The sequence below is a fragment of the Myxine glutinosa genome, chromosome 5 (genome assembly GCF_964187855.1).
Source record: "Myxine glutinosa chromosome 5, kmMyxGlut1.1, whole genome shotgun sequence".
NCBI lineage: Eukaryota > Metazoa > Chordata > Myxini > Myxiniformes > Myxinidae > Myxine > Myxine glutinosa.
The window spans coordinates 41,863,982-41,936,070 of record NC_136265.1 but is presented as its reverse complement, the minus strand read 5'-3'; the positions used below and the strand labels follow the sequence as shown (position 1 = coordinate 41,936,070).

Sequence of the window (72,089 nt, the reverse complement as noted above, 5' to 3'; positions counted from 1 at the left end):
AGGCAGTTTTTCCATTGCCTACTGGGCACAATCCTGGATGGGTCACCACTGACGCAGGATATTGCAATGGCTCATTCATCCAAGTAAGCTGATACTCATTTTGCCAACCACGGAAGGATGGTGGGCAGAGTCATCAAACCAGATGTTGGTTAACAGAACGACAGGGGCTCAAACTCAGGATCCTAAGAATTTAAGGCAGCCACCTTAACCGATTTTTTTAAATTTATTTATTTATTAATATACAAGATCGAGGCTCGTGTAAGAGCTAACATTAATGACAAAAAATACAAACTGACACATAAAACATAAGATAAAGGGAGCGGGAGACAATATGGGGAGAGAGAGGGAAGCACACAAGTACAACAGTAGAGAACAGGGACATCGGGAGATCTGTGGGAGGGAGAGGGCTTGGGGGGAGGAGGCAAAGGGAGGGGGGGGGGGTGGGAGAGGTATAAAACACATGAACACTGCTAGGACTTCCAGGAAAGAAGTTGGAATTTCAGAAAAGTGGATCTGGGGTGAATTAGCGGGGGTAGAAAAGATCAAGGTTTTGGACGGGGGAAGATAAGAGATGGTGGTGAACAGCTGTTTTAAAGACCTGGAGGGAGGAGTGGGATTGAAGAGAGTGAGGGAGTTTGTTCCAGAGGCGGGAGAAAAGAGGAATGAAGGAGTGAAGGTGAGCAGAGAGTCTTGATTTTGGCAGTTTAACCATAAGAGGGTTGCTGGCAGATCTTGTGCGACCTGTAGGAACATTTGGGGGACAGAGCACAGACAGAGCTGAGGGAGCAAGGCCAGAGAGGAGTCGGTAGAAGACGGAAAGACCACCAACCTGCCTGCGGTGAGCGAGTGAAGGGCCCTCAGAGTTGGCTTCATCGTGGGAGATTCCAATGATTCTGAAAGCTTTGGTTTCAACAGCGTGAAGACGAGCTAGGTGAGAGGCAGGAGCACCAGCCCAGAGGGGGGAGCAGCTCAAGAGTATCACGTATCGCAAAAACAATAAGAGTTCCCTTGAAAGGAACTTCAACACAGGAGGAAGCCAATCAAGCTTGCACTTCATTTAACTGAGTCTGACGAAATGGAGGATGATCTGAGATGGTGGTCTAGCTACTGCCAACTTGGAGTCCCAGAGAGAACCAGACTTGCGCGTAAGGTGGTGTAACGTTCTGATGTCTGGGAGGTCGGCGGTTCAAAGGCGACTCTGGTGAAGTCATACCAAAACCTTTAAAACTAGAAAGCATCTGAAAATGCAAAGCCCGTCTGCGTCCGTTTGTATTGAGACGTCTTCTTCTTCTTGCGTATGCTCAAAATAACAAACAGTTAAAAAAGATGCAAAATGAAAATTGATGATTTTATGCAGCCTTGACCTTTGAGCTTTAAATCTAATTTTTTAAAAATCAGCTTCTACTTTTGGATTGTGGTGAACCAATTATGTGACCCGATATGCTAATTTTTTTAAGTTCAGGTCAATCAGGTGAAAATTGGTGATTTTACTCAACCTTGACCTTTGACCTTTTGACCTAAAAAAAACCCCTAAACAATTGGCTTCTAGCTTTTGATTGGTGAACCAATTCAGTGACCTGATATGCAAATTCTTAAAATTTCATGCCAGTTGGGTGAAAGTTGCCGATTTTACACAACCTTGACCTTTTGATCTACAAAAAACAATCAGCTTCTAGTTTTTGATTGGTGATCTAATTCAGTGACCCAATATGCAAATTCTTAAAATTGCAGGTCAATCGGATGAAAATTGACAATTTTATGTGAGCTTCTTTAACCTTTGACCTTTAACCTTTTGACCAAATTATTCATTTTCCTTCTCCACATTCTCATTATAAAGCTTTGTTGAAATTTTGATGACAAAACTCAAATGGTAAATTAAAATTTCAAGTCAATTGGATGAAAATTGATGATTTTTTGGTGATGCTGACCTTTGACCTTTTGACAAGATTATTAATTTGCCTTCTACGTATTATCATAGTAACTGGGCCTGGATGGACACAGACAGACACAGAGAAGTGATTGCAAAACCCCGTCTCCTGCTGCACAGGGGACGTGCTAACAATGATGGTACGTGCTGCCTCCTCGTTTGACGCTCTGCTTTAAAACAGGTGAGTTGAAAAAGGATAGTGCACGGCCAAACAACCAGATGTTGGCAACCTTTGTGCCAGCTTGATAGGCCTGATAGCCTCCTCAAAATGGACAAAGCAGTGAAGCTGAGCAACAAGGCTGGATTTTGAAAGTATTACAAGAGGAGTGTTGCTGGAAGAACACCTTACAGCTGCAAGAGCTTGGGAGGGTTAGATAGGTGAGAGAGAGGAAGGATTGGAGGTGGATGCCATCAACCTGTCTGCAACGAGAGTACCAGTCTCTGTGCTTCTTCCTTTTGGGAGAAGCTATATTGACGTTGACAACTTTGGATTCCCCAGCATCCAGGAAAGAAGCAGATGTGAATTGGGGCAACCAGCCTATCAGGGAGAAGAGTACTCTAGTGAGATCTGGACAAAAGATGCACTTGTCCAGTCTACACCTGGCCATGAATACGGCCCAATATTGATGCCATTGCTGATGGTTAGGCGCGGAAGACCGAAACTCTTGCACCGGTTGACCGTGGTCTTTTCCAGGTCCACAAGGAGGAAGTCGCAACAATTTGTAACCTAGGAGTGTTAAATGAGCATCAAGAGTTCCATGTAACAGCGCAAAGAGCAATTGTTACAGTAGAATAACTTACCGTATGTACTGAAAATTAGTTACTTGTGGAACTAATTAAGAAAAACTTGTAGAATGGGCTGTGAAGTCCGGATGTCTGTCCGTTAACTTCTTGCTATTTGTGCTACTTCTCCCTTATCACCCGGCTGATTGCTTCTGAAACTTGACAAGTGAATACAAGACAGTAGCCCGCGCAATTGCTGGGGTTTTGATTATTTTTATTTATTTATTTTGGATTATGGGGCTCCTGGGGGGGAAGAGGGAAGGAGGGTTAGCCCCAAATTTCGGATCCCGACTTGTCCCTTATTTACCAAACAATTGCTCTGAAATTGGATATAGCTCTTGTACTCGATGGTCCTCACAATCGCTCAGGCTTCCATTTTTAGATTTTGGATCAGGGGAACTCCTAGAGGTGGTCCCCCAAAAACAGAGGTCTGAACTACAACCTCAAGAGATGACCGTCAGCCAAATCAGGGCTATTTATTACAGACTTGGCATTTAATATGGAATATTTTTTTTTTTCTTGACTTGGGTTTACTTTCTTAACTCAGTATATCAATCTGGTGAGTTTCTTTTACACTTTGGTGATTTATTTGTTAAAAGAACCATGTCACTGATTGTCTGTCGCAGCAAGAAGTCAACAACAGGATTATATCACAGGTGGCGTGGCAAAATGTACGGAGAGGTGCATTTGATGATTGGCTTCACAGTCGGGTATACAAGGGTTGTTGCGTTCTGTATTAGTGGAAAACAACTGCTGCACGTCTCCAAAAGTTATTGCCGCTTCCTCTGGAGATGGTCCGTCAACTCGACAATGCTGTTTGTCATGGAGTGGTGGCTTTACGAAATTACGGCATGAAACAGCTTGCTATTGCTCGGCAGTATGGCATCACTCAAGGTCAGGTGTCAAAGATCCTGAAACGAAATGCTCAGAGGGGTGTCCCTACTCCAATACCGAGGCCAGGACGTCCCCGCAGAACCACAAGGAGGGATGATCGCCAGCTGCACCGGTTAGCCCGCAATGGCCGTACCAAGTCAGCAAATCGGCTGAGGGCTGAGTGGCAGCAACTGACAAATGTGCCTGTATCCAGAAGGCTAGTCAACCAACGACTAGTTCAAGCAGGCTACCGTGCCAGACGTCCCCTGAGAAAGCCACACCTGACCAGACAACACCGCCAGCGCTGATTGCAGTGGGCCAGAGAGCACCGTCATTGGCAGCCAGGACACTGGAATCACGTGATCTTCAGTGACGAGTCTAGATTTCTGGTATATCGTCAAGATGGCCGCGTCCAAGTGCACAGACAAGTGCATGAAGCCTACAACAAAGATTGTATAGTGCCAATAGTCCAAGCTGGAGGTGGTGGGGTGACCGTTTGGGCTGCTTTTCATGCAGGGGGCAAAACTGACCTGGTTGTTCTGAATGGAAACCTGAACCAGTTCAAGTACAGGGTCATTCTGGAAGAAACATTGCTTCCATTTGCTCGTGCAGCCTTTCGAGGAAACTTTGTCTTCCAAGATGACAATGCACGGCTTCATTGTGCTCGCATGATCCAACACTTTCTTGCTGACCGTGGTGTAGAGCATATGGAGTGGCCTGCCATGTCCCCGGATATGAATCCGATAGAGAACTTGTGGGCAGAATTAACGCGTCAAATCGACCACTTGTACCAGCAGCCGACCTCTGTGCGTGAATTGCAGCAGGCTATTGTCACTGCATGGTGGAAGAGGTGGAAAGAACTGGGAAGTGGCCCTGTGCTGTGTGTCGGAAGGGTGTCGGAGTGAACTCCATTCAGTGTACAATGTGCACTGAGTGGGTTCTTCAAAAATGTAGTGGTCTGAGAGGGTCATTAACCAGTGTGGCAGCTACATTCAAATGTAAGGTGTGCACAGAGGGAGCTGCAGATGGAGGAAATGTTGAGTTGGATCTTGGAGACGGCGTGAAGCTGGAAGGTGTGAAAACATTTTGCTACCTCGGAGACATGCTGAATGGAGAAGGTGGATCAGACTCGGCAACGGTTGCTCGAGTAAGATGTGCATGGAAGAAGTTTCGGGAATTGAGTGGCGTGCTGATGATGAGGGGAGTGTCGTTGAAGCTGAAGGGAAAGGTGTATGCTGCATGTGTGAGAAGTGTTATGATTTATGGGAGCGAGACATGGGTAATGAACGTAGAGCAGCAACGAAGGTTGGAAAGGGTGGAAATGCGAATGGTTCGACGGATGTGCGGAGTATCGTTGAGAGAGAGGAAGACAAATGATGAATTGCGAAAGATGATGGGAATAGAGCCTGTGATTGATGCTGTGAAGAGGAACAGGTTGAGATGGTTTGGTCATGTGTTGAGGAAGGATGAAAGTGACTGGTTGAGAAGAGTGATGGAAATGTATGTAGAAGGAAGTAGAGGATGGGGAAGACCGAGAAAGACTTGGCTAAAGATGGTGGAAGAAGAAATGCGGGCAAGGGGGTTAACAAGGAGAGATGCAGAAAATAGGGCAAAATGGAGAAGATTGTCATGGGGACGCAAGGCTAACCCCCGCTCTAGTAGGGAAAATGGCCTTTAAAATGCATGTTGTTGTTGTTGTTGTATTGTCACTGCATGGCAAGTGATTCCTGTCCAAACCTTGGCAAATCTCGTGAATATCATGCCTCAACGTGTACGTGCTCTCCTGAATGCTCGTGGGGGTTACACGAAGTACTGAACTGTAATTTTACTGTCCGTAATCCCAGTCGTAATTTAACTTTTGTTTTTGTTCAAAAAAAATTTGGCTAATGTGCAAAATAAAGAGATACTTCTGGAAAACGCACAGAAGTTTAACACAGTACTGTCCATGAATTGAGTTCGATATCAGTTTACATCACTTTCAAGGATCAATTTATTTGTTTCGAAATGTCAAATGTGGTTTTTGTTTCTTTTAAAGGTCACATTAACAAAATCTAGAATAATTTCAACATAATTCCAATGAACTTTTGGTTCTACGACATCTTGAAAAGTAAGTTCACCCCCACAAAAAAAATAATCCATATTAAATGCCAAGTCTGTATTATGCAGCCCATGCATAATAATATGTAAATCGGTTTTTATGTCAATCAGTAATGTTGGCTGATTTCCAAGCTGATGACAGATGACCTTGAGCAAAAGAGAGGGTGAAGAGAACAGAGAGAGGGTGAGATAGAGCGGCAGAGCAGGATTTTAGGACCCGTGGGCTGATGCCATCTGGTCCAGTTGCAGAATCAGAGTCGAGGATTGACAGAAACTTCTCCACCTTGTCAGGAGAAAAGGACACAGAGTCCAGGAGCAGCTGGGTACGACTGGGTACGGTGGGTACAGAGATAGATGGGTTTGGGACACAAGATTTTGAGGCAAACACAGAGTTGAGGCATTCAGCTTTTTCACGTGCGGGTCAGCTGTGTAGCCGTTTGAGGTAAGGGAGGGGATGGAGGTGCAACAAACGCCAGAAAAAGATTTGACCAGATGCCACAAGGATTTGGAGGAGGGAGACAGGTTTGAGAGTTCAGTCTTGAGAGTGGAGAGATATTGTTTCCTGGCTCTCCTGAGGGTGGACACACACTTGTTTTGGGCTTTGTGAAAGGAAATGAGATTGCCTTCCCTTCAATTTGCTTTCCAGGAGGTGAAGGTAAGTTGTTTCAGGGTAACTGCCTCACCACAAGATTCTGTGTACCATGGACGGGAGGAAGGGTATGACAACTGAAGACCAGATGGGATAAATATGTACATGAGAGAGAGCAATTTACTTTGGAAGAATTCCCAGGATGAGTTGATTTCTGAGGCAGTAGAGATGGGAGACCAGTCCAGATGATTGATGGCTGCTTGAAGACCGTGCTAGTTGGCCTGAGTGAAATGCCAGACTCGTCGACGCTCAGGAGGCTCTCTGAGAATGGCCAGAGAGATGTCCACTTTAACAAGCATATGGTCAGAAGAGCCGATTGGAGCAGAAGAAGAGCAGCAGACATTTGCAGGGAAGTTTGTCATAACCAAGTCCAGAAGAGAAGATACTCCATTGAATGAGATCCAGGTCGGGAAATTGACAGATTGTGTCAGTCCCAGTGAGTCGCAGAAGTCCTTTGCTGAGGTGCCATGCCTGGTCTGAGAGGTACCCACACCCAGCCAGCTGGCATGATGACAGTTGAAGTCGCCACATATGAGGAAGAAAGAGAGTTGGGATGAGTCGATATATGTTGGTCCATGTTGTCAGACAGCGAAATGTAAATGGAGTCATCACTGTTTTGTGGATGGTACAGAACACATATGAACAAAAGGTGGGAGCGGAGGGGAAGCTGTAGCCAGAGGTACTCCTGGGGGTGAGGTGGAGAGGGCAGTGCAAGGAGAGTGAGGAAGAGAGTTTTTAATAAAAAATAGCAACCCCACCACCCGGATGAGGCTCAGGTCTATCATTCCTGAGGGGGGAGTAACCAGGAAGAGATATTAAGGAATCAGAGACATCTTGAAGGAGGAAAGTTTCTGTTAAGCAGATTAAGTTTGGTTCATCTGAAGCAACCTGTATGGAGGGATCAATCAGGTTTGAGGGAAGGCCCCGGATGTTTGAGGTCTATACCGTCAAGGAAGAGGGATGGGGAGCATCAGATACAGGACAAGGGAGGGGAGGGGTATGGAAAGATGAGGGAGGAGAGGGGGAGGTAGGGAGAGCTGTTGACAGTGTGTCGGAGATTGCAGGGGAGCTAGGAGAAGGGGAAGGATGAGGAGGACAAAAGGTTTGTTGGTGATGGGATGAGGCACAGTGAGTGTTGTTTGAGGGGCGGCAGAGTGAAGTAGAATGTTGGAGGATGTGGAGGTAATAGTTAGAAGGGAGAGGAAGCGGGGAGGAGGCAGCTTTGTGGAGGAGTTAAGAGGAAACTTTGTGGAGGAGGGGTGAGGGGAGAATTGAAGAAAAATGGTGAAGGGGGTGATTTGAAGGGGAGGGGTGACGGGGGCGATTTGAGGGGAAGTGTGATTGGGGCGATTTGAGGGAGAGGGGTGAGGAGGGAAAATTTGAGGGGGGTGGTGAGGGGAGATTTGAGGGTGAGGGGTGAAATTTGAAGAGTGATGGGAGTTTTGAAGGGGAGGGGTGATTTGGGAGTTTTGAAGGGGAGGGGTGGGTTGGGAGTTTTGAAGGGGAGGGGTGGGTTGGGAGTTTTGAAGGGGAGGGGTGGGTTGGGAGTTTTTAAGGAGAGGGGTGGGTTGGGAGTTTTTAAGGAGAGGGGTGGGTTGGAAGTTTTGAAGGAGAGGGGTGAGGGGGAGATTTTAGGGGGAGGGGTGAGATTGGAGGGGTAGGGGTGAGGGGGGAGATTTGAGGAGGAGGGGTGAGGGGGGGAGATTTGAAAGTTTTGAATGATGAAAGAAAATCGAACATTTATTACAGACTTGGTTTCTTGAGATATTCAAATCAGAGATCCGTTTGAGGAGGGGTGGAATGAAAGTGAGTTTGGAGAATGAAGAAAGGAAGAATTGTACGAGATTGAATTTTTTTTGTGATGGAAAGATTTAATGAGCGAATTGATTGCAGCCTTTTGAACAGGAAGGAAAAAAGCAAATTGTAGTACACAAATGAATACAACATGGCAGGGGGGAGTTTAAACACTTTAAAGCAAAACCGTCGGTTCAACACGTGAACGCGGGCGGGGTCGGGGAGAAGGTAATTATTATTATTATTATTTTATTATTATTATGTTTATTATAATATTATTATTATAATTATATGAGAGTCAGTGATCCTGGATTTAGGTGGTATCACCAGAAGGGGGTTGATCGTGGACCGTTTGAGCCATGCAGAAACTTGGGGTTAGGGAAGGGGAGAGTAGGGACAAAGCACGGAAAGAGAAGAGGTTGCAAGACCAGAAAAGAGGTCGTCGAAGACAGAGAGACCACCGACCTGTCTGCAATGGCGAAGTGATAAGCCCACCCTGTCTGCATAAGCTCAGCTTCAGTGCGGAAGATTCCAATGATCTTTAAGGCCTTGGTTTCCATGGCAACAAGCTGAGCAAGATGTGAGGCAAGGGATCGAGCCCAGATAGTGAGGTACCTTAGTAACAAAAATGGCAAGGATTGTTACACAGTGGACAAAAGCATCATTTTTTCACCAAAGCTTTGCCCAGGTGTTACAATCAAAAAGAGGGTAAGCTACAAAAAATCGGATGACAGGAAATGTACTTTATGACGTCATAATGACATCACAATCTACTACCGAGCTCGTAGAGCAAGTAAATGTAGAAAATAAGGTTGTGAAGCATTGTGATGAGATTCCAAGTCATTAATTTGACATTTTGAGGGTCTGGGAATTAAAGAGTGATGTAATCAATGACATTTAAGCAACCAAAAGCTGATTTGCTGTTGCAGTGACGTCACTATATTCTCATTTTATTGAAAAAAAACAAAGAATCTTCAATGTTGATGACACTCAGGCCAGTCAAACAATGGCTCAGTTATACCTCCACAATTCGAAGAAAAGATGCAAGAAAGGGGCCACTCCCAAAAAACAGTCTCCAGAGCGAGAGCCTCCTCTTCCTGTCTACATTGGATTGAATATTCACACACTGACGAGGAACAGAACACTTGTTGACCAACTGGCTAACTGGGGTTGAGCATCTCCTACAGCAATGTGTGACCAGTTCACCGCTGATCAAATTGTGTGCCCATCTATTCTCAGGAATGGACTCTTCACTGCCGGTGCACTGGATAACATTGACCATAATCCCTCGTCCACTACAGCCAAAGGATCTTTTCATGGAAGAGGTCTACCCTGCACAGAACTTTGCAGTTGCAACTGTGAGAAATAATTTGCTTGCAGCTACAACTCATCACTGACACCAAGCTATCAATCTTATTCCACATCTGTGCATGTCAACTTTTAACAATGAATTACTTGCCTTGAGTATAATTAGGGTGTTGAATATCAATCCTAATTGCAGAATCAATGAGGCTGGTAATATTTCGTAATATTCTCTCACAAAGGCATGAGTAACAATTACAACAATGATATGGCATGATATAGCAATTGAAAAGGTCTCGCGAGATCTTGCCGGCGACGGCACTGTTTTTCGGAGCTGTGCACGTTCTCCACGTTTTCGAAGTTAAGTAATGGTTCACAATTGTATTTTTGTCGAAACTGTATTTATCGTTCGGTGTGTGTACCTGTAGTGTCCCTGCTCTCAAATGTTGTGTTTGTGTCCTTCCCCCTCTCTCCCCATCTTGTCTACCGCTCCCCTTATTTTGTGTTTTATGTGTCGGTTTGACTTTTTGTGTGATTAATGTTAGCTCTTTCACGAGCCTCGATCTTGTATACAAAAAAAATAAATAGCATAAAGTGTGTGTGTGTGTGTGTGTGTGTGTGTGTGTGTGTGTGTGTGTGTGTGTGTGTGTGTGTGTGTGTGTGTGTGTATTTTTACATCTCAATGGAATCATTGATCACAACAGGGGAGAGGAGCGCGGCTATGATGTATATACATATTTATTACCTTCGCAAAAGCGGAAGGTTATGTTTTGATCGCTGTGTATTTATTTGTATGTCTGTGTGTGTGTGTGTGTATGTTATTCGCATAACTCAAAAAGTATTCAACCGAATTGCATGAAATTTGGTGGGATGATTGGTTATTATACGGGACACATTTGATTAGATTTTGGGAGCAATCGGGTCAAAGGTCAAGGTCAAGGTCACGAAAAGGTCAAAATCGTATTTTTGTTGTTCTGTTCCCTACACTCCCATGCCAAGTACAGAACAGTAGCTGCGGCGAAGGTATGCGCTCTACCGAGTGCCCGTTCTAGTTTCAATATGTTTAATTTTGAACCATCTATCCTTTTATTCAACTAGTATATGACATAATGATGACGTCATAAAACGTAATAGCTCAGTCTAAATAAAAAAGTGCGGCTGCGTTAAATTCTGTGACCCAACAAGCATAGCCTTATGAACTAAAGACTCCATATGTCAGTGTTGACTAACCAATCCAATTTGTGTGTAATATGAGCTTATTTTTAGTTGATGTCATAATGACATCATAAATCTTTTAAAGATAGTCTAAGAACAATATTAGCCACTGCATTGAATTCCTTCACCTCAGAAACATATATTTTAAGGTCAAAATATGCTCTACGGCTTACTCCTAACTAATTAAACGATTTTTAAAATATATAATTGTGTAATAATTAGCTGATGACATCATAATGACGTCATATATTGCCCTTCCCATTATCCAAGTTTTTGCAGCTTACTTTTTTTTTTCTCAAAGGTATACCATGGAGATGCTTTGGTGAGAAAAAAAAAATTGTACTTTTGTTCACCGTGTAACGATATTTTCACTAAGGTACCTCACTAAGAGGAGAGAGAGAGCAGTACTCCAAGCTGCGGATGAAAGCCTTGTATGTGGGATAGGAGTTCAGTTGTGCTAAAGGGTACCTCACACCAAAAAATGTTTTTTACGGACGTCCACGGACGTCCACGGATGTTCTTTCTACGGCAGCGTTGCGATTTTTTGAGCAAAATCGTGAACACCCGGGAGAGGATTTTGCTTGACCGTGACCGATTCACAGCGGTTTATTACGGTTTAGTTCGGACTGCTACGGCTTCGTTGCGGATATACACGGCGGAGATACGGTGCCTCTACGTTTGCTTGCGGCTCCTTACGGTTCCCGGCCCAGAATATAAAAACGGGGGCCCCCCCGCTCTCCCCTCATTCTGCTGCTGACTTCCAAGGGGGCAAGACCTATCCAGGAGAGCCATGGACGGAGCACCCGCTGCCCAGAGAGTCCAAGGAGAGGGAGAATCCTTGCGGATGGTTAAGATGGCCTTACGGAGTCTTACGGTGGTGTTACGGCAGTTGCGGAAGCGTTGAGGAAGCGTTGCAGTCTAGATTTCCGTAGCACTGCCGTAATTTTCTTACGAGAGTTTTGGTCTGGACCAAAACTCTCGTAAGAAATTACGACACCTCCCGGACGCTTAAGGATCCATACGAATGCTCCAGGAAGCGTTGAGGATGTCCCAGGTGCCACAAGGAATGCTCCCGGTTGTGCACGATTTTATTCGCTGCAACGCCGCCGTAAACGTCGTAACGACCCCGTAAGGCCGGTGTGAGGGGGGTTTTAGGAAGGACTTTGTACAATGGAGGATTGTACAAAGCAATCTAGAGGAACCCATATTGAATCCTGTATGGTTGCACAGCTGTACATTTGGCGACACAAAAAGTCGGCGACTGCCTTTGGGGGCCAACTTTGAAATGTGGTTTGCCCAAGAAAGAGCATTGCTGATAGTGAGGACCATGAGTTTGAATCACTGAACGTCCACAATAGGATTGTAGATAGGAGGGTTTGTCAGATGGTCCTTTTGAAGAGAGATAGTGAGTGTGAGATTTGTCAGGATTAAAAGCCATATTTCAAGTGTTTAACCACCTTGTGATTTTTTTTTCAAGGTCTGAAGACAGGGAAGAAATTTCAGCCTGCCTGAAGGATGAAGGATGTCATGGCAGAGGGTTTGTCATCAGCAAATAGATAAAGAGGATTTTCCAGAAAGTCAGAGAGATCATTGAGGAAGATCAGTAATAGGACTGGGCCCAGAATGTTGCCTTGGGGCACTCCAGCCTTGACAGGGAGAGGAGATGAAAGGATTTGAGTGCCAGACATGGCCTACGGTAGTAAAGGGTGTTTCTCTAAAGAATGCTTTTTTTTCCCGAAACGAATTGCGTGCTCGCACATACCGCAATGTGAACATACAAGTGATTATAATTAATTGTAGCAAGTCTCAGCAACGCGTGCGCTGCGAGGTGAAAAGTCTCCAAAAAATCTCAATTTTTTCTCATTGTTTTTCTCATTTTTTTTAGATATGACCAAAAAACTCGTCGCTCAAAGGATCGCCTGTGTCGCGTTTGGAATTGCACGCAAGGTTTTTGCAGACACCCTCAGGCCCATTAAGGCTGCACAGCGTTGGCTTTGTTTTGAATTATTTTCACAGCGTTGGCTTTGGGTGATGGCCTGGAAATTCGCCAAACCTCAATCCAGCAGAGAACCTTGGAGCCATTATGAAAGAGCGAGTTGAAGACCGCTTGTTGGATTTTTCGGAGAGCGAACAGTGTTCCCGTGACCGTTTAATGGATATAATCAACGAGGTCTTGGAAGGAATGAAAGGTGATACTGACCTCTTTTGCAATTTGTTGAGGTCATTTCGAACGCATTTGAATCTTGTGAAAGCCGCTGGTGGAAAATCGATTAAAATTATTAAAGTCTGAGGTGTGCATCCGGTCGGGAAAAAAAAGGCATTCTTTAGGGAAACACCCTTTAGAATATATCAGCAAGTACTTTCATGGCTTTTACAATCAAACCATGAGGTTGCGATCTCTCCCAGCCATCAACTACACACAATATGAGCAAGGTTCCTGATGCAGCTGGAGTATCCTTCTGTAGACTATCAAGGAAGGATATATACTTGGCAAGTTGTCCATTCACTCAATCTTGTTGCACTTGCAGATCAGCTGGGCACTCCCTGGTGTGAGGTTTTTCCTCCTCCATTGCCTGCCATCTACAATTGGATTATTTTTTTGTAATCTCTACCCAACATCAAGATTGGTGGGTGACTGAAGTTGGAAGTTGCTTCATGGGTCACAGAGTTCTGGGGCTCTGTTGCAACATTTTTTGGTTTTTTTTGGATACAGAATCGAGGCTCGTGTAAGAGCCAACACATTGAACATGAAAACTTGCACAGACACATAAAACATGAAATGAAGAGAGCGGGAAATAGGGGGAGAGAGGGAAGCACACAAACACAACAACAGTAGAGAACAAGGATGTCGATAGATCTGTGGAAGGGAGAGGGCTGGGGGAGGAGGGAGGCTACACGGTATAAAGGAAATTAACCCTTCTAGGAATTTCAGGAATGAAGTCGGAGATTGAAAAATGCGGATTTGGGGTGTATTAACGGGGTAGAAAAGATCAAGGTTTTGGATGGGGGAAGACAAGAGATGGTGGTGAACAGCTGTTTCAAAGACTTGGAGGGAGGAGAGGGATTGAAGAGGGTGAGGGAGTTTGTTCCAGAGGCGGGAGAAAAGAGGAATGAAAGAGTGAAGGTGAGCAGAGAGTCTTGATTTTCGCAGTTAAAATTTCATGAACTTTCCCAGTGGATATTGTTTCTGCAGTGGTGAATTGGAAACCAACTTTCACATTGCAAAGATGGGAAGTAATATGATGAAAGGCCATTTCACATTCCTGAAAGCTTTATTAGGCTGACCTGTTCGTTTTAGAATTCAAGGTGGCACAATGTACCTTTTTACCTCCGCAATCAAAGGTGGATCTAGGTTATGTTTTCACTCATGTCTGTTTGTTTGTCGGTGAGCAGGATATCTCAAAACGTTGTGGATGAGTTATGGCAAAACTTAGTGAATGAGTTTGTGACATGAAGTGACAAGAACAAGCCGATTCGATTTTGGTCTGGGTCCGGCCTATCAGTGGGATACAAAACGTAAACTGTTCAGACTGGCGGAGGCATGTGCTCTACCTAGTGCTGTTCTAGCTACTTGTATGATCTTACTATAATTCACCAAATGTCCGTCTGTCCGTTCGAAGGTACCGCAAAAACGGCACAACCGATCGCAACGATATTTTGGGTGGGTATTCCTGGGACCACTGGGAGTAAAATAGGCTATATTGTTTTTCGAAGTTTTCCAGTTTTTCCAAACACGATGGAATAATATTTACCGGTATGAACAGTGATGTGGCTTTTATTGAAATTCTACAAATACTGTTTGGATTTTGATGACAATTATGAACCTGCCGCAAATGTGGAAGTGGACAGATGACGGCAATGCGCAGGTTTGATAATAACCAAATACACCGACATTCAATCGTAATGTTAAATCGTTAAACGTTAATCGTGTTAATCGTTTTGTTAAAGTATCAATTGATGATTGGAATTGAGTGAATACAATTACGATTTTGAATTCGTAATTGTATTCACCCAACCGTACGGTACTTCACATCAGGATTTAAATATTTGTTTATGTCATGAATGTTGTTAAAAGTTTATTTTTTATATTAATGTTATTTCATTTGTGATTGTAGTTATGCTGTTTCGAATGATCAAAGAGATATTGAGTTCAAGTGAATGACGAAATGCCATGACGGTTTCTACTTTCTAAATGTGAATTCACGGATCGCCATATGCAGATTCGCCACGGACTCACGATCGATGTTTCTATACGTGAACGTACCCGTTTGTTTGCGAACGGGTATGTTTTTCATGGAAGTCCTTCCCGAACTTGCTGTCCATGTCTGACGTGCGACTGACGGTGCTACAAGAATGTGGAATTTATTGGTTTCATGCTTTAGCATTCGCCGTTTCTGCATTGTCTGTTTGCTTTTGGCCTCCCACCCGTGTGTAGCATGGGTACCTCACTAGTTATTATAATATAATTTTGTACATACTGTTGCGGTTATGGAAAAGACCCTTGGGTGACACACAACACATAAGGGTTCCTCACTTTGATATCACATTAGTAATTGTGTTTAGCCAGGTTACCTTTCCCCTCCTTCTTGAAATCCCCCTCTTCGTCAATAAATCCTGATTCCTCACCCTTTCCTCTCAAAGCCTCTCAATCCCCGTACCTCCTTAAAATCCCTCACCCTTTCTCCCTCAAACATCTAATTCTACATACTTAAAAACACCCCTCTTAATTTAATCTATTTCAATCCCTCACATCCTCAATCCATTTGAATCTTTCTTCCATTCTTCTTAAACCTCTCTTTCCCTGCAACTTCCCAAAGCGCAAACCACGCACATAATGCAACATGTTTTGCAGTAAACACATTACGGTATGAAACATAAAGCCATTTGCAAGCCGATCCCAGTGCAGTTTGCACCGCGTAAAAACTCCTAGGGATCGAGACTTGACTGGGCCCCGTGGCGAGTGGGTGAGGCTGCCCGGTCAACGATGTCACAAGAGCACCAATGGGAATGTGACACGCATTGGTCAAAGAGTGTTGTGGCAGCCCTTGCTCCAAGAAGCCCCACCTCACACAAGGCCAATAAATAGTGGAGGTCACCAAAGTTTGTGGCTGATTTGCACCCACGGGACTGGAGAAAGAACATGGCTGCTCGCCTGTTTGGTTCAAGGGATGGAATGAACGAGTTACATTTGAGTGAGGCTTCGAGAGTGAGCAGCGGCGTGAGTTCCCTGGTATGCATCAGCCTCCATATTGACTTGCAGGATCTTTCCTTTCTGTTTCTACTTCCAAATTCATCTACTTGAGACGTACAAAAGAGAGCGATACGAAAGAGCTATCGAAGATTAAACTTCTTGACCAGTCTGGGCGAGGTACTGACACACACATCACACCTTAATGCTCTAGAGCGAACACCGCATATGCCATACTTTTCCCGACATACTGCACACACACTCCAACCAATCCAATTCCTTTCCTTCCTCTCCCTCCCTTCCCTCCACTTTGTGACCAATGTGAGTCTGCTGACTAACGTTGGGTGAGAAAGGGGCTGACATTATACCCCAAACTCTGTCTCTCTTCCTGTTTAATTTTCCCAGAGTGATTGAGGTGCACCTGTCTTATGTGTAGATAAGATAAGAATGTGTAAGGGGTTCTTTCCTTGCACGGAGCTAAGTTGTTTCCTCTGTGACACTGCATTGCTTGTAAATATGTACGTTTATATAAACTGTTTCCAACCTGCTTGTTTTTCTGTTTGTCCATTGGTTAGACATAGCGTACATAATAAAGAGAAGGGAAGTTATACCCCAGTGATTCATTGCGCGAGATTGCAGTCATCCCACCTACGGTTTCACTCAGCTGTACATTACATAATAAATAGATACAGGGTGGGAAGTTGAGAGCACGGTTCCCCATCTGGGAGGGGCTAAATCTTCGGGAAGATAACGCGAGTCTTGGAGCGGGGACCCTGCCAGATTTAGCTGCCTCAGTCTACTCTACGTCCATGGTCGCTCAGCAAACCGTGAGTCGCGGAGTTATCAGTGGCTTGTCGGCTTCAGGGTCGGAGGTTGAGTAGAAGGTCGGAGCCATCTCCTCACGAGTCCTGCGCGCTCCCCCTGAACCGATGGTGCAGAAATATTATTATTTTTTGCCTCAAGTGTTTCATGAACTGACTGGCCAGGCCTGATGTTCAACTAAAGCTGGAATTTGGGCTGAAATTTGTCACTTGATGCGGGATTCATTGCTAGCGAATGACGTCAGCTTGTGTTAATGATAGACCGGGATTCAATTTTGGCCTCCCTGTTGGTTAAATCATTTCTGGAGGACAGGGCTGTGTCACTGATGCAGTGCCCTCTCATATTAGGGCAGCAATTTGGAGGTAGGCCAAGGTGATGGTGGCAGTCACCTTCTCTTTGTGAAAGTCACTGTGGGATCTTCAATGTCCAGGAGCTAATGCTGGGTTGATGAATCACCAGCTTGGTGTCCATGATCCATGTGATGGACGTCACACTCATTGATGCCCTGCTATGAAGAAACAGTCTGACGGGCTGATAGTCGGGTCAAGAATCAAACCTTGTCTGTAGACAGGTCAAAGGCAAGTGTGCTACCTCTGCACCATCCTGTTGGACAGGTAAGGCTAAAACGATTGAACCTGGAACCTTATTGATGGCTATTGAACAAACTAATAACAATAGTCAGATTAATAAGGCCTTTCAGCTGTAATCACGAATTTAACATTAATGTAATTGGTGATAATAAAAAAATGGCTATAATATCAGCATTTTGGTCAAATGTACAATCTTTCTCCCTCACTGGTGTATGTATGTGTGTGTTTTTTGTGTATCGTTTCATGTCTGCGAATATAAAAATGTAATAGTTATGCAAATTATTACCTCAGGAAATGCTCAAATTAGCATAACGTTCATGCCCCCTTTGTTCTGCAGCTTTTCAAACGATCATGATTATGCATGACCCAAGGCGAGTTAAGGGAGTGGTGAGCATTGGCAGGAAAAGATTAAGAAGAGAAACAATGAATGGTTCAAAGCACTAGCTCGTTGTGTGGTTGGTTTATGAATGCAAGAGAGAGAGAGAGACAAAGAAAGAGGGAGACATAGAGAGACAAAGAGGGAGACAGACAAAGAGAGCGAGAGACAAACGGAGAGACAGAGAGACAAAGCGAGAGAAAGAGAGACAAAGCGAGAGAGAGAGAGAGACAAGGAGAGAGTCAAAGAGAGGCAAAGAGAGGCAAAGAGAGGCAAAGAAAGATAAAGAGAGAGACAAAGAGAGGCAAAGAAAGATAAAGAGAGAGGCAAAGAGAGGCAAAGAAAGATAAAGAGAGAGACAAAGAGAAACAAAGAAAGATAAAGAGAGAGGCAAAGAGAGGCAAACAAAGATAAAGAGAGAGGCAAAGAGAAACAAAGAAAGATAAAGAGAGAGGCAAAGAGAAACAAAGAAAGATAAAGAGAGAGGCAAAGAGAGGCAAACAAAGATAAAGAGAGAGACAAAGAGAGGCAAAGAAAGATAAAGAGAGAGACAAAGAGAGGCAAAGAAAGATAAAGAGAGAGGCAAAGAAAGATAAAGAGAGAGGCAAAGAGAATCAAAGAAAGATAAAGAGAGACAAAGAGAAACAAAGAAAGATAAAGAGAGAGGCAAAGAGAAACAAAGAAAGATAAAGAGAGAGACAAAGAGAGGCAAAGAAAGATAAAGAGAGAGACAAAGAGAGGCAAAGAAAGATAAAGAGAGAGACAAAGAGAAACAAAGAAAGATAAAGAGAGAGACAAAGAGAAACAAAGAAAGATAAAGAGAGAGGCAAAGAGAAACAAAGAAAGATAAAGAGAGAGACAAAGAGAGGCAAAGAAAGATAAAGAGAGAGACAAAGAGAGGCAAAGAAAGATAAAGAGAGAGGCAAAGTGAATCAAAGAAAGATAAAGAGAGAGGCAAAGAGAAACAAAGAAAGATAAAGAGAGAGGCAAAGAGAAACAAAGAAAGATAAAGAGAGAGGCAAAGAGAAACAAAGAAAGATAAAGAGAGAGGCAAAGAGAAACAAAGAAAGATAAAGAGAGAGGCAAAGAGAGGCAAACAAAGATAAAGAGAGAGGCAAAGAGAAACAAAGAAAGATAAAGAGAGAGACAAAGAGAGGCAAAGAAAGATAAAGAGAGAGACAAAGAGAGGCAAAGAAAGATAAAGAGAGAGGCAAAGAGAATCAAAGAAAGATAAAGAGAGAGGCAAAGAGAAACAAAGAAAGATAAAGAGAGAGGCAAAGAGAAACAAAGAAAGATAAAGAGAGAGGCAAAGAGAAACAAAGAGAGATAAAGAGAGAGACAAAGAGAAACAAAGAAAGATAAAGAGAGAGCCAAAGAGAAACAAAGAAAGATAAAGAGAGAGACAAAGAGAAACAAAGAAAGATAAAGAGAGAGACAAAGAGAAACAAAGAAAGATAAAGAGAGAGACAAAGAGAAACAAAGAAAGATAAAGAGAGAGGCAAAGAGAAACAAAGAAAGATAAAGAGAGAGGCAAAGAGAAACAAAGAAAGATAAAGAGAGAGACAAAGAGAAACAAAGAAAGATAAAGAGAGAGACAAAGAGAAACAAAGAAAGATAAAGAGAGAGGCAAAGAGAAACAAAGAAAGGTAAAGAGAGAGGCAAAGAGAAACAAAGAAAGATAAAGAGAGAGGCAAAGAGAAACAAAGAAAGATAAAGAGAGAGACAAAGAGAAACAAAGAAAGATAAAGAGAGAGGCAAAGAGAAACAAAGAAAGATAAAGAGAGAGACAAAGAGAAACAAAGAAAGATAAAGAGAGAGACAAAGAGAAACAAAGAAAGATAAAGAGAGAGACAAAGAGAAACAAAGAAAGATAAAGAGAGAGACAAAGAGAAACAAAGAAAGATCAAGAGAGAGGCAAAGAGAAACAAAGAAAGATAAAGAGAGAGGCAAAGAGAAACAAAGAAAGATAAAGAGAGAGACAAAGAGAAACAAAGAAAGATAAAGAGAGAGACAAAGAGAGGCAAAGAAAGATAAAGAGAGAGACAAAGAGAGGCAAAGAAAGATAAAGAGAGAGGCAAAGTGAATCAAAGAAAGATAAAGAGAGAGGCAAAGAGAAACAAAGAAAGATAAAGAGAGAGGCAAAGAGAAACAAAGAAAGATAAAGAGAGAGGCAAAGAGAAACAAAGAAAGATAAAGAGAGAGGCAAAGAGAAACAAAGAAAGATAAAGAGAGAGGCAAAGAGAGGCAAACAAAGATAAAGAGAGAGGCAAAGAGAAACAAAGAAAGATAAAGAGAGAGACAAAGAGAGGCAAAGAAAGATAAAGAGAGAGACAAAGAGAGGCAAAGAAAGATAAAGAGAGAGGCAAAGAGAATCAAAGAAAGATAAAGAGAGAGGCAAAGAGAAACAAAGAAAGATAAAGAGAGAGGCAAAGAGAAACAAAGAAAGATAAAGAGAGAGGCAAAGAGAAACAAAGAGAGATAAAGAGAGAGACAAAGAGAAACAAAGAAAGATAAAGAGAGAGCCAAAGAGAAACAAAGAAAGATAAAGAGAGAGACAAAGAGAAACAAAGAAAGATAAAGAGAGAGACAAAGAGAAACAAAGAAAGATAAAGAGAGAGACAAAGAGAAACAAAGAAAGATAAAGAGAGAGGCAAAGAGAAACAAAGAAAGATAAAGAGAGAGGCAAAGAGAAACAAAGAAAGATAAAGAGAGAGACAAAGAGAAACAAAGAAAGATAAAGAGAGAGACAAAGAGAAACAAAGAAAGATAAAGAGAGAGGCAAAGAGAAACAAAGAAAGGTAAAGAGAGAGGCAAAGAGAAACAAAGAAAGATAAAGAGAGAGGCAAAGAGAAACAAAGAAAGATAAAGAGAGAGACAAAGAGAAACAAAGAAAGATAAAGAGAGAGGCAAAGAGAAACAAAGAAAGATAAAGAGAGAGGCAAAGAGAAACAAAGAAAGATAAAGAGAGAGACAAAGAGAGGCAAAGAAAGATAAAGAGAGAGGCAAAGAGAAACAAAGAAAGATAAAGAGAGAGACAAAGAGAGGCAAAGAAAGATAAAGAGAGAGGCAAAGAGAAACAAAGAAAGATAAAGAGAGAGGCAAAGAGAAACAAAGAAAGATAAAGAGAGAGGCAAAGAGAAACAAAGAAAGATAAAGAGAGAGACAAAGAGAGGCAAAGAAAGATAAAGAGAGAGGCAAAGAGAAACAAAGAAAGATAAAGAGAGAGACAAAGAGAGGCAAAGAAAGATAAAGAGAGAGGCAAAGAGAAACAAAGAAAGATAAAGAGAGAGGCAAAGAGAAACAAAGAAAGATAAAGAGAGAGGCAAAGAGAAACAGAGAAAGATAAAGAGAGAGGCAAAGAGAAACAAAGAAAGATAAAGAGAGAGGCAAAGAGAAACAGAGAAAGATAAAGAGAGAGTCAAAGAGAAACAAAGAAAGATAAAGAGAGAGACAAAGAGAAACAAAGAAAGATAAAGAGAGAGGCAAAGAGAAACAAAGAAAGATAAAGACAGAGGCAAAGAGAAACAAAGAAAGATAAAGAGAGAGGCAAAGAGAAACAAAGAAAGATAAAGAGAGAGGCAAAGAGAAACAAAGAAAGATAAAGAGAGAGGCAAAGAGAAACAAAGAAAGATAAAGAGAGAGACAAAGAGAAACAAAGAAAGATAAAGAGAGAGGCAAAGAGAAACAAAGAAAGATAAAGAGAGAGACAAAGAGAAACAAAGAAAGATAAAGAGAGAGACAAAGAGAAACAAAGAAAGATAAAGAGAGAGGCAAAGAGAAACAAAGAAAGATAAAGAGAGAGGCAAAGAGAAACAAAGAAAGATAAAGAGAGAGGCAAAGAGAAACAAAGAAAGATAAAGAGAGAGACAAAGAGAAACAAAGAAAGATAAAGAGAGAGGCAAAGAGAAACAAAGAAAGATAAAGAGAGAGGCAAAGAGAAACAAAGAAAGATAAAGAGAGAGGCAAAGAGAAACAAAGAAAGATAAAGAGAGAGGCAAAGAGAAACAAAGAAAGATCAAGAGAGAGGCAAAGAGAAACAAAGAAAGATAAAGAGAGAGACAAAGAGAAACAAAGAAAGATAAAGAGAGAGGCAAAGAGAAACAAAGAAAGATAAAGAGAGAGGCAAAGAGAAACAAAGAAAGATAAAGAGAGAGGCAAAGAGAAACAAAGAAAGATAAAGAGAGAGGCAAAGAGAAACAAAGAAAGATAAAGAGAGAGGCAAAGAGAAACAAAGAAAGATCAAGAGAGAGGCAAAGAAAAACAAAGAAAGATAAAGAGAGAGGCAAAGAGAAACAAAGAAAGATAAAGAGAAACAAAGAAAGATAAAGAGAGAGGCAAAGAGAAACAAAGAAAGATAAAGAGAGAGGCAAAGAGAAACAAAGAAAGATAAAGAGAGAGGCAAAGAGAAACAAAGAAAGATAAAGAGAGAGGCAAAGAGAGGCAAAGAAAGATAAAGAGAGAGGCAAAGAAAAACAAAGAAAGATAAAGAGAGAGACAAAGAGAGGCAAAGAAAGATAAAGAGAGAGACAAAGAGAGGCAAAGAAAGATAAAGAGAGAGGCAAAGAGAAACAAAGAAAGATAAAGAGAGAGGCAAAGAGAAACAAAGAAAGATAAAGAGAGAGGCAAAGAGAAACAGAGAAAGATAAAGAGAGAGGCAAAGAGAAACAGAGAAAGATAAAGAGAGAGACAAAGAGAAACAAAGAAAGATAAAGAGAGAGGCAAAGAGAAACAAAGAAAGATAAAGAGAGAGGCAAAGAGAAACAAAGAAAGATAAAGAGAGAGACAAAGAGAAACAAAGAAAGATAAAGAGAGAGGCAAAGAGAAACAAAGAAAGATAAAGAGAGAGGCAAAGAGAAACAAAGAAAGATAAAGAGAGAGGCAAAGAGAAACAAAGAAAGATAAAGAGAGAGGCAAAGAGAAACAAAGAAAGATAAAGAGAGAGGCAAAGAGAAACAAAGAAAGATAAAGAGAGAGGCAAAGAGAAACAAAGAAAGATAAAGAGAGAGGCAAAGAGAAACAAAGAAAGATAAAGAGAGAGGCAAAGAGAAACAAAGAAAGATAAAGAGAGGCAAAGAGATGCAAAGAAAGATAAAGAGAGAGGCAAAGAGAAACAAAGAAAGATAAAGAGAGAGGCAAAGAGAAACAAAGAAAGATAAAGAGAGAGGCAAAGAGAAACAAAGAAAGATAAAGAGAGAGACAAAGAGAGGCAAAGAAAGATAAAGAGAGAGACAAAGAGAAACAAAGAAAGATAAAGAGAGAGACAAAGAGAAACAAAGAAAGATAAAGAGAGAGACAAAGAGAAACAAAGAAAGATAAAGAGAGAGACGAAGAGAAACAAAGAAAGATAAAGAGAGAGACAAAGAGAAACAAAGAAAGATAAAGAGAGAGATGAAGAGAAACAAAGAAAGATAAAGAGAGAGGCAAAGAGAAACAAAGAAAGATAAAGAGAGAGGCAAAGAGAAACAAAGAAAGATAAAGAGAGAGGCAAAGAGAAACAAAGAAAGATAAAGAGAGAGGCAAAGAGAAACAAAGAAAGATAAAGAGAGGCAAAGAGATGCAAAGAAAGATAAAGAGAGAGGCAAAGAGAAACAAAGAAAGATAAAGAGAGAGGCAAAGAGAAACAAAGAAAGATAAAGAGAGAGGCAAAGAGATGCAAAGAAAGATAAAGAGAGAGGCAAAGAGAAACAAAGAAAGATAAAGAGAGAGGCAAAGAGAAACAAAGAAAGATAAAGAGAGAGGCAAAGAGAAACAAAGAAAGATAAAGAGAGAGGCAAAGAGAAACAAAGAAAGATAAAGAGAGAGGCAAAGAGAAACAAAGAAAGATAAAGAGAGAGGCAAAGAGAAACAAAGAAAGATAAAGAGAGGCAAAGAGATGCAAAGAAAGATAAAGAGAGAGGCAAAGAGAAACAAAGAAAGATAAAGAGAGAGGCAAAGAGAAACAAAGAAAGATAAAGAGAGAGGCAAAGAGAAACAAAGAAAGATAAAGAGAGAGACAAAGAGAGGCAAAGAAAGATAAAGAGAGAGACAAAGAGAAACAAAGAAAGATAAAGAGAGAGACAAAGAGAAACAAAGAAAGATAAAGAGAGAGACAAAGAGAAACAAAGAAAGATAAAGAGAGAGACAAAGAGAAACAAAGAAAGATAAAGAGAGAGACAAAGAGAAACAAAGAAAGATAAAGAGAGAGACGAAGAGAAACAAAGAAAGATAAAGAGAGAGACAAAGAGAAACAAAGAAAGATAAAGAGAGAGACAAAGAGAAACAAAGAAAGATAAAGAGAGAGGCATAGAGAAACAAAGAAAGATAAAGAGAGAGGCAAAGAAAAACAAAGAAAGATAAAGAGAGGCAAAGAGAAACAAAGAAAGATAAAGAGAGAGACAAAGAGAAACAAAGAAAGATAAAGAGAGAGACAAAGAGAAACAAAGAAAGATAAAGAGAAGGACAAAGAGAAACAAAGAAAGATAAAGAGAGAGGCAAAGAGAAACAAAGAAAGATAAAGAGAGAGACAAAGAGAAACAAAGAAAGATAAAGAGAGAGACAAAGAGAAACAAAGAAAGATGAAGAGAGAGGCAAAGAGAAACAAAGAAAGATAAAGAGAGAGGCAAAGAGAAACAAAGAAAGATAAAGAGAGAGACAAAGAGAAACAAAGAAAGATAAAGAGAGAGACAAAGAGAAACAAAGAAAGATAAAGAGAGAGACAAAGACAAACAAAGAAAGATAAAGAGAGAGGCAAAGAGAAACAAAGAAAGATAAAGAGAGAGGCAAAGAGAAACAAAGAAAGATAAAGAGAGAGGCAAAGAGAAACAAAGAAAGATAAAGAGAGAGGCAAAGAGAAACAAAGAAAGATAAAGAGAGAGGCAAAGAGAAACAAAGAAAGATAAAGAGAGAGACAAAGAGAAACAAAGAAAGATAAAGAGAGAGGCAAAGAGAAACAAAGAAAGATAAAGAGAGAGGCAAAGAGAAACAAAGAAAGATAAAGAGAGAGACAAAGAGAAACAAAGAAAGATAAAGAGAGAGGCAAAGAGAAACAAAGAAAGATAAAGAGAGAGACAAAGAGAAACAAAGAAAGATAAAGAGAGAGACAAAGAGAAACAAAGAAAGATAAAGAGAGAGACAAAGAGAAACAAAGAAAGATAAAGAGAGAGGCAAAGCGAAACAAAGAAAGATAAAGAGAGAGGCAAAGAGAAACAAAGAAAGATAAAGAGAGAGGCAAAGAGAAACAAAGAAAGATAAAGAGAGAGACAAAGAGAAACAAAGAAAGATAAAGAGAGAGACAAAGAGAAACAAAGAAAGATAAAGAGAGAGACAAAGAGAAACAAAGAAAGATAAAGAGAGAGGCAAAGAGAAACAAAGAAAGATAAAGAGAGAGGCAAAGAGAAACAAAGAAAGATAAAGAGAGAGGCAAAGAGAAACAAAGAAAGATAAAGAGAGAGACAAAGAGAAACAAAGAAAGATAAAGAGAGAGACAAAGAGAAACAAAGAAAGATAAAGAGAGAGACAAAGAGAAACAAAGAAAGATAAAGAGAGAGACAAAGAGAAACAAAGAAAGATAAAGAGAGAGGCAAAGAGAAACAAAGAAAGATAAAGAGAGAGGCAAAGAGAAACAAAGAAAGATCAAGAGAGAGGCAAAGAGAAACAAAGAAAGATAAAGAGAGAGGCAAAGAGAAACAAAGAAAGATAAAGAGAGAGACAAAGAGAAACAAAGAAAGATAAAGAGAGAGGCAAAGAGAAACAAAGAAAGATAAAGAGAGAGGCGAAGAGAAACAAAGAAAGATAAAGAGAGAGGCAAAGAGAAACAAAGAAAGATAAAGAGAGGGACAAAGAGAGGCAAAGAAAGATAAAGAGAGAGGCAAAGAGAGGCAAAGAAAGATAAAGAGAGAGACAAAGAGAAACAAAGAAAGATAAAGAGAGAGACAAAGAGAAACAAAGAAAGATAAAGAGAGAGACAAAGAGAAACAAAGAAAGATAAAGAGAGAGAGACAAAGAGAAACAAAGAAAGATAAAGAGAGAGACAAAGAGAAACAAAGAAAGATAAAGAGAGAGACAAAGAGAAACAAAGAAAGATAAAGAGAGAGGCATAGAGAAACAAAGAAAGATAAAGAGAGAGGCAAAGAGAAACAAAGAAAGATAAAGAGAGGCAAAGAGAAACAAAGAAAGATAAAGAGAGAGACAAAGAGAAACAAAGAAAGATAAAGAGAAACAAAGAAAGATAAAGAGAAGGACAAAGAGAAACAAAGAAAGATAAAGAGAGAGGCAAAGAGAAACAAAGAAAGATAAAGAGAGAGACAAAGAGAAACAAAGAAAGATAAAGAGAGAGACAAAGAGAAACAAAGAAAGATAAAGAGAGAGACAAAGAGAAACAAAGAAAGATAAAGAGAGAGGCAAAGAGAAACAAAGAAAGATAAAGAGAGAGACAAAGAGAAACAAAGAAAGATAAAGAGAGAGACAAAGAGAAACAAAGAAAGATAAAGAGAGAGACAAAGACAAACAAAGAAAGATAAAGAGAGAGACAAAGACAAACAAAGAAAGATAAAGAGAGAGACAAAGAGAAACAAAGAAAGATAAAGAGAGAGACAAAGAGAAACAAAGAAAGATAAAGAGAGAGACAAAGAGAAACAAAGAAAGATAAAGAGAGAGGCAAAGAGAAACAAAGAAAGATAAAGAGAGAGGCAAAGAGAAACAAAGAAAGATAAAGAGAGAGGCAAAGAGAAACAAAGAAAGATAAAGAGAGAGGCAAAGAGAAACAAAGAAAGATAAAGAGAGAGACAAAGAGAAACAAAGAAAGATAAAGAGAGAGGCAAAGAGAAACAAAGAAAGATAAAGAGAGAGGCAAAGAGAAACAAAGAAAGATAAAGAGAGAGGCAAAGAGAAACAAAGAAAGATAAAGAGAGAGGCAAAGAGAAACAAAGAAAGATAAAGAGAGAGGCAAAGAGAAACAAAGAAAGATAAAGAGAGAGGCAAAGGGAAACAAAGAAAGATAAAGAGAGAGGCAAAGAGAAACAAAGAAAGATAAAGAGAGAGGCAAAGAGAAACAAAGAAAGATAAAGAGAGAGACAAAGAGAGGCAAAGAACGATAAAGAGAGAGACAAAGAGAGGCAAAGAAAGATAAAGAGAGAGGCAAAGAGAAACAAAGAAAGATAAAGAGAGAGACAAAGAGAAACAAAGAAAGATAAAGAGAGAGGCAAAGAGAAACAAAGAAAGATAAAGAGAGAGACAAAGAGAAACAAAGAAAGATAAAGAGAAACAAAGAAAGATAAAGAGAGACAAAGAGAAACAAAGAAAGATAAAGAGAAGGACAAAGAGAGATGGAGAGGGGCAAAGAGAAACAAAGAAAGATAAAGAGAGAGGCAAAGAGAAACAAAGAAAGATAAAGAGAGAGACAAAGAGAAGCAAAGAAAGATAAAGAGAGAGACAAAGAGAAACAAAGAAAGATAAAGAGAGAGTCAAAGAGAAACAAAGAAAGATAAAGAGAGAGACAAAGAGAAACAAAGAAAGATAAAGAGAGAGGCAAAGAGAAACAAAGAAAGATAAAGAGAGGCAAAGAAAGATAAAGAGAGAGGCAAAGAGAAACAAAGAAAGATAAAGAGAGAGACAAAGAGAAACAAAGAAAGATAAAGAGAGAGACAAAGAGAAACAAAGAAAGATAAAGAGAGAGACAAAGAGAAACAAAGAAAGATAAAGAGAAACAAAGAAAGATAAAGAGAGACAAAGAGAAACAAAGAAAGATAAAGAGTAGGACAAAGAGAGATGGAGAGAGGCAAAGAGAAACAAAGAAAGATGAAGAGAGACAAAGAGAAACAAAGAAAGATAAAGAGAGAGACAAAGAGAGAAAGTTGTTGAGTGTTTCTGGATTACATCCATGTTGAGTGTGTAGGTTACATCCATTTTGAGTGTAGGTTACATCCATGTTGAGTGTATACGGGTTACATCCATGTTGAGTGTAGGTTACATCCATGTTGAGTGTATATGGGTTACATCCATGTTGAGTGTAGTTTATATCCATGTTGAGTGTAGGTTATATCCATTTTGAGTGTAGGTTACATCCATGTTGAGTGTAGGTTACATCCATGTTGAGTGTATATGGGTTACATCCATGTTGAGTGTGTAGGTTACATCCATTTTGAGTGTAGGTTACATCCATGTTGAGTGTAGGTTATATCCATGTTGAATGTAGTTTATATTCATGTTGGGTGTAGGTTATATATCCATGTTGAGTGTAGTTTATATCCATGTTGGGTGTGTCGGTTACATCCATGTTGAGTGTAGGTTATATCCATTTTGAGTGTAGGTTACATCCATGTTGAGTGTAGGTTATATCCATGTTGAGTGTAGGTTATATCCATGTTGAGTGTAGGTTATATACATGTTGAGTGTAGGTTATATGTATATCCATGTTGAGTGTAGTTTATATCCATGTTGATTGTCGGTTATATCCATGTTGAGTGTAGGTTATATCCATGTTGGGTGTGTCGGTTATATCCATGTTGAGTGTCGGTTATATCCATGTTGAGTGTCGGTTATATCCATGTTGAGTGTAGGTTATATCCATGTTGAGTGTAGGTTATATCCATGTTGAGTGTAGGTTATATCCATGTTGAGTGTAGGTTATATCCATGTTGAGTGTAGGTTATATCCATGTTGAGTGTAGGTTATATCCATGTTGAGTGTAGGTTATATCCATGTTGAGTGTAGGTTATATCCATGTTGAGTGTAGGTTACATCCATGTTGAGTGTAGGTTACATCCATGTTGAGTGTAGGTTACATCCATGTTGAGTGTAGGTTATATCCATGTTGAGTGTAGGTTATATCCATGTTGAGTGTAGGTTATATCCATGTTGAGTGTAGTTTATATCCATGTTGAGTGTAGGTTATATCCATGTTGAGTGTAGGTTATATCCATGTTGAGTGTAGGTTATATCCATGTTGAGTGTAAGTTATATCCATGTTGAGTGTAGGTTATATCCATGTTGAGTGTAGGTTATATCCATGTTGAGTGTAGTTTATATCCATGTTGAGTGTCGGTTATATCCAACAATTGATGGTGGGAGGGGAGCGGAGGGGAACGGGGGGGAGGGGAGGAGAGGGGGGAGGGGAGGAGAGGGGGGAGGGGAGAAGAGGGGGGAGGGGGGAGGGGGGAGGGGAGGGGGCACCCACCTTCCCACCTTTGTTCAGCATTTTCCCAAATCTTACAACATTTCCCCATTAATTTATTATATCATGAGCCAGAGCCCTCTTATATATGAACAATCAAGCATAAAACCAGGACCTCAGATGATATATGTGGGAGAGGGCAGTCATGTTGCCCGAGCTTGCTGTGCGTGCAAGCAGCATAAAAGACACGTCAGCGGACTGAGTATAAAACTGTCTGAAGAAGAGGAAGCAGAGGTGAATGGGCCAAACTCAAAAGCACTTGGTGAAGTACAGTTTGGGTCAGTTTTGTGTCCAATACTGTGTGATTTATTCAATTATTCTTCGAGCGCAGGGATTAGGGATTCTGAGGGCAGCGGTGAATGGAAAATGGCACTTAATGGAGATGATTGTGAATTTTCTTAATGGTGAGAGATTCTGCGACAGATGTCTTGGGGAAAAATGAAAGGATTGGGAACAATTGCAGAGAAAGCATTTCAAACAGTAACCACAGTGGCAGGCAGCACTTAGCGGAGCCAAGAAGGTATAATTTTACATGCATCACAGGCATTATGTTAAGTGAGAAAAGGTAATGCTGGCACTGCAGACAAATCTGGGAGACCACAGCTCGAATACTTTGTGCTGTTTGCATTAATGTTCCAGAAAGTGCATCCGGTCACCATGATGGTTCGGTCTCGGGGAACCACAATGGCTCCGTGGCTGTCAGGTCTTAGCCTCTGGTAACCTCCTACATGAAAATTACCTTAGGATATGAATGTTAAAAGGTACATTAAGTTAATGGCAAGTTTAGGGTTAATTGAGCGTCACAAGAGGCCGAGTTGTGGGAGATTGAACCATAATGAAGTCGCTGATCTTACTTTGTTTGCATTTTATTTTCCATGAAACAGACTCGGCGTTTAATGGTCGGATTATCTGCTCTGAGTCTGGGAGGTCGGTGGTTCAAACCCCAGCTGAGTCATACCAAAGACTTTGAAAATGTGGTGTGCTGCTTACCTGTTTGGCACCCAGCATTTAAAACTGGGGTGGGGAACCTCCGGCCTCCGGGCCGTATACGGCCCGCGAGACCGTTTGATCCGGCCCGCGAGGCAATTCATCTATCTATAAAAAAAAATTTTTTTTTTGTATACAACATCGAGGCTCGTGAAAGAGCGAACATTAATCACACAGAAAGACAAACCGACACATAAAACATATAACATGGGGAGCGGTAGACAAGATGGAGCGATAGGGGGAGGAACACAAACACAACATCTGAGAGCAGGGACATCGAGAGATCTGTGGGAGGGAGAGGGCTTTGGGGGGGGGCGGCATGTGAAGGGGGGGGGGTGGGAGAGGTATAAAACATATGGACACTGCCAGGACTTCCAGGAAAGAAGTTGGAATTTCAAACAAGGTGGATCTGGGGTGAATTAGCGGGGGTAGAAAAGATCAAGGTTTTGGATGGGGGAAGATAAGAGATGGTGGTGAACAGCTGTTTTAAAGACCTGGAGGGAGGAGTGGGATTGAAGGGAGTGAGGGAATTTGTTCCAGAGGCGGGGGAAAAGAGGAATGAAAGAGTGAAGGTGAGCAGACAGCCGAGATTTCGGCAGTTTAACCATCAGAGGGTTGCTGGCAGATCTTGTGCGACCTGTAGCAATATTTGGGGGACAGAGCACAGAGAGAGCTGGGGGTGCAAGGCCGGAGAGGAGTCGGAAGAAGACAGAAAGACCACCTACCTGCCTGCGGTGAGTGAGTGAAAGGCCCTCAGAGATAGCTTCATCGCGGGAGATTCCAATAATTCTGAAAGCTTTGGTTTCAACAGCGTGAAGCCGAGCTAGGTGTGAGGCAGGAGCACCGGCCCATAGGGGAGAACCGTATTCCATTGAGCTGCGGATGAAAGCCTTGTATGTGGTGAGGAGCTCAGGTGTGCCGAGGAAGGCCTTCGCACGACAGAGGATGCCCAGTCGGCGACTGGCTTTGGAGGCCAGCTTGGAAATGTGGTTTTCCCAAGAAAGATCATGGCAGATAGTGAGACCCAAAAGCTTGAGCGACAGAACTTCTTGGAGAGGATTGTTGAGAAAGTAGATGGGAGGGTTGTCCAGTCGATCTTTTCGGAGAGACATAGTAAGAGTGTGAGATTTGTCAGGATTGAAAGACATGTTCCACTTGTTTGACCAGTCTGTGATTTTGTCCAAGTCTTCAGAGAGTGAGGAGGCTGCAGACTGCCGATCTGAGGGATGAGGAATGGAGCGGCAAAGAGTGGAGTCATCAGCAAAGAGATAGAGAGGATTTTCCAGAGAGTCGGAGAGATCATTGATAAAGACCAGAAAAAGCACAGGGCCCAGAACACTGCCTTGGGGAACTCCAGCCTGAACGGGAAGGGGAGATGAGAGAAATCCATTCAGGGCCACACGTTGACTACGACCAGAGAGGAAGTCCGCAAGCCATGCATGGAGATTTCCATGGATACCATAGGAGGAGAGTTTGGTGAGCAGAGCTGGGTGCCAGACCGTATCGAAGGCACGTGATATGTCAAGGGAGACAGCTCTGATTTCCTGTTTGGCATTGAGGACCTCCATCCATTGTTGAGACAGCAGAAGCAGCATGTCCAGAGTAGAGTGACCTGGTCTGAAACCAAATTGATGATCAGAGATCAAGCCATTGGAGAAGAGGAAAGATTCCAGTAATCTGAGAGGAAATAATTCCAGTAATCTCTCCTTTTCAAGGTTTTAAATTAATCGGACAAAAGGTAACCAAGTTATGGCCAAAAACGATTCAACCAATCAGAGAGGAGCGAGCTTTCACGTGTTGTAACAGTCAACGAATGCCGAACGTGGCGAGCAGACGCTGCCTCGGACGGCACATTTGAGAACTTGTTCATTTATTTGACGTTGGCAAAATATGTTGGCGCTAACAGAATAATTGCCATCAAATTAAAACTTATTTGCGATTAATCGTAACTGCGATATGCGACCTTCCGGACAGTCAAGTGAGTTCCGGACAGTCGTAACTGCGATATGCGACCTTCCGGACAGTCAAGTGATCGCGTGATCTCATGTCATCATTTCATTCAGTATATGCAAACATGGCGACTAACAAGAAAAGAAAGGTAGATGCGGATTGTCGCGCTTTCCAAGAGAAATGGGCAAACAATTATTTCTTTGTGGAAGTAAAAGGCAAGCCAGTATGCCTAGTTTGTCGGGAAGCGCTCTCGGTGATGAAAAAGGCCAACCTCGAGCGTCATTACAGCTCGAAACATGCTAAACTGGACGAGTTGAAAGGACAAATGCGCTTGGATAAAGTTAACGTTCTTCGGCGGAGTTTTGGTGCTCAACAAGCAGTCTTCATAAGACCACAATCTGACCGAGACAACACTACGCATGCTAGTTTTGTGGTGAGTGAGCTAATCGCTAAAAAGCTGATGCCGCATTCAGAAGGAGAATTTGTGAAGGAGTGCCTTGTTGCCGCTGCGGAGCTGCTCGCACCGGACAAAGTAAAATTGTTCCAAAGTGTCAGTTTGTCTCGAAGAACTGTCTCAGATCGGATTACTGACATGGCACAAGATATTGAGAAAACACTGAAGGACACCGCAAGAGATTTCCAGTTTTTCTCTCTGGCCTGCGATGAGACAACGGACATAACAAACACCGCCCAACTAGCCATTTTTGTGCGGGGGATTACAGCCGAGTTTGATACGAGGGAGGAGTTGCTGTCTTTGCAAGCCATGCATGGCACCACCAAAGGTGAGGATTTGTTTGAGCAAGTTGTTTTGGCTATGAAGAAATTCGAACTGCAGTTTGACAAGTTAAGTGGCCTGGCCACAGATGGAGCCCCAACCATGGTTGGCGCGCAAAAAGGATTGACTGCATTGTTCAAAAAAGAAATGAGTCGTCTCAGTCTCGATCCAAGTGAGTTAGTTGTATGCCACTGTATCATACACCAAGAGAATCTGTGTGCACAGTCCCTGAAGCTCAACAATGTGATGACAACTGTCGTTTCCACCATAAACGTCATCAAAAGCAGAGGGCTGAACAGCCGCCAGTTCAAAGAGCGACTGAGTGAACTAGAGTCAGAGTACGGAGATCTGGTTTACCACTGTGAGGTGCGGTGGCTGAGTCGCGGAAATATGCTCACACGGTTTTACTCACTGAGAGAAGAAGTGAAACAGTTCATGGAGATGAAGGGGAAACCTGTCATGGAACGCAGTGATAGCAAGTGGCTGTGTGAGTTGGGCTTCATGGTGGACATTACCAAGTACCTGTCAGAGCTGAACGTCAAGCTCCAAGGTCCCAACTAGCTTCTCAGCTCTCTGCAATCACATGTGAAATCATTTGAAGCTAAACTAAAGCTGTGGCAAGTGCAACTGGAAAGGGGAAACACTATCCACTTTCCCACTCTGCAAGAACAAAAGCCTGCTGTGACATCTGAATATGCTGCTGAGTGTGCAAAACTCCTCCAGGCATTTGGAGAGAGGTTCCAGGACATGAAAAGTAAACAAAGGGAACTGAACACATTTGCCACGCCGTTTAATGTGGAACCAGCTGATGTGCCTGACAACCTACAACACGAAATCATTGAGCTGCAAAGCAATGACGAGCTCAAAGCCAGGTACAACAACCTCCCTTTGCTCGAGTTCTACAAACTGTATGTACGTGCTGAGGATTTTCCCATTCTGAGGAGACATGCACTGAAGTTTGCATCACTGTTTGGGACGACCTACAGCTGTGAGCAGTTCTTTTCAAAACTGACTCTTGCAAAGACTCGGTTCCGCTCAAGACTGACTGACCCAAACCTGCAAAACCAGCTGCGAGTAGCATCATCATCACTACCACCTGACACCAAACGCCTCGCCAAAGAGAAACAGTTCCAGCCATCGCATTAGGTGAGTCCGATATATGTATTCAATAATTTAGCATGGCCCTCGAAGGATGTTCTAAAAATCGAAATGGCCCTTGACAGGAAAAAGGTTCCCCACCCCTGATTTAAAAGGATAGAGCACGGACAAACGATGCTGGCAAGGCAATGGCAAACAACCCAGAATAAAACTTGCCAAGAAACTGCTTAGGCAGCATCAATGCCTGGTCAAGGCTGTCCTTCGTGTTTGAATTATATATATATATATATATATATATATATATATATATATATATATATATATATATATATATATATATATATATATATATATATATATATATATATATATATGTGTGTATTATATATTTCATATTTATTGAATACTAGCAGAAGTACCCGGCATTGCCGGGCGGGGGAGGGGAGGGGAAGGGGAGGGGAGGGGAACGGGGGGAGGGGAGGAGAGGGGGGGAGGGGAGAAGAGGGGGGGAGGGGGGGAGGGGAGAGGAGGGGGGGAGGAGAGGGTGGGAGGGGGGAGGGGGGATGGGGAGGGGGAAAAGGGAGGGGGAAAAGGGAGGGGGAAAGGGAGAGGGAGGGGGAGGGGGAGGGGGAAAAGGGAGGGGGAGGGTGAGGGGAGAAGGGGAGGGGGTAGGGTGGAGGGGGAAGGGAGGGGGAGGGGAGGACGGAGGGGGGGAAGGGGGAGGGAAGGGGAGGGCCAGTCAACAATGACGTTGCAGTTCTCATGGTCGGAGAGCAGCACAACAATCGCGACATCGTCCTGCATCTTCGCAACAGCACGAAGCGGATTTTGGAGACTCACCGATCCTGTGACGCCCTCCAGTACCGGCGTTGCCGGGCGGGGGAAGGGAGACCCGTACATTACACATATTACAACATTACACACACACAAACTGTGTTTTATATATATAGATGGTCTGGCAGCGGGAATGGAACATCACGTGATCGCTCTGAGCGAATCAGCGCGCTGCTCTGCAACCGCTCAGATTCCGTGTATAATATTCCTCGCTGAAATGCGCTGAGGTAAATATGAATAAAAAATATGGATCTCGTCAAATATTTTTAGGTCGGCCATGTCCTTCCCAGGCTCAATGGCCATGTCTGTGCCAAATATCAAGTACGTGAGCCTCTCCGTTTAGGAGTCTATCGGTAACATTACACACACACAAACTGTGTTTTATATACAGTATATAGATTTATATTTAAATATTTAAATTTAGCCTGGTGTTGGCTTAGCGGTTAGGGTGCTGGCTTAGGATCCTAGGATCCTGAGTTTGAATCCCGGTCGATAGTTGAATTTACGCCAGGGGGGTCGACTGTCATCCTTCCGAGGTCGGAAAATTGAGCACCAGCTTGCTGGGATGAATGTGCTGGTGTGTGCCACGGTTTAGAATTGGTACACCGTATCCCTGCGTGGTGTCGTAAGAGGCGAGTAAAGGGTTGGTGTCAGGAAGGGCATCTGGCCATAAAAGCATTGCCTCAAAAAGACAATGTTTAGCGAATAGCAGGGTCCCACAATATATATATATATTGTTACAGATCTGTCACTACCGCCTGTGTTGTTATTATATACTGTTAGGATTTTTAAAAAAGTTTCAGGTAATTGTGTTGTTAAGATTTTTGTGATGTGGAGATTACTTTACTAAAAGGTAAAAATAAATGTTTGTGAAGGAGAAAGGAAGACGCGGCAAAGAACCGGAAGAGGAGAGAGGATGATTGGCAGGGAGAAGACGGCCATGAGAGAGAGATACAGTCACATCGGGGCTGTGAGCGGAATTTTTTTTGATATTGGTTGCAAAGGAGTTGAGGCTTCCCGGGAAAAGGATTGCCCACGACATCGTCATATATTGCGATTGCAATTAAACATGTGTCTCAGGTTTTTACCGCCAAGTGTGAGTTATTGTTGGAGCCTGGTGTTGGCTTAGCAGTTAGGGTGCCTGCTTGGGATCCTAGGATCCTGGCTTCGAATCCCGATCGATCGCTAGAATTAACGCCAAGGGGGTTGACTCAGCCTGTCATCCTTCCGAGGTCGGCAAATTGAGTACCAGCTTGCTGGGATGAATGATCACGGTGTTTACCCCGATTTAGAATAGGTACACCGTATCCCTGCACATCGTAAGAGCGTGACCAAGGGTTGGCGTCAGGAAGGGCATCCGGCCATAAAAACATTGCCTCCAACAGGGAACCATGATTGTTATAGGGCCCACAAGGCTAACCCCTGCTCTAGCGGGGAAAATGGCCTTAAAACGATCATTCATATTCATTCATTCATTTGTGAGTTATTGTTGGAGGGAGCAAGCACCTCCATTACAGGCCGATACACCATTTTGTCCTCGAAGAGGCTGTCAGCTTGGTGCATCTTGTTTTGTCATTGGGATTTCCATATCGACCTCATCGTGTTGATTGCCGTTGGTTTACCTATCGGCTCAATTCCCATATCGACCTCTCACCTCGTAACTCCTCGTTCACCGCCGTGCCGATACCTACTTGTTCTCATCGTTCTGCATGGCTTCAACCAGCGTGGAGATCAGTGCACGGACTTTGGGGAATGTTACATTCCACTCACGTTTGGCGTATCATGAGTTTATTACTTTGAGAGCATTGGAGAATCATGGTACCATCACATGTATTGTTCATTTGATGCAAGTGATAGATTCATTGTACTTTCTTTCATAGTGTGATTATTGTGTATGTGAGAGTTCTTAATACAATTACTTGTTTTGTTCTAAAAGTGCATTGGTGTGGTTTTACCATGGTTTAATAGAACACTCAAAATAACAAATCTCTCTGCCGCATTCCCTCTCAAGACTCTGAGGTGCACTGTAACCGGAGTTTGGGGAGGTAATACGTAACTATATGTATATATATATATATATATATATATATATATATATATATATATATATATATATATATATATATATATATATATATATATACTTGTTTTAAGTGAGGAAAATAATGACCTTACTGAACTTGAGTTGCTGTATTGTCATGATTTACACCAATCATAATGCAAACATTTATTTTGTGCAATTTTATTTGTAATATTGGTGATATGTATTTGTAATCGAAAAAGGTCCAAGTGGTCTAAAGCTCGAAATGATTGAAGGGTCCAAGCTGTCTAATTGGTCTGAAGGGTGTGAGGGGTTTAAATGGTGTTGAGGTCTAAGGGGTCGAAAGGGACCTAAGGGGGTGTAAAGATCTAAAGGGTATAAAAGGTTGGAAGGGTGAAGGAATCTAAAGGTGTCTAAAGTATTGAAAGGATCTTAAAGGTAGAAGTTGTCTTAAGGGATTGGGGAGGTGGGGGGGGGGGGGGTCTTCAGGATATTGGGGTCTAATGGGTCTAAAGAGTCTTACAGGTCTTCAGGGTATTTGGGGTCTTCAGGGTCTTTAAGGTCTCAATGGTCTTTTGGGTCTTCAAGGTCTTGGGGGACTTAAAGGGTCTTCAAAGATCTAAGGAGTCTCAGCAGTCTAAAGGGTCGAAAGGGACATTCCAATAGTACGTAATTAATATACATATGGTCACACGGCTTCATAGGCGGCTTCATCGCCTCACGGACGGATGGACCATGTTTTTCGGTTTCATATATATATATATATATATATATATATATATATGTGCTGTGTGGTGCTGGATTACAGTCACAGGTTTGAGCTGTGAGGAGAGATGGTTCCATCATTGACAGAGGCCCCTGTGAAGAGCTCGGGATGATGGTATACGGTTGAGTTGGATGATGTGGGAAGGGTAGAGGAGGTGAGAAACAAGCTTCAGAGAGGTTTGAAGAGGATGATAGATCTGGTTTGCCAGGTAAGTTGAAGGTATGGTGTTTGAAGTTTGGATTGATGCCACGAGTATTGTGACCATTGATGGTTTATGATATTGCAATTGGGCATGTAGAGAGGATGGAGGTTGCGGTGAGTGGGCTTGTGAGGAGGTGGTTGGGAGTGCCACGCTGTTTGATGAATATTGCTTTTTATGGTCAGGGTGGAAAACTCCGGTTTACCTTAACATTACTAATCGAGGAGTTTATGGTGGTGAGGATGCAGGAGTTCATGAGGGTGTGGGATTCGAGTGATCCAGTGGTGAAGAATGCTCTACCAGAGAAGAAGGGAAGTCGGAAATGGAAAGCAAGAGCAGAGGTGTAGAGATGGAGGAGCGGTTGCAACAGGAGGAGGTCGTGGGAATGGTACAGCATGGGAAGCATGGCTTGGGGTGGATGAAGCATGAGCGATGGGAAAAGGCATGTATGAAAGAAAGGAGGAAGAGGGGAGATATGTGAAAGCAATCGGACAGGCACAGCTCGGTGCTGTATGTATGTATGTATGTATATCATAAAATAAAAAATTATATATATATATATATGGGGCTTGCTGGGATATGTATATATAGTCCTGGGTTGTCAGAATTTTTTCACACTAGCCCCACGCAGGAATTTATTCCCATTTGCTAAATTTCTCGATGTGTTTATCTCGAATGCACGAAGACAGACACATACACACACTCACATTTGGGGTTTCTTGAAGAAGAAATCTTAAAGAAGTCTTTCTCGATGTCCCCGCATGTTTTACTTCTGCAGGTAGTTCAGCGCTACAAGTGTGATTTCTGACCCCTTCGAGCCTAAGGGGCCTTCTTATTCGAAAGTGCTGGATCAGAAATTGTCTTACATTGCATTTTTGTTTCATACCATTAGAATAGAGCAGTTTTCAACAAAAAAAATTTCGGGCGCAAGTTTCTGATTAAGACCCTCGTGGACCCTTGTAAGGGTCCTTCTTGTGTGCAAATGCAGGTGATTTTCATTTCTTCCGCGTGTTTTCTATTCGGTATCCAATGTAGATGTCATAAAATAAAAATCAGCCTCCGACGCAAACATTTCTGAAAAAGGGTTTTAAGGGTCCTTTTTAATAAGGGTCTGCCACTTCCAAACTCCGGAAATGCGCAACTCGAGGAATGGGTTTTGTTGGATGATCGAGAGCGTCAAGCTTTTCGGGCCTGAGTTTATGATTAAACTCTGACCAGCTCTCGATCTATTGGCACCAGGAGTGCAACACAATTAACCTTGTTAAAGCCCATCAAAATCATTTAAATTGACAAATCAACTTAAACTTTTCCCATCACTGAGAAAACTTTTCAGTTTTTTTCTTTTTAACTTTTAATTAATTAATCAACTTAATAAAATCTTGATTAATTAATTAATTAAAATTTTTATTAATTTTTATTTTATTTTATTTTTAAAATTAACTTTTCATCATAGTTAATGGAGTGGGCTTTTCTTGGACTATTGTTGGTATCTCTATCCATGGATGAAAATTTTCCAAAAAACAATGAAATGAAATCACATTCCGAGAACTTCTTGAACGGCCTTGCAAGTTGAGATTGGGAATTGTTTCCCACAGGTATGGCCATGGTGCATTTGGCGTTTGCGCATTTCATGCATCATGCAAGATGTTTGCGCATTTCGCTCTCCTTCTATCCTGCTCATGTAACTCGAAAGCGAAAAGCGCAGAACCGTTCATCTCCCGCTCCATTAACTGCCAACGGAGACAATCCATCTACACGACGTCGGCATAAAAGACATGATGAATTTGGAATCTTTTGGCCATTACTAGCATGCTCAGCCAACACAAAAGTTGCTCGTTACTTTACCAGCTATGAGGAGCGTTCAAAATGTTCGAAGAACGAGACGGTAGTCCGAAACCCACAACGTTTTTGTTACTTCATGGGCCCAATGGCCTCCTGCCTTGAAGATCCTTTCAAATGGAACTAGCATTGATATTAACATTTGATTAATTAGATACTCCGAGTTGAATGATAGATATGAGAATATGATACTACTTGAAGATAGCACTTCTTTTAACAGCCCCAAATATACCCCACCTTCGATTGCAGTCCGCTGAAGAACGTTTTTCTCACAAGTCTTCATGAATCGGCTGGAAGAGCCTGATATTCGATCGAAGACTATTTTTTACATGAATTTGTAATCTTGTTCAGGGTGCGAGAGATAACTCACATTCTCTTCGGAAAAGACAGTGGAAATCTTAACGCCCACCATCCACCTATTTAGTAGAAATTGGAATATGATGGTTGACATTTTGTGAATATGAGAATGTGATGGTTGATATTGTCGTGTTCCTGGCGATTAAAATCTTTACCAGGAAACAGATTAGCCGAGCAAGCTTTAACTCCGAAGGCGTTCAGTTCAAATACGGCAGAGTTCATGCACGCGGGGTGGGAGGGGGGGTAAGGAGGAGGAGGGCGAGGATGCTGAAACTCACTTACCTCACGGATCCCGACGGCAGCCTTCAATCCGGTGGAAATTAAACTCGCACGGACCGGATTTTATGTACAAAAATAAACAAGGCTTTATTGCCACGGATGCCGATAATACTAAATAAAACGCGACACTCAAATAAATGTTCTAAATTGGGACGTCCCCACACCAGAGTTACACACGGACAAAGGGATAATTAAATGAAAAGAACCGTTGTGTGTGGTGTGTGTGGGCTTAGCTGAAATGGCTGATGTATCCTGTCAGGAACTGTCGGCCCCAAACTCGCCGTCCGGACGCGGCTCCGCGCTTGGCGGGAAGAAGGCCGCCCAGTCGTTGGCACGAATCTCTCGTTCCGTGCTGCTAGGCCTCACCGGACGTCTTGCTCGCCCCTGCCTCTTCATGCTGCAGCGGCAAGCCGCGCTAGTACGCCCGTCGCTCACACGGAGAACCCAACTCTTCGTGCTCGCTCAACCATCTCTCCACCAAAGTCTGAAGGCAAGATAACATAGAGGATCGCAAGGGAAGTTCAGGGCAAGCAGAAGGTCCAGCGCAAGAGGGAAAATGTCGGTCTCTCTCCACTTTTTATCAACCCCTCGTGACGTCATCTCTCTCTCTCTCTCTCTCTCTCTCTCTCTCTCTCTCTCTCTCTCTCTCTGCCAATCCCTGCTGGCCAACATCACAGGCTCAATTCTCCACCAATGGCCGCATCACTTCTCTCTGTCATCGGTCGGTGGCCAATCAGTTCGTCGCTTCTTCCTACCAATCAGCGGGTTGCTCTTTGCTCTGCCCCTGGCCAATCACAAGTCCTTCCTTACTCTGCCTTCCCATTGGTCGGCACCTGGCCCAATGGTGTGATCTCCCCAACAAACCCCCTTGACCAATCCGTCGCGATGTGGGCATGGCCTCAGCCTGCCTGAGCAATGTTTTATCACCTTGCTGGCACAATGCGTGGGCGCTTCCTGCCTGTTCTTCTGGTGAGTTTTATTGTGGGGGGGAATTTAAGTCGTATGTGTGTGCTGTTGGGCCTGACTAGTGTCTATGTGTTGTGCCATAAGCGACAAAGGATAGATCACAGAGGTTTGACTAACAAGGTAGTCGTTAACATAATCCTTATAACAAGTTAACATGCCCCATTCCTCATAATGGGGATGAAGATACACCTTAATCAGACATTTGGGCTAAACAGGTCCCGACTTATGTACAACAAAATGGTTCTTCTTCTTCATGACAGTCGGAGCATGATACCGACACAGATCTACCTGACCTCTATATCACTCTCCCCAAAATTCATAACAATATTTTGTAGATATGAGAATATGATGGTTGATATTTTGTATATGTGAGAATATGATGGTTGATATTTTGTATATATGAGAATATGATGGTTGATATTTTGTACATATGAGAATATGATGGTTGATATTTTGTATATATGAGAATATGATGGTTGATATTTTGTACATATGAGAATATGATGGTTGATATTTTGTACATATGAGAATATTATGGTTGATATTTTGTATATATCAGAATATGATGGTTGATATTTTGTACATATGAGAATGTGATGGTTGATATTTTGTATATATGAGAATGTGATGGTTGATATTTTGTGTATATGAGAATGTGATGGTTGATATTTTGTATATATGAGAATGTGATGGTTGATATTTTGTGTATATGAGAATATGATGGTTGATATTTTGTATATATGAGAAGATGATGGTTGATATTTTGTATATATGAGAATATGATGGTTGATATTTTGTATATATGAGAATGTGATGGTTGATATTTTGTATATATGAGAATGTGATGGTTGATATTTTGTACATATGAGAATGTTATGGTTGATATTTTGTATATATGAGAATATGATGGTTGATATTGTTGTGGTTTTGAGAGCCCCTCACTTTGTAAATAAATAATCACTTCTTGTAAATATTCCATCATTAAAAAGGTCAAAGGTCACACCCATAGTTAGGCCATATGCAACACGTAGGACACCATAGGACTGTCAGTTATTTCCTTAGTATGTGTTTCAGATAAGGCTGTGTTCCCAATAGTTGAATCTGCATTGCATTAATTAAACAAGATAGGCCCCATTCCATCCATTTTGCCAGTCTCTCTCTCCAAATTGTGTTACGTGTATGTGATTGGTCAATGAAGTCCCAAATACCTACTTACTAACCCCGACCGCGAGCAGGAAAATAACTCCCGCTCGAACCACGGATAAGATGGAACATTGCCGAGCGGTTAACAATCCGCGATCCGAGCCGTTAACAAATGACTAAACCCGATCCTGAGCGGTTTCCAAATCGTGTCACAGGTACTCAATTGAAAGAAAGGACGGAGGCGATCGAATAAAAGGAAACCAGAGTAAGGGAAGAACAAATAAGGGTTTATTTATTATTTACAAGACCCAAAGAAGAGGAAACTAAAGCATGTACATGAAGAAGCAGAAACAAAAGGACACAGGGCAGGCTTACCTATACAGTCTTAACTTATCACGACCCCAGGACAAACAGACAGACTTACACGGGATGGCAGCTGGTAGGGGGGGGAAGGTCCAGGCAGATGGTTCCAGGCGATGGGATCCGGCTCCGGTCCAGGCTCCGGGTCCGCGGGCAAAGAATGGCAGGCAGCTTCGCGTATCGTTGGCGCGTGACCGGACCTTACATATGCGAGGGGCTGGAATGCTGCGTACGTATAGCGTGCCAAACGCTCTCTCTCTCTCTCTCTCTCTCCCGATTAATCAAGGTCCGTATCAAACGGCAGTTCGTATCAAACGATGGTTCCCTGCACAGTTCGTTGAAACAAGCGCGCCTCCGCGCTGTCCTCTGGATAACGTTACAATCAGACATCTCCGCACAGTTCTGTTAATAACGACGGTCCCCTGCGCAGTCCATGATATTCGAGCTCTCCCCTCGCAGTCCTCTCAATAGCAACGGTCCCCTGTGCAGTTCTGAAAGCAGTCCTCGCGCTTGCGCTTATATAATGCGCTTTGAAATCAATGCGCGCTTCATAGAGACACGCCCGCCAGTGAGCTCACCTCAGCCCTGGTTGGATAGTGAGGGCTCACCAGCTACGCCCTTGACGGCTCGTTGACAGGGCCACGCCTCGTTCTTGGCGCTCCGCCCCCTTCTTCGCCAAGCTTGACCGCGTGCGTAATGGCGTTTGGAGCGAGGCAGCGAACGCTGCTGGGCGAGCAGAGGCACGCTTAAAAGACAAGGGGATTAACCCCCCCTTGATAAGGGGGAGCGCCAACCCCCGAATCCGCAACAATATTTTGTGTATATGAGAATATGATGGTTGATATTTTGTATATATGAGAATATGATGGTTGATATTTTGTATATATGAGAATATGATGGTTGATATTTTGTATATATGAGAATATGATGGTTGATATTTTGTATATATGAGAATGTGATGGTTGATATTTTGTATATATGAGAATATGATGGTTGATATTTTGTATATATGAGAATATGATGGTTGATATTTTGTGTATATGAGAATATGATGGTTGATATTTTGTATATATGAGAATGTGATGGTTGATATTTTGTATATATGAGAATGTGATGGTTGATATTTTGTATATATGAGAATGTGATGGTTGATATTTTGTGTATATGAGAATATGATGGTTGATATTTTGTATATATGAGAATATGATGGTTGATATTTTGTATATATGAGAATGTGATGGTTGATATTTTGTATATATGAGAATATGATGGTTGATATTTTGTATATATGAGAATATGATTGTTGACATTTTGAAGATATGAGAATATAATGGTTGATATTTTGAAGATACATGAATATGATGGTCGATATTTTGTGGACTCAATAGCTCAGTGGGCTGTCACTGCGTAAGTGATGAGGTCCTTGAATTAGAGTCTCAGGTTGAGTCAGAACTTTGTCACGCTAACACCATGCAGAAATTTATTCCTGTTCGTTAAATTTAAATTCAAAAATTCATACATATATATACACATTATTATGGGGTTGCCATTCGTGCCGGGCTCTTGAGGTGCTTACTTACACCTGAGTCTACCAGGCCACAGATAACTCCTCAGCCCGACGGGTTTGTTAAAGGGGAACCAAAAGGCAATACGGTATTCTTAGTCATTGAAAATCACCAATCACGGTCTAATTTGAAGGGATTCTTTTTTTGCACCAATCACAAAGTGTGAAGAAAGCCATACACTGTCGATTTTCGATTTCCCTAGTGATGTCACACGATGAACTCACCTTGATCACTCAACTGCGGTTTACATGGAAAAATAGTGCATTTTGATTCCGATACTGATTCCACCGTCATTAGCAACCCTGAAGGTTCTCAGTACGTTTAAACTGATCAGTGGGAGTGTGAATAAACTATTTGAGAAAACAATTATTGATGGAAACGCTTTCAGGGGAATTGTGGAGCCGTATCGTTTCGAGCTTTGTGCGAGCAATTCAGATTAAGGTGGTGTTAATTGAGTGTTGATAGTGCAGAGGAAAATGCTGGTCGAATATGCTCACTTCAGATTGGTCGGTCTTCCTTTTCTGTTCAGTTGAAGGTTTATCAGGGATTTTGTATTGATAGATATATCAGTTCTTATGACTCCACAATAAATACGGCATGACACAGCACGGACGCAGCACGGACACGACATGACATGACACGGACACAGCATGGACACAGTACGGACACGACACAGCAAGGACCGGAATGTGGATGGTTCATGGTTTGCCATTCACTGTTTTTTTTTTGTTTTTTTTTGTATACAAGATCGTGGCTCGTGTAAGAGCTAACATTAATGACAAAAAAAACAAACGGACACAAAATACAAAATAAAGGGAGCGGGAAACAAGATGGGGCGAGAGTGGGAAGCACACAAGTACAACATTTGAGAGCAGGGACATCGGGAGATCTGTGGGAGGGAGCGGGCTTGGGGGGGAGGAGGCATGGGAAGGGGAGTGGGGGGTGGGAGAGGAAAAAAAACATATGGACACATATGGACACATACCTAGGACTTCCAGGAAAGAAGTCGGTATTTCAGAAAAGTGGATCTAGGGTGAAATTAACGGGGGTAGAAAAGATCAAGGTTTTGGATGGGGGAAGATAAGAGATGGTGGTGAACAGCTGTTTTAAAGACCTGGAGGGGAGGAGTGGGATTGAAGAGAGTGAGGGAGATTGTTCCAGAGGTGGGAGAAAAGAGGAATGAAAGAGTGAAGGTGAGCAGAGAGTCTTGATTTTGGCAGTTTCACCAGAAGATGGTTGCTGGCAGATCTTGTGCGACCTGTAGGAGTATTTGGGGGACAGTATTTTGGACTTTTTTTGCGCAAGTCATTCACAAACCGGCTGTCCATGCCTGACGTTCGACTGAAGGTGGCAAAGGAATGTGGTGCAAACGTTTTTTAAAAAGAGATTCTGGCTTCCCTCCTGTGCGTAGCATGGGTACCTCGCTAGTTGTACAAATAACAAAATGATTGTGAAGGTTTTGTCGAAATGAGAAGATGATGATACATATTTTTTAGATATGAGAATACGATAGGCATGGTAGGATAGGCATGGTAGGATAGGCATGGTAGGATAGCCATGGTAGGATAGGCATGGTAGGATAGCCATGGTAGGATAGCCATGGTAGGATAGCCATGGTAGGATAGCCATGGTAGGATAGGCATGGTAGGATAGCCATGGTAGGATAGCCATGGTAGGATAGCCATGGTAGGATAGGCATGGTAGGATAGCCATGGTAGGATAGGCATGGTAGGATAGCCATGGTAGGATAGGCATGGTAGGATAGGCATGGTAGGATAGGCATGGTAGGATAGCCATGGTAGGATAGGCATGGTAGGATAGCCATGGTAGGATAGGCATGGTAGGATAGCCATGGTAGGATAGGCATGGTAGGATAGCCATGGTAGGAGAGGCAAGGTAGGATAGCCATGGTAGGATAGGCATGGTAGGATAGGCATGGTAGGATAGGCATGGTAGGATAGGCATAGTAGGATAGGCATGGTAGGATAGGCATGGTAGGATAGCCATGATAGGATAGGCATGGTAGGATAGGCATGGTAGGATAGCCATGGTAGGATAGCCATGGTAGGATAGCCATGGTAGGATAGCCATGGGAGGATAGCCATGGTCGGATAGCTCAGTTGATAGCACCCTCATCATTGAGCTGCCAAGACTCAAGTTCAGCCTGAAAGATAAACTACTATTGATGCAGTGCGAGTCAGGGATGCTGTGGCCTACGGGTGGAGCCTTAAAGCCGGCTGTCCAATATGCAGTGAGGTTGGGGTCGCTGCAGATTCCATTGTCTATTTCTGTAAGTAGGCTCTGTTGTTCTAGTCCTGCGGATGAATGCTAACTGTTGTTTGTAGTGAGTGAGTTATATCATTATTGCTCCTGGCAGGAGCTCCTACTAATTATACAGCTATTTACAGAGTGCTGAGTTTGGATGTGGCATCAAGAATGTTGGAGCCAAATAACATCCTCCTGTGTGCAAGTTTCCTTTTGGTTCATGCATAACATTATGTCACAAAATGAAATTGGATGGAGGAAATTGAAGGAGAAGAGGAAGGTAAATGCGGCGGAGATTGAAAACAAAGAGATGTAGGGGGTGGGGCGGGTGGTGAAAAAAGGACCGGTGGGAAGGGAGGATGGGCGCTGCGGGTAGAGGATAGCCGAGAAAGGAAAATTACAGATGATTATTGTCACAGCTGGGAGCTCGTGATAACAGCTAAGTTGCTGCATTGGAGTTGTCCGTCACCCTCCCTGTTTCCCAATCCCAGAACTCCCTGTGTCTTTGTTTTGCTTGGTTTTTTTTCAGATTTGGTGTGTCTCACAGCTCACCACCTTTGCATTGCCTCTGTGGCCTATTTATTGTCCTATGTAATTTATCCAGCTGTAAGTTCTGCAGCTTTCCTGAGCCAACATCTTCCATCACCCACTGATCCAGGCCTCCACTCATTGTGCTCCAAGCTGTCTAATATGAGGAAAACCACCACCAATTCCCTCCCCACCACACACCCCCTACCACCCAGATCCTGGGCTACTTATGCTTGTTTTCAGCCTTCTGTGCTCACCCTACACATCACTGTTGCTAATTAGCAAATCAGTTGCAATTACTTCGGAGCTGATGGCGTGGCCGTGTTTGTGTATATATATATATATATATATATACGGTATTTGGACTCCTCCCATGCTCTTCTAGCAGAAGACAGACGCATAAAGCAACCATGAAAGGCGATACAAGATAAGACCTTTGCTGTGTCAAACACTTCCCAGAGTCCCTCCACAACTGTAAATACATTCGCACACAGTACACACTTGAGAATCCCAATGCTGCACACCCCCTCAGCCACCGGACCGGTTTCGTCACTTATGGGCAAATCATCACCGACAGCACAGACAGAAATGTGTTTATCATTGAGGCTCCCAAGCATGTACCACGTGCAAGCATCAAGCAGCCAACCTACAAAGGAAAAACAAAGACCCACCCACATCCCTCACATGTGAATGGAGGAATTAACCAATCAGATCTCACTTAATCAATTGCCCCAGGTGGCTCGGCTTAAATAAATAAATCGACTCCTCCCTTTCTCTTCGAGATGAAGAAAGCTGCACAAAGCAACCATGAAAGGCTACACAAGGTATGCCCTCTGCTGTTTCACTCACACACACACACACACACACACACACACACACACACACACACACACACACACACACACACACACACACACACGTCTGTACGTATATATATATATATATATATATATATATATATATATATATATATATATATATACATACATACATACACACACATCTATCTATAATTCCAGTAATCTCTGTGTGTCTGTGTGTCGTTTGTCTGTGACCGCTGTTTCTCGACAACCATGGGTCCGATATACTTGAAACTTGCCAGGTATATTGCTGGGGACCCGAGGATGTGCCTTTTCAAGGTTTCATATTAATCGGAGAAGTAGTTACCGAGCTATGGCGATTTATTTACCAAACTCCGCAAGCCGTTCGCTTTGGACCAAACCATTTCATGTAAATAGAGGGGGGGGATTGTCACCGTACTCGCAAGCCGTTCGCTTTGGCTTTGCGAATGGACCAAACCATTTCATGTAAATAGAGGGGGGGGGATATAATTTTAGATATATATATAGTACGGGCACGCCCTAGTATGTATAATACTAGCAACGGTACCCGCCCTATGGGCGGGGCTTCAATTGGGAAGCCCAAATGAAAAGGCAAAATATCAGAAATTGAAGGCTTTTTTTATTTTAAACGATTCATATAAACATCCATTGAATCATATCACATGCAAATCATCAAAACCTAAACAGTACATGGCGCCCATTTTGAAAAAAGATTGAATTCTGCAAAACGGAAGCGGCCGCTACACGTCTTTCTCAGTCGCACGTTTATGTTTGAAGAGTGCGCGCCGAATCTGTAACACGGAAGCGGCGGCTACACCTGTTTCTCAGTCGCTTTGCACACGCTGCCGTGTTACTTTGGAGCCGCCCGTTTATATAGGAAGAGTTCATCAGGAGTCGATCTACTCTCTCCTGGTACGTAGAATAAACAGTATTTGTAGAATTTCAACAAAAGCCACATCACTGTTCATATCGGTAAAAATTATTCCATCGTGTTTGGAAAAATGGGAAAACTTGGAAAAACAATATAGCCTACTAGCAGAAGTACCTGGCGTTGCCTGGAGGGGAAGGGTGGAAGGGGAGGAGAGGGGAGGGGAGGGGGTGGAAGGGGCAGGGGGAGGGGGTGAAGGGGGGGGGGGGGAATGGGAAGGAGGGGATTCTGGCGGTGAGGATGGAACATCACGTGATCGCTCTGAGCGAATCAGCGAGCTGCTCTGGCACAGGCTGAGATCAGTGTATAATGTTCCTCGCTGAAATGCGCTGAGGTAAATATGAATAAAAAATATGGATCTCATCATTGGAGGTCATTTTTAGGTCGGCCATGTCCTTCCCAGGCCCAATGGCTACGTCTATGCCAAATATCAAGTACGTGAGCCTCTCCATTTAGGAGTCTATAGGTAACACACACACACACACAAACTGTTTTATTTATATAGATAATAGATAATATAATATATTGTTGCGGATATGAGGATGGCATTTTTTTTATTGTATTGTATTGGAAATTGTTGTGTAACATTGTTGGATATGGCCCCTCCTGCCTCCAGAGTTGTGTAAAGATAAAAAGGGCGTCTCGGTAGTTAATTCCATAAACACCACATTGCAGGACACGATAAAACCCTTGTTCAGTAGCTTATATCTTATTATGTGTTTTAGAGTAAGGCCTTGTCTTCCATTAGAATGACACTCCATTGCACCAAGTGAAAGAGATAGATTCCCTTCATTCCCATTCTCAAAAACCTCCATTTCCCCCTTTCGTCATTGCCAAGCCTCGATTGGCAATTACATCCCCTCCAAAGCCGCCATAGGCCACAAGGCAGGGTTGGGGAAGAAAGGCGGGTCCCCACCTCATCAGAGAGGGGAGGAGTGAGTAAGCCCCACTCAACCAACCACAAACAAGGGGTTGGACTTCGAGAGGGTGTGGCAAGAAAGATCAAGGAGGTTCGCAAAGGTTGAGGGGCGGGGCATATATACTGAAACGCAAAAGAAACTTACCACCTTTGAAACCTTTAAATATCAACAATAACACTGCGTGTAGTAAATGTGTGAACTTATTTGTGGACAATAGTGTCCTCACTGTCAGACAAAACGGTCACGGATGGTCACTTGAACCTTCAATGGTCACTTCATAGCACAGCTGTTGAACAGCCGTTTTGACTGTCAGTGATTAGCCAAGGGGTACGGGATGATTTTAATGAGCTGCACGTGATGTCTTGATATTGGCTTTAAAAAGGCCAGTGCAAAATGGGCATTTCAATCAACATGCCACGATTGTCAAGGGATCAACGGCAGCGTGCCCTGGGCATGCTGCAAGGTGGACTGAGCTACCGTGAGGTGGCACGTCGCCTTGGCTGTTCACACCAGACGATATCGGCCCTGGTGGACAGAGACACCCTCCACAACTCTGCAGATGACAGACCTCGATCAGGGAGGCCAAGAGTCACCACTGCAAGGCAGGACAGGCAGATGGTCCGAAGTCACCTGCGGGATCGATTCCGTCCAGCATCCCGCACTGCGGCAGAAACTCCGGGGCGTGCAACCCCACGGATCTCCAATGATACTGCACGAAGACGACTGCATGACTGTGGTCTGACTGCCAGAAGACCATACAGAGGCCCCGTGATGACGGTTGCCCATCGCCGCAACCGTCAGAGATGGTGCCAGCAGCATCAGCGGTGGACCTTGGCGCAGTGGAACGAGGTCGCTTTCAGCGATGAGTCAAGGTTCTGTGTGGACAGTCCTGATGGGCGTGAGTGTGTCTGGAGAAGAACTGGCGAGCGATATGCCGATTGTTGCATGCGTCAAGCCAACAGGTGGGGTGGCCCAAGTGTGATGGTGTGGGCAGCCATATCAGGCCGGTACAGGACGCCACTGGTGGTTGTGGATGGGAACCTTAACGCCCAGCGGTATGTGGATAACATCCTGCGACCTCATCTGCTGCCATTCCTGCTAGACCACCCAGAACTGAGAACCTTTCAGCATGACAACGCTCGTCCCCATGCTGCTCGCTTTACCACTGCATTTCTCCAAGGTGAGAACATCAACACCATGCAGTGGCCTGCGCTCTCCCCTGACCTGAATCCCATAGAGCACCTGTGGGATGAGCTTGGGAGACGCGTAGTTGGCAGGGCCAGGACACGGGCAGAGCTGCTTCAGACATTGAGGACTGAGTGGGACAGAATCCAGCAGCAATCCATCCAAAGACTGGTAGGCAGTATACGCCGACGATGCACTGCCTGTATCCAAAACAATGGTGGCCATACACGCTATTGAAAGGGGACTGACATTGCACCCTGTGCTGTTCTGTACTGTAGAACAAACTGATGAGATGGTGTATCTTAGTCAAAAACTTGACATGTCATCAATAAAATGCCAATGTTTCAATTAGCAATTGTTGGTTTGTTTTATTTTGAACTGTTACAATTTTATTACATTTCAAACAAGTGGTAAATTTCTTTTGCGTTTTCGGTCTTTTTGAAGTTGGTCAAAATGGTCAAAATGGTCAAATTTTTCGGTCAAAATGCCCATTTTGCACTGGCCTTTTTAAAGCCAATATCAAGACATCACGTGCAGCTCATTAAAATCATCCCGTACCCCTTGGCTAATCACTGACAGTCAAAACGGCTGTTCAACAGCTGTGCTATGAAGTGACCATTGAAGGTTCAAGTGACTATCCGTGACCATTTTGTCTGACAGCGAGGACACTATTGTCCACAAATAAGTTCACACATTTACTATACGCAGTGTTATTGTTGATATTTAAAGGTTTCAAAGGTGGTAAGTTTCTTTTGTGTTTTCGGTCTTTTTGAAGTTGGTCAAAATGGTCAAATTTTTCGGTCAAAATGCCCATTTTGCACTGGCCTTTTTAAAGCCAATATCAAGACATCACGTGCAGCTCATTAAAATCATCCCGTACCCCTTGGCTAATCACTGACAGTCAAAACGGCTGTTCAACAGCTGTGCTATGAAGTGACCATTGAAGGTTCAAGTGACCATCCGTGACCGTTTTGTCTGACAGCGAGGACACTATTGTCCACAAATAAGTTCACACATTTACTACACGCAGTGTTATTGTTGATATTTAAAGGTTTCAAAGGTGGTAAGTTTCTTTTGCGTTTCAGTATATAACCCGCTGCGGGACGTTCCCAAAGCAGATGAGTTCAGAGTCTGAAAAGAGACGACCTTCAGAGAGACAAGTGCGCAAGGAGAGAAGGACGCGTCAGACGATTTGGGAGAAAGAAGGGGAGGACCCAAAAGAGCCCGAGACGTGGAGCGACAACCAGCCCCGGCCGCGTGCAGCGAGATATGCGTGCCGCCGTCTCCCTGCTCGCTCCCAGCCTGACGAGGCCCGGCTTGCTGTGCGCCCTGCCAAGCCTTCCAGCTTGTGGTCCGAGCTGAACATTCCTCCTTCCAGCCAATCCACTCTGTAATTCCCCGCGTGAGTCTGTGTCTTCGTTTGTTCTGTCCTGGGTATTAATTAAGCCTGTTAGGTAAGCTAGTCATTTGCACTGTGTCACCTGCGTCTCATGTCCCCTGTAAATAATCGTGACTGCTCTTTTTGCTTATGTGCGTGTAAACAATAAACCCCGTTACTCTTCTGTACATCTTCTTCTTCCTCTTTGCATTCGGTCACTTTAGAGTTTTCCCACATTGAGTAGCTGTGGCGCGATACGGCCAACGTCTGGGTGAATCGGGTGAGTCAGGAAAAAAACTGTTCGGCCGCGGTTACCTCCGCTCGGTAAAAGTAACATCTAATCCGCGGACCGTAACAAATTGGTGTCGGGGAGTGAGATACGGACCTGAAGCGCGCTTAACGCGCTCAAAATTACGAGCTGCTGGAAATTTGTGTTGTAAAGCAAAACCCGAATTTTGAAATCGCGCCATGGCTGGTCAAGGCGACGGGATGCCGGTGGGTGAGCTAGAGGAGGAGTTAGGAGTAACCCAGGATCAGAGGGACGAAGTAGAGGAGAACATTGGCAATGTGGTTGAGGGGGTATCAGGTGCACAAAATGGCGCTCTCGCGCACGAGGTTTCAGGCGCGAAAAAAGGCGCCTCGCACGAGCGCGCGGTAGCCGAGCCCGCTGTATCAGCGGGCTTTAACATGCAGCCGATTGACATGCAGGCCCTCATTGCGCAGCTACAGGCAGCTGTACAGATGAGTATGGGAGACCAAATTGGATGTTTGAAACACAGTATGGGGGTAATGGGGAACCGGATGGATGCTCAGAGTGAGCAAATGGGGAACCGGATGGATGCTCAGAGTGAGCAATTGGGGGTAATGAGGGACGAAGCGAGGGGCACCGGTGAGGGATTAGAAAAAAAATTTGAGGGGTTAGACAATGGGATAAAAGAGGTAAAGAATGGGTTAACGGGGGTGGAAAATCGAATGGCTGCCCAGGAGAATCAGTTAGAGGGGGTGAAAAACGGGTTAAGGGGGCTAGAAGATAGAATGGAAGGCAAATTGCGGGAGATAGGGGAGCAATCCGCCCGAGAAATTAAACAAATGGGAGAGCAGATAGAGGAGGTAAAAATCGGGGTAGAAACCAAATTGGATGCTCAGAGGGATGAATTGGGACAGATGAGGGCAGCATTACAAAAGAGAGGGAGGAGATGAAGGAGGAGATACGACGAGGTGTAAGTGAGGAGGTCTCGAGGGTACGCGAGGAGGTAAAGCGAGGTGAAAAGCGTATAGAGAAAGAGGTGAGAAATGGGACGGCAAAGTTACAAGGGGGAATAGAAGATCTGACGGAGGAGGTGGAACAGCTGACAGAGGGGCAAACGGAGTTAGTGGAGCAGGTTCAAAGGAACACTGCGGTACTAGGAGGGTTAAAAGCGACACAAAACGACATAAAAAATGACTTGATAGCGACACAGAGGCAATGTCAGATGGTACGTGAGGGACTGACAACGAGGTTGGAAGAGGTGACAGAGATAATGGAGACGAAGGACCGGCAGGTGAGGACGCACATAGAGACGGTCAAAATAGCCTTAGAGGACGAACTTGAGGAGACGCACCAGGAAATAAAAGAGGTGAAGCAAAAATTAGAGGAAGTGGAAGAAGAGGTGAGTGAAATTAAGAAGAGACGGACAGAAACTAAGAGAGAAATACAGGAGGAGGTGATGGAATATGTACAAGGTCGGTGCTCAAATCGTGATGATGTGCTCACTAACCAAATAAAGAGTTTGCAGGTGGTGAAGGAGGTGAGGAGACGAGGTGCCAAGGTGAGTGGCGATACACGTGGAAATGTAGATGATGTGAGGGGAGCTTCAGTCGGCTTGGGGGTTGCTTTGGACCCGGGTGTTCGTGAGAGGCCGTTGGTGAAGTGTGCGACAGGTCTGGTGTGCGAAAGAGGAGGTGTGCGAGAATGTCCGACTCTGGGGTGTGTGAGGAAAAAGTGCGCGCCGAGGAGTGAGTGTGCTGTCGAGAGTGAGTCGGTCGTAGCGCGTGTGCGAGGGAGCACATGTAAGCGTGTAGTGAGGAGTGTTACAGAGGATGTAACGGGAGAGTGTGCGCAAGAGTGTGCGCGAGAAAGGTGTGTAACGGACGGGTGCATGGGGAAAGAGTGTGCTGTCAAGAGTAAGGGAGAATGCACGCCTGTGGTGAGTGTTAGAGGATGTAACGGGAGAGTGTGCGCAAGAGGGTGCGCGAGAAAGGTGTGTAACGGACAGGTGCATGGGGAAAGAGTGCGCTGTCAAGAGTAAGGGAGAATGCACGCCTGTGGTGAGTGTTACAGAGGATGTAACGGGAGAGTGTGCGCAAGAGGGTGCGCGAGAAAGGTGTGTAACGGACAGATGCATGAGGAAAGAGTGCGCTGTCGAGAGTAAGGGTGAGTGCGCGACCGAGAGTGGAGGTGAGAGTAGTAAGAGTGACATGGAGCGTGAGTTGGTTGTGACAGGTGAGAGAGGATGTACACCTGGAATGGAAGGATGCACACCTGGAATGGTAGAGCGTGTGTGGGAATGCACACTTAAGTTGGTAGTGAGGCACGTGGTTGGGTGTGCGAGTGAGAGCACACCTGTGATTGTCACAGAGGAGGTGACCGAGGAGGGGGCGCGAAGAGGTGTGTTGGTGAGGTGTGCGAACGACGAATGTGTGCCAAGGTGTTCGGTGGTCAGGTGTGTGACCAAGTCTGTGAGCGGAATGAGTGTACCTGGGTGTGTTAGAGAAGGTGCAATGACGAGGAGCATGGGAACAGCTGGATGTATGAGCAAGGAACGGGCTGCGGGGTGTAAGCATGCAGGTGAGGCATCGACGGTAACCGGGTTAGAGGTTAGAACGACTTATAGCCGAATCGGGCCCTCGGTGCGTGCCGGGCAGCTTCGCGTGCCGCGAGGACCAGCGGGGATCCGAACCACGGCGGTTTCGAAAGGACCGCCGTACGCGATCCATGCTGGGCCTCGCTTTGAACGGCCGCGTCCGTGCTCCACTAGGCGGAGCGGGCAGCCCGATAGGAAGGGTCGTCATGGCGACCCCTTTTTGTTGAGGCATTCCGGCAGGTCGAGATCGGGCCATGGGATGGCTCCGTGCCGAGATGGTGCGTGGGATCTCGGCCCGGGTAAACCTCCTTCCCTGCACCGAATGTCGGACGCATCCAGCCGCCGGCACCAAACAACCCGCATTCATTGCTCGGCTTTACGAAGCCGGGCTGTGGAAGTGAATTGGCGCACCGAGAGGCATTAGTAAGTAGACTGTAATGATGAGGATAGTGGTCTGGGCCCGAAATTAGAAAAACAAAATTTGGTGATTGGCAAAGGATTGGCAGAGTGATGATTGGTAATGGTACAGTGATTGGCAGATGATTGGCAAATTTTTGATTGGCTGAAATTTGGTGAGCAAAATTGGTAGGGGGAAATGCCCCGATGTGGTGGGATGGCAACCTTGCCATCTCTCACAATCACGGGGGCAAAGGAGCACTAGCTTATGGGGTTTATGGCAGTGAAAACTAGCCCGGGTGGGTTTGGATAACGATAGGGATCTAGCGAAGATGACATTAGGTAACGGTAAGGTTAGTTAGTGACAATGACACCTGTAGTGGGGACGCAGGTAGATTAGTGTGGATGATAATGACGAGGGAGCGCAATAGTTTAAAGGGACGACTGGAAAGCGCAAGTTTCAGAGGGGAGTAGTTAGAAGAGATGATGCCATGTGAGTGTTGGAGGTGTATTCAAGTGTATTGAGCAGTGTGTGAGGAACAGGTGTGATTGAACAGGTGTGATTGCACAGGTGTGCAACTGAACAGGTGGATGGAGCAGTGTATGAGTAAGAGTGATAGTGATAGTGATGTGTATTGTGTTGACCAAATGGTCCAGGGAGAAGGAGGGTGCAGGTGGCACCAGGTGTGAGTGCACAGGTGTGCAACAACAGGTATGAGGAGCAGGTGTATGGAATAAATGGTAGTGTGGAGTATATGGAGTATTGGAATGGATGGTAGTGGAGTGAGTATGGTGGAAACTATGGAGTGGAGTGGATGGTGCGAAGGTGTGAATGGGGGAAGGGTGGACCCCCATCACGAATACCCGGGGCGGGTAGTGTAAGTGTTAGGTAGAGGGTATAGGTAAATTGTGGTTGGATATTGGCATCTGTGGGGCGGGTGGAAGAATGGTGATTGGATGGGTGCATTAGTGTTGTGGAAATGGCTGGGCGTGTAGCCTGTTAGTGTGTGTAGTTGGTTTGGGCACTCCACCACTGTGAGGATGTCGGCCAGGTGAGGCCGCAGGTGGGCTCTGGGAGCCGGTAGTTGTTGTGGATGGGGCCCGAGGATCCGGAGGACGGACCCGGGTAGCCCAGTGCCAGAGGGCACCGAGTGGGGTGACAGAGCCAGGAGGGGCCTTCCCCAGTTAGTTAGGTTAGGGTGAGGAGCTAGGTAAGCTCGGGTGGCAACTGCAGTGGTGGAGGTGTGCAGGTGGGTAGACCTGCTGGAAGAGCTACACGACCCAGCCCAGAAATTGTGCAAGGGCACCGGGAGATGAATCGGGGGAGTGAGACCCCAAATTGAGAAGCACCACAGTTTGGTCAATGGGAATTGGTTTTTAGAACCCATAGTGTAAGTTGGCCAATGGATTGGCAGGGAGAGACCCCGGGTAGTGTAAAGTGTGTTAATGTCATTTAGAGGATAGTTAGGATTGGAGTCTCCACGCACCATCTACATCCACTCACCTGAGGTGACAGGTACTCCACACCATGCCATGTTTTGATTATTTTTTATGTGCAAATGTTTTGGATTGTGAGACGCATCATGACGTGGGTGTGACATTGTGCTTGATGTTCCATCTCTTCCTCCTTATGAGGATTGATGATGAATTGGGTGATGGCAAATTTTGGCTAGAGGGATTGTGGAGACGAATTTGGTATAGGAGAAATATTGGGAAGACGTGACAGTAGTGACGAATTTGGAAATGTGTAGATTTTGTACATATGGGGTAAGGGCAAGGGTAGTGTAGGTGACAGGGGGGTGACGTACGGTAGGGACGAGCTTTCTCACTTCGCTCTCCGTACGCATTTCGCCTTGCATTGCCTTATTGATGTGTACCCTTGTGACCTTACCCCTCGCTCATTTGTCTTCCCCCTTTTGTCTCCCACATTACCTGTGCGCCATTGGGCGCCGAGGGGAGCGTGCGTGAGGCCTCCATTGTGCGCCCGGAACTCCCAGAACCAGCTGTCTGCATCGATGCACCACATTATGGACCACATGTCTGTGGCCGAGCACCACTGGTGGACCCCATGGGTTGGGGCCTGGCCCCTCTGCTGGAACCGGCCATGAGGGCCCGAAATCTTGCTGGCGGACCTTGGCCACAGGGCACCGATGCCCCACAGGTGAACCACACTAGTCAGCCCTGTGGGCCATAAATAAAATAAATAAAATGGACACATTTGGGCAAGTTTTATTGCAAATAGGCCGCCAGCAAAGAAAATGACAACAACTGGAAGAAATAATAATAGCCAGCAGAGGGAGCCGAAGAGCAAGAGATCACCTGCAGGGTTAGGGGTTGTCGTTTTTATTTTCATTGAACAATGGTGACTGCACCGATTGGTGCTTGGGGGTGTATTGGTGCGTTTTTGGGTGCTTTCATGGTGCGTCGATGCAGAGCAGACTGTTCCCCCCCCCCCCCCCCCCAGAAAGAACAATTACAGGTCCTGGGTTACGTTTTGTAAATAAAAGTAGCGTCAATTGTAAATAATGCTCCCCACCGTCAGTGTGTAGTTTGAAGACCATTCCGCAATTCGGTTAGCTGTGGGCGTGAGTCTGTTAGGCAGGGTGCAATGGAGCAGCGGGACATATTTATCTATGTTTTAAAACTGTCGCACTCAGGGTCAGGTTAAAAGTAGAGGGAACTACACCTACGTGTCACACTAAATTAAAGTTATACGCCCGGGACGTGCCTAAGAGGAGGAGGGTGCAGTGTTGCGGATATGAGGATGGCATTTTTAAAATTGTATTGTATTGGAAATTGTTGTGTAACATTGTTGGATATGGCCCCTCCTGCCTCCAGAGTTGTGCAAAGATAAAAAGGGCGTCTCGGTAGTTAATTCCATAAACACCACATTGCAGGACACGATAAAACCCTTGTTCAGTAGCTTATATCTTATTATGTGTTTTAGAGTAAGGCCTTGTCTTCCATTAGAATGACACTCCATTGCACCAAGTGAAAGAGATAGATTCCCTTCATTCCCATTCCCAAAAACCTCCATTTCCCCCTTTCGGCATTGCCAAGCCTCGATTGGCAATTACATCCCCTCCAAAGCCGCCATAGGCCACGAGGCAGGGTTGGGGAAGAAAGGCGGGTCCCCACCTCGTCAGAGAGGGGAGGAGTGAGTAAGCCCCACTCAACCAACCACAAACAAGGGGTTGGACTTCGAGAGGGTGTGGCAAGAAAGATCAAGGAGGTTCGCAAAGGTTGAGGGGCGGGGCATATATAACCCGCTGCGGGACGTTCCCAAAGCAGATGAGTTCTGAGTCTGAAAAGAGACGACCTTCAGAGAGACAAGTGCGCAAGGAGAGAAGGACGCGTCAGACGATTTGGGAGAAAGAAGGGGAGGACCCAAAAGAGCCCGAGACGTGGAGCGACAACCAGCCCCGGCCGCGTGCAGCGAGATACGCGTGCCGCCGTCGCCCTGCTCGCTCCCAGCCTGACGAGGCCCGGCTTGCTGTGCGCCCTGCCAAGCCTTCCAGCTTGTGGTCCGAGCTGAACATTCCTCCTTCCAGCCAATCCACTCTGCAATTCCCCGCGTGAGTCTGTGTCTTTGTTTGTTCTGTCCTGGGTATTAATTAAGCCTGTTAGGTAAGCTAGTCATTTGCACTGTGTCACCTGCGTCTCATGTCCCCTGTAAATAATCGTGACTGCTCTTTTTGCTTATGTGCGTGTAAACAATAAACCCCGTTACTCTTCTGTACGTCTTCTTCTTCCTCTTTGCATTCGGTCGCTTTAGAGTTTTCCCACATTGAGTAGCTGTGGCGCGATACGGCCAACGTCTGGGTGAATCGGGTGAGTCGGGGAAAAAAAACTGTTCGGCCGCGGTTACCTCCGCTCGGTAAAAGTAACATCTAATCCGCGGACCGTAACAATATATAATAATATTAGTAGGGTATTCTCACACATTGTGTAAGCAATAGAAAATTGTGCTTAGTACGTACGTACATAATAAATAGAAGCATTATGATTATAGGCAAGCATCACCGACCTGCTGCTCGATATAAATTTAGGTTATTTATTTATTTTACAGACACGTTTACGGTTTTTGCATAAATTTTCATTGAGACTTTTATTTCGCAGTTTTCAGTCATGGTAATTACAATGTTCAAATGCTACATATCGATTGAGGGTGTATTCCTTTTTACGGATGTGTTAACGGTTTTTTAACGTAAATTTCCCCTTTCGGACGGTTTTTTTTTTTTTTCATTTACAGACATTATTGTCATGTTTATTTCACAGTTTACACTTAAAGAAATGAAAATTTTCAAATGCGACATTTTGATTGAGGTTTTTTTTGGCGTACGCATTTACGGTTTTCAAGTAAAAAAAATTATTACGGACGTTAATTTACGGATGCTTTCTGACGGTTCTGTGATTATCCTTTTTTCCGGTGTACCGGCCAAATTTCAGCTTCTTACGACACCCAGAAAGTACCGAACATTTATATCAGTCAGTCAGTGATTGAGTCAATGGTTAGAAAGAGCTTTACATATGTAACGTGTGTGTGTGTGTGTGTGTGTGTGTGTTTTGCTGGTTGTTGTCATCATAGTCAAGTTTCAGACGATGGAAAAGAGTCCTCCCAGGTCTCGAAGTATCCACCTCCATTTTGGTAAGTGATCACAATTCATGGACCAAGTTGTGAAGTTTTGTTGTTGTCAAAGTTTTGTTTCAAGGAGTCTTTTCAGGATCGTCATGGCCCCGGACAGCTTCCAACTGTAATTTGTGTGCAGTTATATTCCATGGGGTGGTTTTTAAGATCGCTGTAAGGTTCTTCTTTGTTATTCCTGTAGCCTCCAAGTACTACTGATACAGTTCCGGCACTCTTTAGATTCCAGGATATTTTCACTTCATTTTTGAGGGCTTTGTATTTGGTCATTTCTTGATTTCTGTGATGTTTCAGCCAAAATAGCTGGGAACTGAAACCTCAATTATTAATGTTGTTGCTTTCTTTTTTATACCTATGTCCAATCGCAGTGCTTTGTTTTCTATGTTCATGCTCAATGGGATCATCAGGCCATACATGAGCATTATCTCCTTGTTTTCAATGATTACCTTTGGTTCATGTTTTCATGAGTTTTCTGGAACTGGGTGGGATATTTCTGCAGATGTGCCAGTGGATTACTCTACATACATTGTTGTGCCTTTGTGTGTACAGCTGTTCTGACATGAGTTTTTTTGTCCATCCCAATCGGAAGTGGCTCATACCTTCTGTTTCTACCTTGCATAATCAACACTTGTCCGATTAACAGTCCTACCATCTTCTTAAATCCATTGGTGTCGTGTTCCTTGTCTTGAGCATTTATTATGATTTGTTCACCGTCCCAGTTGAGCTATCCTCTTCTTAACCATTCCAATGATACGTCCTTGTCTATGCCCATTCTGTTGGATGTGTGACGAGAAAGAATTGATTCAATTTAGGTAAAGATCTGAATCCGATAAATTTTAAGTGATTCTTCACTATTGAGTGATAGGGCTAAAATTATATATAGCATGATATCTCAAAAACCTATAGATGGATTCAGACGAAACTTGGTGGACAAGTTGGGTGTGTGAGTAGGATGAATCGATTTGATTTTGATTCAGGTGCGGATCCAGATCCGGCCTATCAGTGGGATACAAAACGTAAACTGTTCACCCTGGTGGAGGTATGCGCTCTACCGAGTGCCGTTTTAGTTACCTCCGCCACCAAAGGTAGGCAGAGGTTATTTTCCGGGTCTGCGGAGGTTATTTTCCCGGGTCTGTCTGTTTGCTTCTGTGAACAGGATATCTCAAAAACTTGCAGACTGATTTGGACGAAATTTTGTGGAGAGGTAGCATATTTGACAAGGACAAAATGTTTAGATTTTGGTGAAGATCCAGATCCGTTTCCGGCTACTATAATTTTAAGTGATTCTTCAACATTGAGAGATGGGGTGAAAAGGATTTATAGCATGATATATCAAAAAGTTGTTGATGAGTTATGACAAAACGAGGTGGATGAGTGGACGTTAAACTGGGCATCCCATCTGCCCGCATTGGTTGGTGGACATCAAAGATCGCACGGTGTGCTTCACGATGAGCAGGAGTGCCATCTCCGGCACATGAAGAAATTATAAATTCCTTCCCTAACCTACAGGAGGACCTGCATCAATGGCATCCAAAAAACCACTTCATCGCTCAAAGGCCGATTATTTTCTGCCCGGTTGCATAAAGCATCATTAAGGAAAGATTTGAGGATTCACCTAAATATTTCCTTAAGTGTGCCCTTAATTTGAGGATGGTTGTGTGGACAGGCTGGTTTAGTGTTGTGCATTTCTTTTTTGTTGTTTTGTAAAACATTCGAATACAAGGAGGAAATAACTCTCCGGATATGACGTAACAGAATAACGCTCCTCGGACAGGAAGTGCTTGACCGGGTGGCAGTTGGACGGTTGATTGTTAGGTGATTCAAAGAAAGGGGATTAATTCGTTGTTTCCCAAACTGTTCATGGTAAGAGTTTAATTTTACCTCGTAAATACCAAACGAGTAGAGATACTGTTGTTGAAGGTATGGATGATCATAATTATTCAGTGATTTTTTTTTACCCTTGCAGGAGGAGAGGGCATTGCATTTGGGTCCGTTTGTCTGTCTGTCTGTTTGTTTGTTTGTTTGTTTGTCCGCACAGAATAAATATGATTTTTTCAGCAACCGTTGGTCCGAATGACGGTAAATTTCCACCATAGGTGCAACTCCATCTGTATATTTTTTAAATGATAATTATTACGTCATAGGTCATGTGGTATGGGCGCCATTATGGAAAAAACAAAAAACTTTGCACCTCTATATCTCCAAAAGCGCTGCATAGAAAAAATTTAGACATGGCTCAATTGTAAAGAACTCTACATGGGGAATAAAATATGTTAATGATGATGTCATAGGTGCCTCTATTATGACGTCATAATTCGACAAGTACAAAACTTCATCCGATCAAGATTAAATTTCTGGAGCGTCATCTAGTGATAAATTGGTGGAGAAAATAATAATAATTATGACGTCATCTGTCACGTGGTTCGGCCGCCATATTTTTTTTTAACACAAAAGCTTCAAAAACCATTGAAAACACATCCTGGTGAGGGTCTGCAATCTCTGATTGCTCTTTTTTGTTTGTAGTTGTTCTAGCGTCGTGTTGAAATGTAATTTAGTCATGGGGACGTGTAGGCCAAAGTGTACCAACACTGTCGAAGGTGTCCTGCTGAGTATCACTTAGGATGTGAAATGGTTATCAATTTACAGGATATCTACAGCGGTTGCAAGCAAACACGTAGTTGTTAAACCAGATCACCTGTTGTCATGTTAAACCAGATCACCTGTTGTCATGTTAAACCAGATCACCTGTTGTCATGCAATCACCGTAATTGTGTGTAAAACGCCATGTTGCATGCCGAATGGATCAGTAATATAAACTACATGGTAGCTTATTATGACTGTAAACCACTTGCTGTAAGCTGCCACTGAGGTTTGTCTATTTCATACAATAGTACACCCTCAGACTCCGGTAGGGGCAGGAAGGGTCAATCCTCTTTGGGGTACATAGATTACAGTCGATCTATGGATGGGTCTCAAGAACATTGGATGTGTGTTCATTTACCAAGTTTATTGTGAATAGATCGCCAAGTGGTTTAAGCACTCAAGCAAGCACTCAATTCAAAACCGTCAAGGAACGGCTGGTTTGGCGCTAGCTAGCTGCTTGGTAAATGAGCACAACCCGAGCTTCTCCCTTTCAGTTTCATATGAAACAGCAGGAGCGAGTTTCAAAAGTTCGCTACGAAAAATGCCACGGCAGCGACAGAAGCGGCCATGTTATTAACCCAACATTTGTGGGTTATATAGAGTACCGTAGATGTTCGCTCAGTTCTGTTAGTAAACCTTACTTCACGGATGTCGGGATTCCTTCAAATTTCTTAATTTAGTGTTATGAAGAGCATTAGTGACTGTTTAAAAAGCTAAGCATACATGTTTGTGGTTTATAATAGTTTTACTTCCTGTAGAAGCCGTTGATCCCATGGAAATGCCATTATAACTATAAGCTATTTATACACGTTATCACTGCAGGAAAAACGCCTTGGGGAAGTGGGACATTATTAGCATTAATATTGTTTTGTAATAACGTTAACAATATGCGATTTATCATTAACCCTCTGGAGTCCACAAGCCGATTCTGTCGGCTTCACGCATGCGCCGAAATGTCTGCAAGCCGAATTTATCGGCTCTAACCGCATTCAAATTTACCGCACAATTACAAGTGAATAGTAGACTCCAGAGGGTTGATTTTGTTATTAAAAGCGTCTTTGGAAAAACGCCACGATAAAGCTAATTTAACATTGATATACGCCTCAACGTGCAACCCCATTGACGGCAATGGCGGGCAAACTCGCTCGGGGGAAGAAAAGCCCCTTGGGGTGGGGGAAAAATGAATGCGCAACAACCTTCATCATGTAACCCTTCATCATCCTGTCAAGTTTGGTTGAGATTGGATAAGTAACGACAGAATGTATTGGCGTCAAAAAATCATCAGACAGACAGAAATGGCGTATTTTAGTATGATTTTTATACCCGATATACATTGTAGTATTTATGGAATGAAGTAACATTACACGTCAAATTGTGGGAATGCCTGACAGTCCCGTTTTTGATGCACTTGTTTTACCTCGAGAATCGGCATCAACTGTTAGTAGTTAAAAACCGCTATCAATAATAACGCATCACTGTGCATGCATCAGTGATGGGCGACGGTGATGAGTAGTTTAGGCTTCGTGTGCATAACAGATGAGAAATGCTGTACCTGTCGTGTGGTTTATACAGGTTGATATCCACACTACAGAGGTGCTACGGTCATCCTGCATAGTCTCACCTTTTCTGTCCATCATGTGTGAATAACGTGCTGGTCGTGGCCACATCATGTAAGTTAGTTGTTTATTGTTGCACCATAGCATGTAAAAGTGTTATGGGAGGTCATGATATTGTTATTATAAATTGTTTCATTGATTATAATTACTCTCTCGAGATGATTATGATCTGTCATTGTGTATCTTTCAGATATCCTTGATGTAAGCTGGTTAACCATCGTTTTTCTCGTTTGATTTACCTTGCCATTGGCAGAACTCCTCGTCAATAAAGTGTTCATCTGGCTGATGAATGTTGTGCCTAATTGTCCATGCGAGTCTCGAAAGACTTCTGTTACATATATTCCTCAAGTTTTTCCTTAAAACCTTCCTTAAACTCAAGGGAGCTTTAGCTTCAAGGGAGCTAACATCCTTTAGCACCAACCTTTGGTGCAGAAAAAGCAGATGGTAGAAGACAGAGACCACCGACCTGTCCGCAATGGGAAAGTGATAGCCCCCTGGAATCTGCTTCAACGTTGGAGATTCCAGTGAAAACAAAAAGAAAAGAAAAACGGAATTGTCCAAGCCTTGCATGCTATTTTTGCGCATGAATGGATTAACCGATCATGCGGAAAAGTGATTTAAAGGGAGAAAATGTGATCAACATGTACCATCGATCCTGGGACAACACACTCCGCAAGGCAACAAGCGCTACCACTGGGTCTCTAATCAGATAGATCACAATGACTCGAAAAAGGTGTCTCAGCAACAGTCTGGATTTTGGGAAAGCTCTTAAAGCACTATTAGAGGGCGAGCGTCACAGCATGGCAAAAGGGTCGCCAGTTGCCACAGTGACTGCTGGAGCGATTTCAGTGCGACAGCTTGAGAATGGATGCTCCAGGACGAGTTAGGTGCTCAATGATGATGGTTTTTCGATCTGCGTCATTGCTGCTGCTCGAACCTTCACATCCTCTGCTCCATCAAAGCGCCATGAAATGGCTTATTGATCTCATAAACGCCCCTCCTCGAGGGCCGATCTGCAATCTTAGCATTCCAGCTTCGAGTGCGATGTCTAAAATCAATTATTTGACTGTAAACTAAGTGCCTCCTGATGCTTAGGCCTTAGGACACCTACGTGTTCAATGTTCATAACAAAAAGGTACCCATGACGTCAGTTTTTTTTTAATGAGATACTGTAGCGGCTACCGCTGGGTTTTCACAATCGCCTTGCACCTATCAAGGACGCGGAGCGATCACCATGCCGGGCTCGTCCAGGACGCCTGGGCAGGCCCGCGCTCAACTTGCCAGGCCTCGGTCGGGACGCCCGGGCATGCCCGGGCATGCCCGGGCAGGCTCGCCCTCAACTTGCCAGGCCGCAGCCAGGACGCTGGGCCACGCCCCCTCTCGCCTTTCCTGGGCAAACGCTCCGGGATAATATGTATATATATTGCTGCCCGATAAACGGGCTTTTCAGAGTGCCTGAGTGTTTGGTTTGATTAAAGCAACTCGGATGAATTCCAGCTTTTTGTCGCGTCCATTCTTCCGATCGACGTGGGAGCCCCAGCTCCTTCATTGGTGACCTACCGACATGGACACGGCAGTCGCCCTTAAACTGCCTACCTTCTGGGAGGCTCACGCGGCGGTTTGGTTCGCACAGGCGGATTCCCTGTTCGCCCTGCGAGGCATCACGGCCGACGACACCCGCTTCCACCATGTGGTAGCAGCGCTCGGTTCGGCCACCGCGGCCCGCGCCCTGAGCCTCCTCGAGAGCCCGCCAGCCGCTGACAAATACGGCGCGATTAAGAAGCTTCTCCTCGACGCTTTCGCCCTCCCATTGGCGGAACGCGCACGGCACCTGCTCGACCCGCCTGAGTTCAGCGACACGCGCCCTTCCGAGCGAATGGACTACATGCTTTCACTGCTCGGCGAGCACTCTCCGGCATTCCTGTTCCGGGAGCTGTTCCTCCGTCAGCTGCCTAACCCGGTACGCCTCACCCTGGCAAGCACGACGATCACAGATCCCCGGGCCCTTGCCAGAGAAGCCGACAAGATCTCCGCCGCAGGACAGCGCATCGCAGCGGCGACATGGGACCCACCGCCGTCCGACGCAACACCCATGGCGCCCGAGCACCCGGCACGGTCGACGACCGAACTGCCAATGCAATTGGCGGCCGCTACACTGAGCCGACCACCTCCAGCACGACGACCGGAGCCTCCACCTGACCAAGCGTGGTGTTACTATCATGCCAGGTTCGGACAGAAGGCCCGGACAAGCCGACCCCCGTGCACCTTCGGCAGGCCGGGAAACGGCCGGGCCGGCGTTCATTACCAGCCATGAGCGCCGGCCACACGGGCAACTTACTGTTCATCACGGATAAAGCGTCCGGACGGCGCTTCCTGTGCGACACCGGCGCCCAACTGAGCGTCATACCCGCCTCTGACCAGGACAGGCAATCCGCGGTTTGCGGCCCCTCCTTGGTTGCGGCCAACGGATCGACCATCCGCACCTTCGGCCCGCGCAACGTCACCCTCTGCTTCGGCGGCCAACGCTTTGCTTGGACGTTTGTAACCGCAAACGTGCCCATGGCTCTGCTAGGCGCCGACTTCCTCTGCGCACACGGACTGCTGGTGGACGTCCAACGGCGTCGTTTAATCAATGCCGAAACCTTCAGCTCCCTGGTATACACATTGAGCAGCTCCGCGCCGACCGAGCTGGCATGCGTCGTCCCGGCGGCGAACGAGTTTGCTCGCCTGCTCACGGAGTTCCCGGCCCTCACGCGGCCGACGTTTTCGGCCGTCGCAGTACGGCATGGGATCGAGCACCACATACCAACCACGGGCCCGCCGGTCTACGCCAGGGCCCGCCGCCTCGACCCAGCCAAGCTCGCCGTGGCGAAGGCCGAATTCGACGCGTTGGAGCACCTCGGCATCGTGCGGCGCTCCGATAGCGCGTGGGCCTCGCCACTGCACATCGTGCCAAAGCCGGGGGGTGGATGGCGCCCGTGTGGCGACTACCGCCGTCTCAATGACGCTACCACCCCCGACAGGTACCCGATCCCGCATATCCAAGACTTCTCCGCCCGTCTGGCGGGACGGGTCATTTTTTCGAAAATTGATCTCATACGGGGATATCACCAGGTACCTGTCAGGGCGGCCGACGTCCCTAAAACGGCAGTCATCACGCCGTTCGGCTTATTCGAATTCTTGCGGATGCCGTTTGGTCTCAAGAACACGGCTCAGGCATTCCAGCGCTTGATGGACGGTGTGCTGCGTGACCTGCCGTTCCTTTTCGTTTACCTGGACGACATCCTCGTCGCCAGCACGTCCCGGGCCGAGCACCTCCTCCACCTCCGAACACTGTTCGGGCGCCTCAGCGAGCACGGCCTCATCGTCAACCCGGCCAAATGCCACTTCGGCACGACGGCCGTTGATTTTTTGGGCCACCACATCACCAAGAACGGGGCCGTGCCGCTGCCAACCAAGGTCGAGGCCATCACCACGTTCCCGCGTCCCCGCACCATAAAGGCCCTGCAGGAATTCCTGGGAATGGTGAATTTTTATCACCGCTTCGTGCCCCGCGCTGCTCAACTCATGCGGCCCCTCTACGAAGCCCTCCGGGGCAAGCCGGCCAAGCACGACATCGCCTGGTCCGCAGCAATGGATGCGGCCTTCCAAAGCTCAAAGTGGGCCCTCGCCGATGCAACACTGCTCGCTCACCCGGTGCTCAACGCTCCCATCGCCCTCACCACGGATGCCTCCGACTACGCGGTGGGCGCCGTACATGAGCAATGGGTGAACGGGGTTTGGCAGCCACTCGCTTTTTTCAGCCGGCAGCTCCGGCCGAACGAGCTCAAATACAGCACGTTTGACCGGGAGCTCCTCGGTCTACACCTGGCCGTCCGCCATTTCCGCCACCTCCTGGAGGGCCGACCTTTCACGGCGTTCGTCGACCACAAGCCGTTGGTTTACGCCATGGCCAAGGTCACGGAGCCGTGGTCGGCCCGCCAACAGCGCCACCTCTCCGCCGTGTCGGAGTTTACCACAGACATCCGGCACGTCGCCGGCAAAAACAACGCCGTGGCCGACTGTCTTTCCCGGGCCAGCGCGAACGCGGTCCACCTGGGCGTGGACTTTGCGCTTATGGCGGCGGACCAAACCACCGACACCACGGTGCAAGCCCTCTGGGCGGCGGACATGGGCCTCCGCCTGGCAGACATCCCCTTCGCGGACACTGTCCTGCTCTGCGACGTCTCCCAAGGCCAGCCTCGCCCCATCGTGCCGGTCACCTGGCAACGCCGCATCTTCGCCTCCCTCCACGGCCTTTCCCACCCGGGCCGGAAAGCTTCCCAGAAGCTGGTGTCGGCGCGATTCGTCTGGCACGGCCTTCGTCGGGACGTCCGCGATTGGACCAGCACCTGCACGGCCTGCCAACGGGCCAAGGTCCACCGACACACCCAGGCCCCGCTGGCACCTTTCACCGTGCCCGAACGACGTTTCGACCACGTCAACGTGGATCTGGTGGGCCCCCTCCCCCCATCACGGGGGTTCACACACCTGCTCACCATGGTGGACAGGACCACCAGGTGGCCGGAGGCCGTTCCCCTCGTCTCCACCACCACCGCCGACGTGGCGCAGGCTTTCATCGCCACCTGGGTCGCCCGCTTCGGCGCACCGGCGGACATCTCGTCAGACCGCGGACCACAGTTCACCTCCGAGCTGTGGGGCGCGGTCGCCCGCAACCTGGGGGTCAAGCTCCACCGTACTACGGCCTACCACCCCCAAGCAAACGGGTTGTGCGAGCGATTCCACCGCTCCATGAAGGCCGCGCTCATGGCCGGCCTTCAAGACGGCGGTTGGGCCGACCGGCTGCCGTGGGTCCTTTTGGGCCTCCGCACGGCCCCCAAGGAGGACCTCCAGGCATCCACCGCCGAGCTTGTCTATGGCCAGGCGCTACGCGTCCCGGGCGAATTCGTGCCCGACGCTACCAGTCCCTGGTCCGCAGCTCACCAGCGCTCGGACCTCCAGGAGGCCGCCCGACGGTTTGCCCCCGTGCCAACATCCCACCACGGTGACCCCCAGTCCTACGTCCCCCCAGCACTTCGCACAGCGGAGTATGTTTTTGTGCGTCACGACGCACATCGGGGGCCACTCCGGCCGCCGTACGACGGGCCCTTCCGGGTGCTGCGACTGGACGACAAGTCGTTCGTCATCGACATCGGCGGCAGGTCGGACCGGATTGCGGTGGACCGCCTCAAGCCGGCGCACGTGGACGTCGACCACCCACCACGGGTGGCCCTTCCGCCGTGGCGAGGCCGCCCCCCGTCCACGGTGCCCCCCACTCGACCGCCCACCACCACACCGGACCCCCTCCCACGACCCGCCAGGGGTCGCTTCGGCCGGGTCATCAGGACCCCCCTCAAATTGACCCTGCCGGTGCAAGTCGATTCTGGGGGGACGTGTGTAGCGGCTACCGCTGGGTTTTCACAATCGCCTTGCACCTATCAAGGACGCGGAGCGATCACCATGCCGGGCTCGTCCAGGACGCCCGGGCAGGCCCGCGCTCAACTTGCCAGGCCTCGGTCGGGACGCCCGGGCAAGCCCGGGCATGCCCGGGCAGGCTCGCCCTCAACTTGCCAGGCCACAGCCAGGACGCTGGGCCACGCCCCCTCTCGCCTTTCCTGGGCAAACGCTCCGGGATAATATGTATATATATTGCTGCCCGATAAACGGGCTTTTCAGAGTGCCTGAGTGTTTGGTTTGATTAAAGCAACTCGGATGAATTCCAGCTTTTTGTCGCGTCCATTCTTCCGATCGACGTGGGAGCCCCAGCTCCTTCAATACCATCCACCACAAACCTTTAAGGCCACTGGAGGTGGTGGCTACAAAAGTTGGATTAATTAATCAGAGTTCCATTCTGATATATGTGCAAGTGCCTATCTGCATTCCATTTTTTTTTTTTCAAAATTCTAAAATATTCAAAAGAAAATTAAAAAATATTCAAAAGAAAATTAAAAAAGATTCAAAAGAAAATTCAAAAATATTCAAGTGAAAATTCAAAAATATTCAAAAGATGATTAAATAATATTCAAAAGAATATTTTAAAATATTCAAAAGAAAATTCAAAAATATTCAAAAGAAAATTAAAAAATATTCAAAGGAAAATTGAAAAGTATTCAAAAGAAAATTTAAAAATATTCAAAGGAAAATTGAAAAATATTCAAAAGGAAATTTAAAAAAATTTAAAGGAAAATTTAAAAATATTGAAAAGAAAATTAAAAAATATTCCAAAGAAAATTTTAAAATAATAATAATAATAATTTCTCACCTGCGATCTAAAGGTGTGTTCTTGCGGATCGGTAAGTCCGGAGTACGTCGAAACTTCGTTGGAGGTGATCCGTCCTGAGTCCTTGGATTGAATCCGTGCGAAGACGGTGGAAGGATTTCATCCTGGTAGAACTCGCTCTCCGAGGACACCGTCTGTGGGAATTTCTCAATGGCAACGGCAGCTAAGTGATCCACCGACACACCTCGCACACCACCGACCCGATCCGTATTCATTAGTTTCACGCGAACGACTAAACTCGACCGCGGAGCAAAATTCCTGGGAATTTTGACGGATTATCTGTGTGAACACAGCTTTAGGCTCGTGGGAGAGCTTGTACATTAATCACACACAAGACAAAGGCATCGAGAGACATCAATGACTCGGATTAATTACAGGGAGACGAGCAGACAATGGACAAATCGATACATTGTTTGGGATTTGTCACCTGGGATTGGAGCATCGTGAGCTATGTGCTCAAATGGGAATTCCGAACAGGTTTCTCTCACTGTCTCCATCAATTTTCTTTTTTTCGTGGTCGATCGATTCTGCCGTTTGGTTGTTTAGAGGACTTGAAAATAAGAGGAGACATCGAAGTTGAAACTTTAGTTTTGAGGGGAAAAATGAATATATTTTGTCAGGATTATTATCTCCGCAACCGAAGGTGAACCGTGCTTATGTTTTCACCTCTGCCTGTTTGTCTGTCTGTTTTCAGCGGTAAATCTCAAAAAGTTGTGGACGGAACTTGGTGGACAGATTGGTTGTGTGACAAGGAAGAATTTGAAATATTTTGAAATTATTTGAAAATTATTGGAGAATTATTTTGAGACAATTATTTGAGAATTGAGAATTATTTGAAATTTGAGGAAGAATTTGAAATATCGACTTCTTTCCTGGAAGTCCTAGCAGTGTCCATGTGTTTTATACTTCTCCCACCCCCCACCGCCCCCTCCAATGCCTCCTCCCCCCAAGCCCTCTCCCTCCCACAGATCTCCCGATGTCCGTGCTCTCAAATGTTGTACTTGTGTGCTTCCCTCTCTCTCCCCATCTTGTCTCCCGCTCCCTTTATTGTATGTTTTGTGTTTCCGTTTGTTTTTGTGATTAATGTTAGCTCTTACACGAGCCTCGATCTTGTATACAAAAAAAAATTAAAAAAATTCATTCAATATTTGTGAAAATCTGGATCTGGATACTAGAATTGTTAGGTGATTCTTCACCATTGACAGATGGGGCCAAAATCGATATATAGCATGATATTAAAAACGTTATGGACGAGTTTTGACAAAACTAAGTGGATGAGTTGGTTAGGCGACAAGAACAAGCCGATTCGATTTTGGTTCAGGTCCGGTTCCAGATTTGGCATATCAGTGGAATACAAAACAAAACGTAAAATGTTCAGCCTGGTGGAGGTATGCGCTCTACCGAGAACCGTTCTAGTTACTCTGAGTTATTGTGCACAGAGCTCTTGATTCTGGGAGTTCAGACTCAAATCTCTGTAGAGGGATCCTCTCTCCTCTCTCCCCATCTTGTCTACCGCTCCCCTTACTTTTTGTGTTTTATGTGTCGGTTTGACTTTTGTGTGATTAATGTTAGCTCTTCCACGAGCCTCGATCTTGTATACAAAAAAAAAAAAAGAAGCCATATCTTCTTTTCAGTTGTCTATGGGACTGGCAGGATG

The 72,089-nt window shown here is 44.7% G+C and overlaps 1 protein-coding gene across 1 annotated transcript; it reads left to right on the top strand.

Annotated features, from left to right (window-relative positions):
- The first annotated feature begins 31,826 nt into the window (after positions 1–31,826).
- LOC144892098 (general transcription factor II-I repeat domain-containing protein 2-like) lies at positions 31,827–35,509 on the top strand. The gene is made up of 4 exons (XM_078777278.1): positions 31,827–33,027; positions 33,079–33,349; positions 35,285–35,379; positions 35,490–35,509. Exons 1-4 carry the CDS (start codon positions 31,827–31,829, stop codon positions 35,507–35,509), a joined length of 1,587 nt encoding a protein of 528 aa, XP_078633404.1.
- Positions 35,510–72,089: the final 36,580 nt, after the last annotated feature.

Excerpts from the sequence above, each read along its gene's own strand:
- LOC144892098 (XM_078777278.1), top strand. The coding sequence starts at position 31,827 with ATGGCGACTAACAAGAAAAGAAAGGTAGATGCGGATTGTCGCGCTTTC. Across the intron at positions 33,350-35,284 it reads AATGACGAGCTCAAAGCCAG|GAGAAAGGAAGACGCGGCAA; the intron begins GTACAACAACCT and ends ATGTTTGTGAAG. Across the intron at positions 35,380-35,489 it reads GATACAGTCACATCGGGGCT|GTTTTTACCGCCAAGTGTGA; the intron begins GTGAGCGGAATT and ends CATGTGTCTCAG.